Source organism: Setaria italica, chromosome V (genome assembly GCF_000263155.2).
Source record: "Setaria italica strain Yugu1 chromosome V, Setaria_italica_v2.0, whole genome shotgun sequence".
NCBI lineage: Eukaryota > Viridiplantae > Streptophyta > Magnoliopsida > Poales > Poaceae > Setaria > Setaria italica.
Window position 1 is genome coordinate 35,339,044 of NC_028454.1, and position 69,975 is coordinate 35,409,018.

At 47.3% G+C, this 69,975-nt stretch overlaps 6 protein-coding genes across 7 annotated transcripts; 4 read left to right on the forward strand and 2 right to left on the reverse strand.

Annotated features, from left to right (window-relative positions):
• Window positions 1–20,299: 20,299 nt before the first annotated feature.
• LOC101752735 (potassium channel KAT6) lies at window positions 20,300–23,136 on the forward strand. The gene is made up of 7 exons (XM_022826719.1): window positions 20,300–20,457; window positions 20,536–20,904; window positions 21,197–21,254; window positions 21,349–22,005; window positions 22,117–22,152; window positions 22,234–22,494; window positions 22,588–23,136. Exons 1-7 carry the CDS (start codon window positions 20,300–20,302, stop codon window positions 22,951–22,953), a joined length of 1,905 nt encoding a protein of 634 aa, XP_022682454.1. The 3' UTR covers window positions 22,954–23,136.
• Window positions 23,137–23,325: 189 nt separating this feature from the next.
• On the reverse strand, window positions 23,326–26,780 carry LOC101766391 (trihelix transcription factor ASIL1). Its single transcript, XM_004969708.2, has 2 exons — window positions 25,564–26,780; window positions 23,326–23,628 (listed from the first exon to the last, which is right to left on the reverse strand). The coding sequence occupies exon 1, from the start codon at window positions 26,657–26,659 to the stop codon at window positions 25,598–25,600; it is 1,062 nt and encodes a 353-aa protein (XP_004969765.1). The 5' UTR covers window positions 26,660–26,780; the 3' UTR covers window positions 23,326–23,628; window positions 25,564–25,597.
• An 11,665-nt stretch (window positions 26,781–38,445) lies between these two features.
• Window positions 38,446–40,539, forward strand: LOC101766806. Its single transcript, XM_004969709.3, has 3 exons — window positions 38,446–38,638; window positions 39,381–40,031; window positions 40,145–40,539. Exons 2-3 carry the CDS (start codon window positions 39,412–39,414, stop codon window positions 40,245–40,247), a joined length of 723 nt encoding a protein of 240 aa, XP_004969766.1. The 5' UTR covers window positions 38,446–38,638; window positions 39,381–39,411; the 3' UTR covers window positions 40,248–40,539.
• Window positions 40,540–41,814: 1,275 nt separating this feature from the next.
• On the reverse strand, window positions 41,815–47,159 carry LOC101767222 (probable E3 ubiquitin-protein ligase RZFP34). Of its 2 annotated transcripts, none has more exons than XM_004969711.3 (12): window positions 45,842–47,159; window positions 45,111–45,679; window positions 44,913–45,000; window positions 44,357–44,416; window positions 44,230–44,262; window positions 44,053–44,130; window positions 43,920–43,963; window positions 43,784–43,824; window positions 43,259–43,341; window positions 43,048–43,139; window positions 42,860–42,965; window positions 41,815–42,469 (listed from the first exon to the last, which is right to left on the reverse strand). In XM_004969711.3, the coding sequence occupies exons 2-12, from the start codon at window positions 45,287–45,289 to the stop codon at window positions 42,365–42,367; spliced, it is 909 nt and encodes a 302-aa protein (XP_004969768.1). In that variant the 5' UTR covers window positions 45,290–45,679; window positions 45,842–47,159; the 3' UTR covers window positions 41,815–42,364. The 2 variants fall into 2 exon arrangements, with proteins under 2 accessions (XP_004969768.1, XP_004969769.1); XM_004969712.3 differs by having other exon boundaries at window positions 45,111–45,344; window positions 46,991–47,158.
• Window positions 47,160–55,299: 8,140 nt separating this feature from the next.
• Window positions 55,300–59,627, forward strand: LOC101768153 (probable sulfate transporter 3.5). The gene is made up of 11 exons (XM_004969713.2): window positions 55,300–55,914; window positions 56,062–56,269; window positions 56,388–56,559; window positions 57,438–57,503; window positions 57,628–57,741; window positions 57,862–57,978; window positions 58,075–58,488; window positions 58,570–58,760; window positions 58,848–58,930; window positions 59,021–59,097; window positions 59,186–59,627. The coding sequence occupies exons 1-11, from the start codon at window positions 55,566–55,568 to the stop codon at window positions 59,351–59,353; spliced, it is 1,959 nt and encodes a 652-aa protein (XP_004969770.1). The 5' UTR covers window positions 55,300–55,565; the 3' UTR covers window positions 59,354–59,627.
• Window positions 59,628–68,721: 9,094 nt separating this feature from the next.
• LOC101768561 lies at window positions 68,722–69,611 on the forward strand. Its single transcript, XM_004969714.1, has 2 exons — window positions 68,722–69,038; window positions 69,235–69,611. Exons 1-2 carry the CDS (start codon window positions 68,792–68,794, stop codon window positions 69,357–69,359), a joined length of 372 nt encoding a protein of 123 aa, XP_004969771.1. The 5' UTR covers window positions 68,722–68,791; the 3' UTR covers window positions 69,360–69,611.
• Window positions 69,612–69,975: the final 364 nt, after the last annotated feature.

A 69,975-nucleotide genomic window follows, 5' to 3' on the forward strand; every position in this document is an offset into this window, starting at 1 on the left:
TAAACTTTAAATGAAACAACTCCTACAATGCAAATTTCTTAGGCAGACACTATATTTAATTCATGCGTGATGTGGAAGCTTTTAATTGGACACATGATAAAATGAAATGAAAGTCTATCTCTCATTGGAAGGTGGGGAAGAGTTTCATATGTTGGAAACAGTGTAAACCAAAATTTATCCCCATGAAACTCATTTCCTCTCTCGCTCTTCATAATTTTCATGTCACATCGCCATATTTGCCTACATGGCATATTGGCATCTCATTTAAACTCCCATTGAGAGTGGCCTACAACTCTATCGCTGCTGTTATAAAAGGAGAAATATTTGGTGGAATCGTGAAAACCACTTAGAAATTTTCAGAAAATTTGAAACGATGCATATTCGTTGTGTATCTATAGATTTACTTTGTTGCAAAAGCTGAGATACAAACTCAATGCAGAAAAATTCATACAAAAATGACAAATTTTGAGTGCAAGTGCACCATGAGACAAAAATTCTGGGTGTGTATTCCAATGCATATGCATCATTTTCATATGAATTTTTATATAACGAGTTTGCATCTCAACTTTTGCAACAAAGTACATCTATAGACAAATTATAACGTGCATCATTTCAAATTTTTTAGAGACTTCTAAGTATGTTGTTTAGAGGGATTTTTATGATTCCACCGAAGATATAGTTTCCACGGAATATTTCCCCACTATAAAAGGTGGGTTATGGCTCGTTAGGTGTAAAAACCAATGGAAGGATCTCACGACGATTTGATGATCGATAAGAGTGCTGATCCTGGCACGATCGATAAGAGTGCTGATCCAGTGGCTTAGAGGAAGATTGGTGATTGCAACGAAGGCCGGTATTGGCAGGTCGGGGGAGCACAAGATAGATGACGGTTTATGAACTGTTAATAACAGATAATTTTTGACCCAATCTTCTACTAGCGCACCTAAGAATTCAATGATAACTGCATATCACTATATTTTGGAACAAATTTTGTACTTGTAAACTAGAAGAGTAGAAAAATACCATTGCATATAGTAGTATTACTAGTATACCGTATACAAAAAATCTACAGACCGTACTCCGTACGGTGTCAGACAGACGGAACCATTACGGCCATAAAGTCTGGCTCTCACGGTTCCCTCCCCTGTGCACACACAGAGACTACACGGGCGCCGTACGTACGCGCGTGCGCGAGTAAATACGACGGCCGGTCCGGGCTTCGATCGGGCCGGTGGGTGGGGCTTCCCCTCCCTCCTCCTCCCCGCTCGCTGCCGCACGTGAGCCCGAGCCGGATAGAGAGAACGGGACGGGAGGGCAATAATGAGGCGGGCGCGTACTACGCATGGAACCGTGGGGCTTCCGCCCCCCGTTGCACTTTGAATGCCATGATGGCGAGACCCGGGGCGCGACGCGATCAACCGACCGACCGGCCGGCCGCTCGTGTGTGACCACACCCCGACCCCGGGCGGGACTCGAGTTGGGGTTTGGATTGGATTGGTTGGATGGATGTGCCCTCCCTGCGGCACCACCTGCCTGCCCCCCCGTTACGGTTCCGCTTTTTTGGGCAGCGAATCGCATCGCCGTTTCCGCCCGCGATTGATTACTATCCTCTCCTGATGAGCTCGCTGATCTTATCGTTAAATGGCGTGCTGTTGCTCCTGTGGGTTGGGTGGGGGACCAGAGAGAATGGTTTTACGTGGGCTGGGGAACGACGGGCTCTGTTTGGTCATTACGTTGCACGTGGGCTGCTACTACTTATATTGCTATTTGAGGGCTGGGAGTTGGGCTTTGTTCGGCATGGGCTCAGTCAGCTGGACGATGCCCATGATGAACCGAGCGGACGCACGCAGATTTTGTTGTGCTAAATGATTTTGATTTTTCAGTCTGGGGACGTAATTTGACTGTTCGGTGCTCCTACTGCTACTGTACAACTCGGAAAAGGGAAATCAAGGAGAATCACAACACTGACAATGGGAAGGACACGTTTTGCCGGTAGCGGACTGACCAAATTAACTACTAAGGATTCACCGAATCAGGAACCTGAACAAACTACTCGTGCCCAACGTTGTGTGCTTGCGGTACGCAGCCCGTTGGAAGTTTGTATGCCATTATTTTGGACGGCACCAACCGGTGGCAGAGCCATGGCACGTATGGCACAGCTCAAGACGGCATGCATTATTTGAAAACCTCCCCGTGCCCGAACGTGGATCGATTCAAACTCGGCTGGTGCCGACCCTGACGGACGCACTCAAAACTCTCGCCCGCCCTCCTCACATCGCGGCCGTCCGTGTGCCCGCCTGGCAAAAAATCCTACGGCCGAAACGGGTTCCGGCGGCAGAAGAAACCACTGGATCGGACGGAAAGTCAGAAGCGGCTGGCGAGCCGAAGTCAGACCCGGCGGAGGACTGATTTCCGGGGCAAACCCAGTCGTTGCCCAAAGTTTGGAGGTGCAACACTGTAGCATATTGTAGCGTTTCGTTTGTATTTATAAATTATTATCCAAATATTGACTAATTAGGCTTAAAAGATTCGTCTCGCAAAGTACAACAAATCTGTACAATTAGTTTTTGATTTCATCTACATTTAGTACTTCATGCATGTACCGCAAGTTTGATGTGATGGAGAATCTTCTTTTTGTATTGTGTCAAAGTCAACTTGCGGTACATGCATGGAGTACTAAATGTAGACGAAACCAAAAACTAATTGCACAGTTTTGTTGTACTTTGCGAGACGAATTTTTTGAGCCTAATTAGTCAATATTTAGACTATAATTTACAAATACAAACGAAACGCTACAGTATGCTACAGTACTACAAAAGTAAGTTGGGCAACTAAACAAGACCTAAACATGGCCCCAGACTCCAGACTGACTGGCGCGACTGACTGGCGCTAGCACCTCTCTCTCTGTATATAAACCTGGCGCGCGCCGACCGCCGCATCGATCGATCAACCACGTCCAAGAACTTCCGGCACGGCACCACGTTGCTGCGCAGAGCTGCTGCTGTCAGCAGCGTACGGCCGGAGAGCTCCACCCAAGCCGCCGGAGAGACGATTTCGCGAGCGACACCGCCATGATGAGACCGCAAGCTCTCGTGCTCGTCTTCTTCCTGGCTGCGGCGCTGCTGTGCCTGTTCCTGGGCGCCGCGGTCGCCTCGCCCGTGTCTGTCGCCGGCAGATTCGCCATGGACGGTTAGTGGGCGTGCTGCTTTGCCGCACGGTCGAGAGGAGCTAAAATGCCTCTTCGTTTTAATCCGTGTGCCGTGCATGTACGTCACGTACAGGTACAGTACGTGTTGAGTACTTGAAGTAATTAACTGGGGTGCACGGTTTTGCAGGATTGGCCGTGGACCAAGGGATAGACCACTTCCTCGTGCTCGCGGCGGTCTTCGTCATATACCTCTTCCGCTGATCGTTCGGCCGCCCGACAGCAGTTCAGTTTTTCCCTGATTATTATTTTTTTTTTCTCGTCAATCATGTATTCTTTGTAGATAGTTGACCGGTGTGCAGGATGTTAATAAGGAACTCTGTTGTTACAAGGGGTTGCAAGGCCGCCCGTGTCTTTGCTCGGTCCAGCAATTTGATCTTTACATTTTTTTTCTTTTCATCCCTGTTTTTCTCGCTACACTGAGCTTGAGCTGCCTTCGTGCAAGCTCAGCAACAGAGCAGTGTCAGAATTCAGCCGCTGCCCGTTGCGCTTGCTCCAGTTTCGGTGAACGACTCAAACTGTGAGATGCAGAAAGACCCTGCACCTTTCAGGTGCCAAGAGACATTAGGGATTTAGGATACCGTGAAATATGCAACGTTGATGGTAATCACAACTTCACAATTTACAAGAAAGATTGATAAACTATCCCTCCGTTGCTTAATTCAAATTCAAACATTGTTTGGGTTGCAATTAAAATGTAAATGGTTGATGGTAAAGATGAACGAACTGTACGTTGTCTATTGCTGCATTCGACTCATCAGTAACGATCTTGCAATGACATAGAAGGATGGCATTCCTGATCTAGAAACCTTTCGTGGGCGGACGTGCATTGCTCTTGTCAGCAACTTGAGACTGATGAAATGTCTCTGAAAATGCAGGGTAAACCAGGCAACTGCAGTTATCTGATGCCGAAGGCCATGGCGACCCTATTCTTCAGTGAATTGAACCACTTGTTACTCCCTCAGATGGACACGATCTAATAAATTTCTATCCATCCGTTTTAAGTTTAGTTCATTTTTGTCCTTCTCTAACTGATATGCACTGCCAAAGATATAGTGGGCGTGCGAGGCGCCTAGCCAGTAGTGGATGGTGCAAAAGAAGCATGGATTCTCCTGAAGCCCCGGCTGTTGAACTGGCGCAGATGGATGGTGGGATGAGGAGAGATGCCTATAGCGAACGCTCGAAAAAAGAGAGGAGTGCCCCCGCGTCATCTCCTCTGGGGGAAGACTTGGGCGGGACCCCACCCTCCGCCACCGCCACCCCTTTCCCGGCTTCCTCTCCACCTCGGAGTAGGGCACCAGATGCCCGTGTGCCTGCTAGGAAGGCAGTGGCGGGACTTCTCTCGCCGGCCGGGATGCTCCCACCCTGGTCAACGACGCGCCGGCGGCGACCCGAGCCGGCAGATCCGGTGTCTCGAGGATCGGATCTGGTGCCCCCGGAGCCGGATCTACGCAGAGCGGCTGTCGGCGGGGCCACCCTTTGGACACGTGCATAGGTTCTGTGAGGCCATGCTGCAGGGCTTCCAGCGGCCTCACGCAGGACGGCGACGGCTGCCCCCACGAGAGAGCGGCGCAGGGGATGCGGTGGCTGCGCGGCGATGCAGATCCAGGGATCGCGGGCACCGACGCAGCAAGGCTAACCGGGGAGGCGGCCTGCCGGGCCCGCACGGCCTCGCGGCGAGGCGCCAGGACGCACCGTAGGCGGCGTGCTAGCCCGACGGCGCAGAGGAGGTGCGACAGTCACGTCGCCCGTGGAGGCATTGCGCGGAGGTGACGCCAGCGCAGAGGACAGCGGTGCGGAAGTGGCACTGCGTGCAGGCTGCGCGCAGGGTGGTGCAGGGTGTGACGCGAGGAGGATAAATGCCAGCGAGCGAGCGGAGGTGGAGGTACAACGGCGTGGTGCGAGAAGGCGCGGCGGCGACGCCGCCCTGGATGGGCTGCTGTGACTGTGGCTGGGAGTGCCGAGCCGTGAGCGTGCAAGTGTTAGGATGCTCCAGGTGAAAGCCCTCGCCGGCGTTCTTACTGGTGAAGATGACGGCGGCGCCCTAGGGCATTGTTCTCCTCGTTGGGGGCGTCATGTCAGAGCTACAACCCTGCTTTACGGGGTCGTCTAGGTGAAAACCCTGTTCAGATTCTGGACGACCGACGGCGGCGCCATTGGCGTCGTGCCCTCCTTGGAGGTATCGTCTCTAGAGACCCATCTCGGTTTGTGGCATTGCCGGTCCATTAGTTATGGGCGGCCGTAGCTGGTGGCGACAATTCCGCCGCGTGGCAAGATGAATGGGTATTGCTGAGGCCATGTGGAGGCGATTGCAGTTATGGTGGCGGTCATGGGTTGTCGCATGATTGTCGGTCTTGGCTGCTTGTAGCGGACCGCAACGGCTGACGTTGCTTGGCAATGGTCAGTGCGGCGTGGGACTGCATCAGAGGACGGTGCTTGTAGCAATGACATCGTGGGACAACTAGGCTTGTAGCAGACTGTGGCGGGTTGCTCAGCTTGGCTGGGCTACCCGGTGCGGTTCATCATCAGAAGACGGCGTAAGCGAATTCTCTGGCTTGCTGACACGGTGACGGATGCTTTTGCACGGATGAAGCAACGATACGAAGTCAACCTGCGGCGGCGGCTTGGCTGATCGATGGAGATCTTGTTGAGCAGGGCAACATTGCTCACCATTCTGACAACGATAAAAGAAACGGATTTGTGACGTGGAGTACTGTGGCAGACGTGGCGAGGCCCCGCGCGTGGTGTTTCTTAGAGGCGACGAGAGCGAGGTGGAGTCCAACGGCAGATGTGGCGAGGCCTCACGCGTTGTGTTATACTGTTATCGTGGTGGCGACTACGAGGCAGCCTGCGAGAGGTCCGGATTTGGTGGTATCATTCTGTCAGGTAGAGTGTGGTGTTACAGCTGCACTACAGCGGATGGTCCCGCATGGCGGTGGCTTTCTCGGTGCGGTGCAGTCTGGTTCAATCGGTTCCCTATCGACGCAAAGCTACGCCTAGAGGTTTTGGCGAAGACATGAGCGTGAATGTTGGTGGGTGTCGTCATGGCGAGTGGAGTGGTGAGGCCGTGTTGACGCCCCAATCCAACTGATCGGGTGTGGCAGTTTTGAGTTGAGTCGCTACCCGCGTTGATGTTCCAATCCAACCGGGTGAGTCTGTTTTATTTTATTTTCCTTTTCCTACTATGGTTTCCAGAGCTATAATCTTGTATTTTTTTTTGCTATATCAATGAAACATGCATTATCTTATGCATTTCTTGAAAAAAAGGAGAGATGCCTATATCCTTGCTGGCGCCGCCTCATCATCACGGACCTTTTGATGATTCACAGGGCTGCTGAGCCGAGAGAAAAAAGGACGTCACGGGAGAAGCACTACGGAGGCACGCGCTATAAGGAGGAGAAGGCGGGCTGGCCAGCTGGTGTAGCATGATGCGGAGAAGACGAAGGCTCTAGAACCTACGAAAGGAAAGACTTGTCCAATTGCCTGATGTAAAGGATCTGATGGCCGAGAATTGCAGTCGACGTGGCCCATCAAGGAGCCTGAGCTTTGAGGCACGATTCGTCTTATATAGATACAGATTTGAACCAACAAATGAATACACCAGTTTACCACTACGTTATTTTTATAGATGGTCCGAAATTTGAGGTAACAAGAAGAAGGAAATAGCAATCGGCCCACATACAACACTGGAACAAGGAAAATAAGAAAGAATGAAAGTACATGCACCAATTGCAAAGCACGCCCCGGTAACATAAACTATATAGTGATGACTCATGGCAACTTCCCAACAAATACACTAGCGGCCGGTTGATGATTAGTAACCAGTATTCACTACTAGAAAAATGATGTCTCATCCCTAACCTTAGTACCGGTTGTTTTTGGACCCAGTACTAATGCTAGCATTAGTACCGGTTTCAAAATTGAGATCTCACGGATCCCCTCTAATACCGAATGGGGGTTCCAACCGATACTAGAGGCTTCCCCGCCAACACTTCATTTTTTCACGCGCCATCGATCCACGCATTACCTTATTTTTTCACTGGGTGACCTTATCTCCAGCGCCCCACCTTCCTATACTTATCCTCCTGAGAGCTCCCTCATCCACCGGCCCTCTCTTCCACCAGATCCCTCCTCCTTCCTTGAATCCTCCCTCCCTCCTCCTCTCCCCTCTCTTCCACCACCGGCTCCCTCCCTCCCTCTCCCTCTCGTGTGCCCTCCCACCCCGGCCTCCCCACTCCTCCATCCTCCGATCACCCCTCACCTCGTGCCTGGGGCGACGAGTGCCGGCAGGGCGAGGTGCGGCGGCGGCGGCTTGGTGGTGCGGCGGCGTTGCTTTTGTCTGAGATTAATTTGTTGAGTTTGTGTGTAGTGGCGGCGGCCGAGCTGGAGGGGCGGCGGAGGGGGAAGTGGAGGTGGAGGCGGGAGGCCAGTGGCCGGCGACGGGGGAGGGGGCCGGCGGAGGGAGAAGGAGGGGGCGGAGGTGGAGCCGGTGGCCGGCGGTGGGCGGAGGCTGGCGGGTGCCAGCGCGGGGGATTCATTTTTTTATTTTTTTAATACCATCTAGTAGTACCGGATTGCCAGTACCGGTTGGGCAACCGGTATTAGAAGGGAGTTATGCACCGGTACTAGAGGGTATTTCTGTAGTCGTGATTCGATGCACGAGGTAAATTTGGCTGAGATGATAGTTGTTGCAGAATCGTCCAAATTAAACCAGCTTAAATGCGCTAATTATCATCTTAATGGTTAATCCAATTAATATGCATTTAAAATAGTGTAACTTGACAGTCTATCGGGTCAAGCCCAATTTAACCACTGATTCCACTGATCGAAACAACATGCAACAAGTCTCACACGAAGGTGAGTGCAGACAATACAACATGACGTTCATTTTACAAAATAGAGTAGCAACTTAATTTACAAACTGAGTTCGAAATACATAAATAGATTACAAGCCAGAATTCTTAAATAAAACATAATGAAAGTCTAAACGATAAAGAGCGAACAAAGATACATGATGATATGAGTATCCTGACGACATGTCATCCAAACATGAGATCATCTCATGGCAAGGCTGGACGCCACTCGACCGACCAACCCTCAATAAAAGGATGGACATCCCAAGGTTGACCAGCAACCAACTCAACAATTTGTTCATCACTAGGCATTGAAAGTAAACAACAAAACAAGACAGAGTATACTAATACTCAACAAGACTTACCCGACTATGGTATATATACTTAGCCGACTCCTAGTATGCAAGGCTTTTGGCTGAGGGGTTTGTTTTGCCAAAAAGCAACTAGAAGTGGATCCTTACTTTTAAGTTTTAGCATTCAAATTAAGGTTGAAATAACCATTCTACGTGAGCAAAATATTCAAAACTTTTCAACGTTGAAAAACATTTGATTAGATAACAACATAAATATCATTCTCATTTCCTTTCATTCCACTTCTTACTACGATGTGACACAGTGATCGAGGTTCTCTTAACCGAGAGTGGCGGTGAATTGATTTGATTCATTAAACTTGCAGGGTGGACCTAGACATACATCATATGCATGCCCCGTCGAGCAGCATATGGCAAACGGTTCCCTTAGAGAGCGATAGCATTTGAGAACCCCTGCGACCCTCGAGTACTAATCCCCACCGGTACCTCCCCAAGCTAGACGTGAGTTACTAACTAGCGCACAAATAGGAAACATGACCAACTCAATCTACAATCGCGCAATATGGTACTAGTTTTACTAGTTTCAACTACCTCTTACTTCCGTCATGTGGATTGTACAATTCAAACTCAATCAACAGGGCCACACGAACGGGCCTTAATCAACACGGGCTGAGCGCAACCAACAACAATAACCAACACCATTTCTATCTCTGCCCGGTCTCCAATTTTTATCATGTTCACCATGCATTTCTTTCAACCACAACTAGAACAGGGCTATATCTCGCGAGTGACAGACAATCACTCGACTTCTATTGTCTTAACTAAGCATGGCAGTTCTATCGACCTACATATACTAGTATTTGGACATGGGAGTCCTAGTGATCATGTGTAACGACCGACCCCAAACCTTTCAAGTTAATCTTAATCGGAGCCCTGATCCTCTGTCTTGTTTTGCCGCGCCTGAGTGCTCAGCCTTCCGCCCGGTCCCGACCCCTGAGACCCGACCCCTCCCCGCTTCGCTTCGATCCCGACCCCGGCAACCCCGTTCACCGTCGGATCCTTCTAAGTCTTCCTCAAACGTCCGTTCTATCCGCCCGGTGGACCCGTGAGATCTTTTCCCCCAGATCTTCCGCGACAGGCGCACTCGAGTTGCATGCCCGCTTTAGAGTCTCCCCGCCGCGTGGCTCATCTTCTCCGACGCCCGCCGCTCAGTCCTGTCTCTGGCTCGCGACCGAATGGATCCTCGCGCCCCCTTCCCCAATGGCGGCGGAAGCCCCTCTGCCACCTTTCTGCAGAACCTCGCCTCCCGCGCCCATCATCACACCGCCAGATCCCGGCCGCAGAGCCCGATGTCGCCCGTCTTTTCCGTCACTTCGATCTCAGTCGCGCCGCCCGGTCTCCGCTACACGACGATTCCTCCATCGCCAACCCCGACCACGGCAGCAACAGCTCCTTTCCCCGCCCTGTCAGAAGCCGCCCCACAATCTGTTGCTCCGCGCTCACCCGCGCGCCCGCGGCTGCATGTCTTTTCACCTGTGCGCCCTCGATTCTAGCGCCGTTTAACCAGTCGCTTCTATCAACTCTTCCGCACGACGACGCCCGCCTCCGCCAAATCCGCTCCTGCGCCGCCCTGACGGCAGAACCCAATGGCCGCTGGCGTCATCCCCGAGTCCTGCACCACCGCCCTCTTCGCTCAATCGCCGCCCCGGCAGAGCACTCCATTGCTTCTCCCCGGCCTTCGCGCCGCTCCCCTTCTCTCTCTCCTGCACCGCTTCCCTTGCCATTTCCGCAGCTATAAAAGGGGATGCACAAGCTTGCTGGAGTTTCCCTCCGCCATTGTTGCCTTCAGCTATTCTCTTGCTCCCTGCTCAAGTTCCTAGCGCCACACGCCAGGTTCTTGGGGAAACTCTTCCCTCAGCTCCCCTCAGTTTCCCCAAGTCACCCAGCCGCTTGCTCCTCCGTGCTGCGCAAAAGCTCTCTTGTGATCTGCAAGAAGCATCGCCGCCGCCGGAGCACTGCCGGTCTTAGCCGTTGTTCAAAGCCTTAGTCCCTTCGCCCAAATGTGCTTCTTCCCGACCCCAAGCTTTCCTTTTAGGAAGAAGGTAAGCTGCCAGCCCCAGTCCGCCTCGCCCGACCCCTCTTATCCGCCCGACCCCGGTTCCGTCTCGCCCGACCCTATCTGTTCCGCCAACCCTTATCCGCCGCCCGAGGGCTCGGCTGTGATCTTTTTTTTTTAATTCGAGGGTGTATGTGTAAAACTCAGGAACCCTTCAGCGCTTGCGTCTGAGGATCCCTAGTATACCACATCCTCTAGTTCAAGGATCAGATCATAAGTTTCCTTTCCGACCCTTGCCTCTTGATCTTCACCAGCTCTCTTGAACCTCCCCACCCTCCTACTCCTTGTCGCGAGTTTCTGGGCTCAGGCGAGCCAGTGTTGCTGTTGAAATAACTGTCTAAGTGCTAACTCTTGCATTGCATTCGTGTAGAGCTGCGCCTCGCCGACGGCTTCTACGAGCTGCACCCGGCGCCAGAAGAAGACGGTGTAGCCGAGCTCCTGCCCTCCGAAGCCGAAGCCGCCCCAGAAGTCGAGCAGTTCTCTTCCTCCTTGCTCGACGGCAAGCCCCGGTTGCATGAAAACCTTGCGTTGTTTTCCAAACTTGCGCATGCCTTCTGTAACATGTTTGTGCATTTACGTATAGGAGTTGTTTGAAACCCTAGATGCATGACTTAGTTATCCCCATGATCTGAGCACTAGCTGTTGGACCGAGTAGTTGCATTGCTTAACTAGGAAACGGTAAAAGCCGAGTGATTCCCTGTCACTCGCGAGTTGTAGGAGTTGGATGTCTACCTTCCTGTTATAATTATAAGGACGATGGACGGGGCAGGGTTTTGGTAACTCTTTGGTGGACGGATGGTTGCCCCGTCTGTCTATGAAAACTTGCTAAGGACCGACAGTGGTGGTGTCCGTGATCAAGTGTTTGAAAGTACTAGCGTCATACTTAGTATGGGATGAGGAAGCCTAGTACCGGATTGAACCTAGACGTGAGCGGTCGCCCCATTGTTCTTGGAACGGAGTTTCCCCTGCTGGATGTCGCACGTGGTGGCATGTGTGGCCACAGAACAGCAGAGGCCGGTTCTGTGGAACCTTGCACCAAAGGAAATGGGCCCGACACGGGTTAGGGGATTGATGGGGAAAGGCCGACACAGGAAGCGACCTCCGGGTGCGCGGATGTCGTGAGGCTAGGTTCACCATGCATGGTTAAAGAACTCGAATCGATTCGTCTACCTCTCACAGTTTGAGATTGCTTGATCGCTATGTCACCCTGAGTAAATAAGGAATCTGATGATGACATGGTTTTGTGATGATATATATACCTTGGTTGGTTCTATGATTGCTTAGAATAGGTTGCAAAACCTAGACTGGTAAATGAACCTAGAACCGGAGCTAAAATTTGAAAATAGGGTGTTTACTTAGTGCTTTTGGCAAACAAACCCCTCAGCCAAAAGCCCTGCATGTCTAGAAGGAGGAGTAGTTTTACTCCTATCGATTAAGTCTTGTTGAGCTTAGTAGCTCAGCCTTGTTGTGGCTCCTGTTTTTCAGGTGAAGCTGCTGCTCCCGACCCCTCTCTTGCTGGCGCTTGGCCGCCCCAGCTCCCGCCGGGCTGGACGGTCGAGTGGGATCCCTCCTCGGACGGTGAGGAGAGGGATCAGTGATGTCCCGGCCGACCTCACCAGGACATCCGACCCCGACGCGTTGCTTCCGCTAGTGTTTACCTTTTGTTGTTTTCAGGAAACTTGTAAAACTCTGATGTTCTTTTCGCAATTAAATCCAGTGGTTAATTTGTTAACATGGGTGGACTTGTTGTACTCTCTGGAACCGCTCACCTTCGTGTGAGTTTGCTAAACTCGATCCTGTTCAAGGTGGTTAATCGGATGAAATCCGACGGCACTTCGTGTTGACTTGGCTTAGGCATGGGTGTCGCATGATAGGCGACCTAACCCTGTTTAATCAAGCTAATCCGAAGTGGATCCGCCACAGCTGGTATCAGAGCCGTGTTTAGCAGTACGGAGAACACAACAAGCCCTAACACTTCTTTGAAACGATAAAAGTTGCAAGAAACTTTTGAAAAATCTCGTACGATCGTTAAGGATGGTTTTAGTGCGAGAGGCCCTAGGGGATTTTGGGGTTGTTTTAGGTGACTAGTATTCTACTTGGTTATCTTGCTAACCCTTCCAGCACTTCGCCACGTCTATCATACGTGTGCTGAGTTCCGCATCACGAGCATGCGAAGGTTGGTAGGGAGTTCTATTCAAGGGACCCTATCATCGTGGTTGTTTTCGCCCACGTCTATCACACGTGCGCAGGTTCCGTATGTACTCCATACGAAGGTTGGTACGGTTCGATTCCAACGAACCTATCAGCACGGTTGATTCGCCACGTCTATCATACGTGTGCTGATTCCGCATCACGAGTATGCGAAGGGTTGTATGGTTCCATTCAAAGGGAACCTATTTCCACGGTTGAGTGCTGTCCATGCAGCCTTAAACGCATGGGTGTCGTTCCTATAGTGAACGGTAATGTTTGGGAACGCTTTCGTGGGTGCTGGCACGAAAGGTTCGTGTGTTGGTGTTTTCTGCAGGTACACTAACCGCGTTCGTTTAGGAGACGTTGTGAAACCCCACTAGCTATTATAGGAAGAGACGTAATTGTTGCCTTGTCACCGGCACTAACCACGTAAGACCCAAGTTCGGGCAGTTGTTTTTGGTTAAGAGTACGGTAGGCCGTGCATGCGTCATAACCAGAAAGTTGTAAGGTTTCCTTCTCAACAGCAACCTTGTTCGGAGGAGTTCTTTTTGGATCTAAGGATTTCTAGTTCTTTCAGTTGCTCTCGGTTAAACCCGAATGCTTCTCTGTCCGACCCCTGACCCTTGGAGTCTATCTCACGTGGTTTCGGTTTCTTGGTTCCAGATGGCTGTTCCCGGGCATGTTCTATTTGGAGCGGACGGTACTTTCCAGTCGACATGTCTGCATTTCGAGGGTTTTCCCGCGATTCTGTGGGACACGTTGAAGTGGTTTGGGTACCAGTCCCCACCCTTGTACGCCGGACGGCTATATCTGGAGCAGGGTATTCAGACGTGCCAAGTGCAGGCGGTGGTACCTCCTCCCCCTGTGCGGCCCGACTGGCCCTCTTTCGGCATAATAGCCTATGGCCTTGCTCCTGAGGACACTTGGGAGTCTGCCGCCCTCCAGCTTCTCACCCAGTTCTGCCAGCTGCATCCCCTGGAGATCACGCTCGACCCGATCGGCCTATTCCCTGTCAGGAACCGGCTGGACCCAGCATGGCTCGACCGCGTCGGGAATGTTGAGGTGCTAGCCACCACGTACGCCATGGTTACCATCTCCACCAATGTCAGGTGTATGGCAGCCCTTTACCGGCTGATCGAGCTTCAAGGGAGAGCTATGACCCTCTTCGCCCGGACCGCAGCGGATGCTCACGGGGGCCTGGAGTTTAATGCCGGGCGATGATGGTTGGGTGCTAACCCACGGCAAGGATGGCGAGTCGGTTCGATTGACGCCGCGGCAGTCGATAGCTCGGGCACGGCGGCGCTAGCCATCCGCGGGACGGCCGCGGCACGCGCGGTAGGGCCACTCATGGCGCTGGCACGGCGAGGCAGAGGGAGCTGGCCCGTGGAGGGTTGAGGGCCCCGCGGCGCGGACACCGGCGCGTGGCGGCGAGCCTGACACGGCGGCAGCGGCACAGAGGAAAGGAGAGGGAGAAAGAGAGTGACGAGTGGGCCCGAGACAAAATTGAAAAAGATCTTCCCCCACGGAAGGAGCAAGCTACAAATGACAAAAACTGCCCAAAAATACTCATTGGAAAGATAAAATCATAAAGGACAAAAATAAACTGGAACCAACAGCGGAGCTCAACTAGTTTGCACAGAATTTGAAAAGAAAAATAGTTGAATTTCACTGAATTTTTGGCCCTAGCAAACATCATCAAAAATTAAGAAAAATTATGTAAATTCATCATTTAACATATAGTATTTAAATAAAATAACAGGAGTCACAGTTACACATCAAAATTTTAAGTTACTTTATAATGTTGTATTTGGAAAATTAAACAACAATTGAAAGGTGTTTAAGAAATGCAATGCCATGATGCTTCTTATGCTCTAATGAGGTTCACTAATCCTAAGGTTAACACCCGAGTTGTTACAATACTTATGGGTTGTCAGATTCGATATTTTTCCCTTTTTCTTATAGTAAAACAAAGTGGCTCAGCTTTTATTTTACCGTTAGCGCACGGCCTGATTGGTCAACAAGGCCCGGGTCGACTTGCATCAACCACGGTGTTGAATCTAAAGCAAATTTAAGAGGATGCAACTATCTTATGGGTGCATAGACTTGAGCTGTAGGGGTGCATATATGGTGAAAATTATATTCTAATTGTTAGTTTTGCATTTTGATGCAGGTGCATATGCACCCTCTAAATACTGTGTACTTGATTGATCGGCCAGCCGTTCGCACGTGTGAGCACAAAGGCGTGTACGTCCTGTCTGCTTTCCCTCTCGTTCTTGCTGCCATGTGGGACACACCAGCAGTCATCTTCAACCTCTAACTAGTATGGCAACGATAAAAGGCAGCGCCTATCTTTACATGGACACCTGAGCACGCCCGCAATCATTCCCATCCTGTCAGGCTGTGAAGTTGAAATCCACTATGAGGCTAGAGCAAATCGGAGCTGATGCGCGTGTATGGACTTTGAGATGTGCATGCTGCATATATAGTGAAAAATTTGTTGTAATAGCTATTTTTTTTCATTTTCAGTGTGGGTGCATATGCACCCAATAGCTTTACCGTTGTTGGACAGGATTGAGTTCTTCCCTGATTGACCTCAGCAATCTTGTATTCTTTGTAGATAGTTGATAGCGCACAAGATGTTAATAAGGAAGTTGTCACACCCGATTTTAAGGACAAAATCGAGTGCATTAAATACATGTGCGCCACGATCAAGTTACACACATGTACGACAATAGTGAACATCAAAGACAGTGCTAAATCGAATAAAGAGAGTATTAACCATTATTACATGACCAAATGTCTCAAATAAACCACAAAATCTAATTATTACGCAGCGGAACTCCAAAGACGACGACGACTCCATAGGCAGCTGACTGAAGAAACGTACGCCTAGAACTCCTCAAAGTCGTGTAGGTACTCCTCTTCCCAATTAGCTTGGTCTGAACAGCGGTTTTGCAAAGGTGAGTACACTTATGGTTGGTACTCAACAAGTCGTGGGGAATAGTGTAGTGTAAGGCTAATTCAAGGTATGGCTAAGGCATAAATAGCATTCGCTTTTAATTAAGTTGGTCAAGTTTTATTAGCAATTAACTAAGTATAAGTTCATACCACCCGAAATTAAACATGATCATAAATAAAGTAAACAACAAATGCATGAAATGATAACAAGTTAAGTCCATCTTCCGATAATATTATCATGTGAGGGTCCAGGCCGCTCTTAACCGTGAGCACGGCTGATCGATCAGTTTAACACTCTGCAGAGGTGGCACATCTTTACCCACAAGTCGCGTAAAAGTTCAAAAGAACTTTGGACCCAACCATGCGGTGTTTGCAAGGCACCATACCACACTTCCGAGGTGTGATTGCATAGGGACGCTACGAGGCCTTTACAAAGATTCATTAATCAGTGGTAACCCGCTAAGGTTTCGGTGTCTGGCGTGCACCACCCATCCCAGGTAAAATGCAACGACTCAGTCCCCCCTCTTGCCTCATCACGAGTAAGGTCACCCCAGACTAAGGTTTCTAATTAATCAGCCAAGACCAGAGCCGTTTAGTCTTGTGGTAGCACTGTTTTCCTGGGTGGTTCTCCATGTTCCGATTAACAAATAATGATCTTGTCTTAATGAAAGGTATAACATAAGTAAAGCAAGATTAAGCATTGTATGAAGTTAAACCACCATGTACCAAGTGAGCACTAAGCATGAGCTACCCAACATAAAGTAAACCGGTTGGTCAAGGCAAAGGTAAATCAATCTAGGCGAACCTTAATTGGGACCCATCAATTCAATCTTAACATGTGCATAGCATAAATGTTGAGTACGAGAAAGTAAAGGTGTATAGGACAAAAAGGTAGTGATCAAGGACACGACTTGCCTTCTTGGCCTTGCTCCTGCTGTTCGTACTCCTCGAAGGCTTGATCTGCAACTCCCTCGAACTGCGGGGCGTCTACACGCGTCACACGAGCACATACAAGCAAACATGGGCAAAAAGTAAGAAAACAGTACACCAAACATAGTTAAACAGAGAAAACAAGCTTGAAAAGATGATCTACGCTTTAAAACGAACACGTGGATATAAAGAACGCGAAAAACGGAGTTAAGATGCGAAAGATATGATTAAAACAAGATCCAGGGACTTTTCTGTGAGAAAAACAAAACTTTTAGGGCCTATCCGCGAAAACCGAGGGCTTATACGTAATTATACGTATAAACCGAAGGTCTGACGCGTAAAAACTCAATTCCAGACGGCGGGTTGATTTCTGGAAAGCTCAAGGGTTAAACCGAAAAGTGCGAGGGCAGATCTGTAAATATTTTTCAACGCGATCTGGACCGCGGGTTGATTTGCGAAAAAGGCGGGGGCTTAAGAGCAAAAGCGGCGCGGCGCGGCATAGTTGACCGGTACGCGGCCGGATTGACTCGCGATCGACCGTCGGATCGAGATCGGACGGCCACGGTCGACGATAACTCGCGGCGGCGGCGGAAAAGAAACGGCCGGCGGCGGCGAGTGGCGGCGCGCGACGGCGAGCGGCGGCGGGTCGCCGGAGTTGGCCGAAATAACGCCACGGGCATCCGTTTCGCGCGCAGAAGGCACCAGAAGAAAGAGGAGGGCGCGACGAACTCGTTTTGGGGGTTCTTGTCGACCGGAGCTCACCGGAGGCGGCGCTAGACGGCGGGGAAGCGGCGGCGGTGCTTGGAGCTTCGGGCGCTAGGGTTTTGGGGAGCTGCGGCGCTGGTGGAGGAGACCGGGAGGGGCGGCGGCTTTTATAGGCGCTAGGAGATAGGGCGCCCCGGGTTTAAACCCCCCCGAAGGAGTCGGAGCGGAGGCGGACGGCTGCGGAATCGGCGGCGGCCGTTGCGGAGTCGGACTCTCGGCCGGATACGGCCGGAGGAGGAAGAAGACGGGTGGCGGGCCGGCGCGCGTTCGCGGGCTGCGCGACGTCGGGTGAGTGGCAGGCCGGGGCGGAGCGGTGGGCCGGCGCGCTTCGCGGGCCGCGGAGGAAGTGGCGAGCGGGTGAGCGGGCGAGCGGGCGAGCTGGGCCGGCAAGGCTGTGGCGCAGCTGGGCCGCAAGGAGAAGAAAAGGAGGGGGCCGGCGGGCGGTGGAGCAGGCCGGTGGAGATGCTGCGGTTGGACCGAAAGAAGAAAGGGGAAGGGAAGGAGAAGAAGGTTTCGGCCCAGGTGGAGGAGAAGAAAAAGAAAGAGAAAGAGAAAAAGGAAATGGTTTTGGAAACTTGAATTTAAATTTGGAAATTTAAAATTTGATTCAAACTCAAGCAATCAAAATAATTGCACCAGCATGAAGGCACAAATAATTCCTATGATGAATTAATTAAATTAAAGAAAATAAATTTAAATGCCTAGAATTTAAATGACTCCCTAATTTGAGTAAATTTTAATGAATTTAAATTATTCAAAATTTTGGGTGTTACAGAAGTGTGTTGTTACAAGGGGATTGATTGTGAAATACGTGATCTTTCTTAAGATGCAATTGCGGAAAGAATTGTTATAAAGTTATTGCCCATGTCATTTGGTCGATCTAGCAATCTGATTACTACTTTTTCATTTTTAAATCCATGTTTTCTCGCAACATTGAGGTGCCTCTTTATGCAAGCAAAACCAACACAACCGGCTCAAGCCCTCTTATTGTATACTATGAGTCTTTTCAAGCTTCCATAGCTGCAAGCCTGCAATAGAGGATGCCATGGTATCAAATTACAGCAAAGAAATGCCAAGCTCGCAGATGAAGGGCGCCGTGTGTGAAGCATAAGCTAAGTATTGTTCATTGGCACGTCTATGGTGATCGGTGATGGAAAGTTGACATTCTCAATATATGGCAACTAAATAACAAATTAACGTAGTAGGATCATATCGTACCAAGGATGCAAAATACTCAAATGTTGAATTATTCGGTGATCTATGTGAAGTTGTGAATTGAACATAGGTGGATAGCAAAATAGCAAAATATGTGACCAGCCCATAAGATTCAACAACGGACGAGTTGTAATAAAACTACAACCCATATCTTTGCTCGATCCAGCAATTTGAAGGGTTTTTCCTCCCCATCCCAACATTTTTTAAAGGAACTGGGACTGTCATTGAACCGAGTTATCAGGTGTTTCACCTGTTACAATCCCAGCAATGCGTGCTGGTATATCAGGAACCCAAACTTGTCCAGGTTATGGGCAGCCGAATAACATTACAGACTCGAGTAACATAACGGATGGAACAGCTGTGGAAGGATGTAGCAATCATGAGCTTGGCTTCTTATATGAGCACAGCATCCATTTAGGCCGGGTCCTTCCTGTGGTGGGCATGCACCAGGTTCTGGGCATCAGACTCAATGAGCAGGTGGCTTATCCCCCTCTAAGGCCAATGCTAGACTCAATGAGCAGGTTTGAACTCTTGTGTAGCATTGGGCCCGGAATACGCGTTCGCAGTTGGGTTGGGCTCGCATGGCACGGGGTTATAGTAGTAGGCCAAATTCAGCACGGTTTCATCAACCATCGTAAACACACAGCCCAGCCCGAGCCAAGAACAGAGAGTTTGGAAATCTGGGCCGTGCGATCGATCGACCCGCGTAATTGCAAGGCAAAGATGAAAGAGATCCCGTATCAAATCCGGAAGAGAGTACTAGTAGGAAACCCGGGAGTGATCGACTCCGATCCGATGCTTAATTTTATCCGATCCTGCGAGGCTGCGACGTAGACGGAAAGAAATGTTACTAGGTGTTCGTGTCGGGGAAGGCGCAGAGCGCCGGAGATCGACCCGAAGCTTCCCTACAAGTCTTGCCTTGTTGAAATCCTGCGACCAGGGCCTACAATGCACCGGCTGCTGCCAAATTAACGAACCAAGTTTCCCTATTGTTGCCCTGCAGGAGATCTCTTCAATTATCTGGCTGCACGCACTTCTCTATCTTCGTCGTCTTCCTCATCATCCAGCTTCCATGGGCAGCGTCATCCTGTAGCAGCTAGCATCGCCTTGCATTTGCAGGTGTGTTCTCTTCTCTATAAACTCGATTAAATTTAAGATAGTTTGCACTCTTTTTGAAACGGATGGATTACTGCCCACTGGTGTAACCATTAGAAACTAATCTGGGCTAGGTAGTTGATGCCCTTGAACTTTTGGGGGTTACTTCTGGTTCTTGCGAGGAGCGACAGACGATGCTTCCATGGGGATCATCTCTAATAGCTTTGTAAAGTAGAGTAACTATGCATTCATTTAGGTCTAAAAGAAAGGAGTGTCCATCAAGCCATGCATTAGAACTCGCTAGTCAAGGCTACGACGAGAGTAGCCCATCTGGATAAACCTCTATGGCTTGCCTTTTAACTCGTCTGCACCCAATCATTGTTGAAAACAAATATTATCCCATGTGTTTAGTCAGACCACGATCTCTGCCGGCTGCCGCCGTTGCTAAAATACCCGATTTGTTTCGAGGTCAGACGGAAATGCAGCACCTTTCCATTGCTTTTGTGCATACAAAATCTCAATATAATAGCTTGCTCCTACACTCCTAGCCTCCTACAAACACACTGCTGGCTGATTCTCGCCGCCCCGTGCTGTTCTGTCTCAGAGGCCACACCACCAGGGGAGTTTCTGCTGATAAAAAGAAGCTACCAGCGGGGGTAGCATGGCAAGACCAGCGGCGGACGAGGGAGAAAGCTGGACACTGCCGGCGGCGAACAACGGCAGCCGCGGCATTTCCGGCGAGCTCCTCCCTGCGTTCGGTGAACCCTTCCCTTGTTCCGTCGGAAACACCATAATCAACCCTTACGACGGCCGGTACAGGTACTCCCGTGTGACGCATTGCGTTCGCACGTGTACGTTTCGATCAGTGCACGGGCTGACGTCTGCACGTGTGGGCAGGTGGTGGCAGGCGTTCCTGATCGTGCTGGTGCTGTACTCGGCGTGGGCGTCGCCGTTCGAGCTGGCCCTCGAGAAGGCCGCCACCGCGCCGCTCCTCGTCGTGGACCTGGTCGTCGACGTCTTCTTCGCCGCCGACATCGCCGTCTCCTTCTTCGTCACCTACTTCGACAGGTCCGCCAACCTCTTCGTCGACGACCGAAGGAAGATCGCCACGAGGTACCTGACGCGGCCGTGGTTCGCCATGGACGTGGCCTCGACGGTCCCGTTCCAGATCATCTACCGGCTGGTCAGCGGCAGCAGCACCGGGTTCAGGTACCTCAATCTTCTCCGGCTGTGGAGGCTACGGCGCGTCAGTAAGCTCTTTGCAAGGTACAGCATGTCTCTGTGCATGCATTATACAATCTCTTTAAAGACACTTTTAAGCATGGCTGTTAAAATCGTGATTCTCTCTGCCGATTTTACGTCTTTACGATCTTGATTGATTCAAGGGCCTTATTTTGATTCTACGATTCTACTAGATAGAATCTACACCTCTACAATTATATGCAAGACCTTATTATTCCAATGAAAACTAATAATTTGATGTAGAATCTACGATTTTGACAATCTTGCCTTTAAGACACTATATTGGTATGTTTACATGACCAATGTATTATTGTAGATGGGAGAAGGACATCAGATTCAACTACTTCTACACCAGGCTCGTAAAGCTCATCGGCGTGAGTACACTTAACAGTGATTATTCATGGATTCATGTCATAGTTTCGAACACTCAGAATTTCTTGACGCTCCAACTCGTTCGCGTACGTGCAGGTGACGCTGTTCGCGCTGCACTCGTCGGCGTGCATCTTCCTGTGGATGGCGTTCCACCACCGGGACAAGGAGCACACGTGGCTGGGAAGCCAGGTGCGCGACTTCACGGACCGCAGCGTCTGGGTCGGCTACACCTACGCCGTGTACTGGTCCATCACCACGCTCGCCACCGTCGGCTACGGCGACCTGCACGCCGTGAACCCCGGCGAGATGGCGTTCGCCACCGGCTACATGCTCTTCAACCTCGGCCTGACCTCCTACATCATCGGCAACATGACCAACCTCGTCGTCCACGCCGCCACCAACACCTTCAGGATGAGGGACATGGTGCGGCGGGTCTCGACGTTCGGGGCCGCGAACCAGCTGCCGCGGGAGCTGAGGGAGCAGATGATGGCGAGCGCGCAGCTCAGGTTCAACGCCGGGGAGGTGGTCCAGCAGCAGCTGCTGTCCGACCTGCCCAGGGCGCTCCGGTCCGGGGTCGCGCAGCACCTGTTCGGGGACACGGTGCAGCGCTGCTACCTGTTCCAGGGCGTCTCCAGCGGCCTCGTCGTGCAGCTGGTTTCAGAGATGGTGGCGGGGTATTTCCCCCCGAAGGCGGACATTGTCCTGCAGAATGAGACCTCGACGGACTGCTACATCGTCGTGTCCGGTGCAGTGGTAAGCACGTCTTCACACCTGCCAGCAACCCTCTACGATGATCTTCACTTTCGATTCATCTCCTTGCTCTAACGCTGTTCGTCCTGTTCATTCTCCTTGCTTATGTATCAGGACGTGTTGGCAACTGCTGACGATGGAACAGAGAAGGTAAACCACTCAAGCCCCAAAGATAAATTGAACATCATAAATTGCAATTTCTTTCTGATCAATTGTGTTGCCCTCTTTCAGCTTGTGATGAAGGTAGGGCCGCACGGCATGGCAGGGGAAATGGGGGTGATCTTTGGCACCCCACAGCCGTTCACCGTCCGGAGCAGGAGGCTCACGCAGGTTGTGCGCATCAGCCGGAGCCATCTTCTGCAGATACTACGGCCCAACACTGCAGACGCGGACACTGTACACGCCAATTTTGTTCAGTACCTCAGATCTCTGAGGGAACACGTTGCGGTGGATGCGCCATTTTTCAGGGAGATCCTTTCCGACACAGGCCTGGTAAGTACAAAAGGAAAAAAAAATGGTTCTGAAATGAAGGAACTTGCAGCATCAACTCTGAAACTTGGTGTGTAACATGTCCCGTTTGCACAGGATCGGCTTCAGAACTATGCCATATTTCAAAAGCAGTTGCACGAAGGCGCCAGGATCGTTCGGGACCAAGATGCCAGGCTTGGCTCCCAGCAACACGAAGAGACAGCTCCCTGCAACATGTTGCTGCGTCGACAACACAAGCCACGAGTGGTCATCCATGATCACTTCCCCGGCGATGGCACTGAGAAGACTCGGAACCGTGCAGGGGGGAAGCTCGTCTGCCTTCCGGATTCGCTGCAAGAGCTGATGAAAGTTGCCGAGGCGAAGTTTGGGAAGGCGGTGAGGACGGTGCTCACCGTCGACGGCGCCGAGGTGGAAGACGTCGCCGTGCTAAGAGACGGGGATCACCTGGTGCTGTGTTGGTAGATTAGACCCAGCTGCAAGTAGCAAAAGCACGCGCAAAGCGTTTCACACCATCCTGTTCCCGAAATTTTATGCAGGGGAAGGGTGAAAAGAAAGTTGAATTGTGCAATTTCGCTACAAAATCTGTCCCCGGAAACCGTGGTAGCAAATAATTTCATAAAAAGAACATCCAATCATGGTGAGAGTAAAACACTGCTCTTCACGAAAAGAAAATGCAAAACCGTTGGGGGGAAGCGCCCTCCATTAGGACACAAAGAATGTGCAATTTTTGTCAACACAGGTGGAAGGCACAATGTAAACACATCTGCAAAAAGGCCACTGAGAATCTCAGTTCCATAAAAGATATGTAAAATGCAGCAGTTATAACCCAGTACATGAAGCACTACGAGCTATCAAATGATATTATCTGGAAATCACACATCAGTAAGCCAATAGCCATATACAATAACCAAAAGAGCAGTAATATTTTGCTTAGCATTGCTGAGGAAAGAAATGCAAAAGAGAATTATACAACAATCTGCACTGGTTGTTGGCGGATATATTCCCTGTTAATTCATTAGCTACATATCACTTGGGATCTGAGTACTCACAATCCTAATATCAGCAGTTACAGAGTTAATCATAATAACCTGCCTACCATGTGGATTCATCTATTGACATGAAACCCCAATTTTGTTCCTGAAATAACAAAGTTCAACAAGTCATAATCTGTTCCAGCTTCCAGCATAAAATTTACGACAAAATTAAAATGGGTACATGCGAGGGAACCACTAGTGGGTACAATAAAACCAAATGTTAAAAGATATATACAGGTCTTAACAAAAATAATATGGGCCTGGACTTTGCTGACAATATTTCCTAACATATAACAATACAGAAGGCCCAAAAAAATTGTTGGGTTGCAATTTCAACTTCCACTGCCACAGGCAATCCATGGACCATTTGGTGGAAATCTAGAAGTTATATATCCCACTGGCCACCGTAGATACAAACAGTAATCGAACTCAGAAAAGGCCAAAGGGCAGCGGCCAAAGTCAACTAGTTGAATGTCAACAATACTTCAGAATGGATATTCTTATCATTCTTTTTCAAATCATGGAAAACTAAGATGCAACTACCATATGAAGTCACTGAGTGTTTGTGAACTTGAACTCAAAGCTTGACACAGAACAGATATAGTAGTCAGAACATAACAAGGGGGAAAGAAACTGAGAGGTTAGGAGACGCCCATGAAGATGCATTCAAGAGGATGTCTTGACCAACCTAGAAACTTAAAGTTCTAAACAATACTGGAAATTTATATCCTAGTTTCCAACTGGACCAAACAGGCCAAGAGTAATAATGATTCATGAACACCTCCATTTCTTGACATCAGGCAAAATATTTTATAACAAGTTTATAACTGAAGTAGCAACACCTATCAACAGAAAGCTGAATTCTTTAAAAAATGTTTCTATCAGCACAATTAACAGCTCAGTCACTGCACAAAATGGAACCCTGAAATCACAAATATGCATAGTACAGCTCAAGAAACATGTCTGATTATCTACATAAGTTTAAGCAGATACCTTTAATCTTTTCCATTACAGTACAAGTAGCTTATAACTAGCTTGCAACAAGCACTTATCCCTCTTTCCACAACAAATACTTACAATGGATATCAATACCCTTAATATGCCATGCCAATTAAACACAGACATGACAGCTCGGGCACTAATGCTTTCACATGCCAGACATGATAACATTTCAACAAGTAATCTTTGGAGAAGGTGAATAAATTATATGAGTGATGAATTTGATTTGTCCAAAGAAAGCAATATTCCAGTAGACTTGACAACCTTCAGGTTGAAGTTTTACAAACTCATAAATACAGGGCCCACTGATGTTCCAGCACATAACTGACTAAGATACCAAGGTATGGTAAACACATATACTGTTGAACATATCATGATCAAAAGCAACAATAAAAGTTCAAGTATGACCAATAAATTCCAATATTCCCAACAATATCTATGAGGCAATTTGAATACTCCAGCAATAGCATATTGATCTAAACTAGCATATACTGCCATCAACTGACACCAGATTTCATTCTCATGAAAAAACAAATCACAGGTTTAAGAGAGTAATTGGCACTCTTTTGCCTCTCATTCTCAAATATTTGAAGATTTCTGGTTTGCCCTCTACTAGTTTCCCTAAGTCTAACATCAACCTGATTTGTTCTGCTACAATCTTCCTTATGACAGAATTTAAACACAAAATACTATGTGAAACAATGCTGAGTCCCAATATACTACTCTACAAAAGTTATCAATGGTGCTGAATGATGACATCTTATGCAAACATGGGAAGTAAGTTGGTACAGGGCACCTTTCGCATTGGCAACCACACACTTAGTTTCTTGAATAATATGGTTCACCACAAGAAACGGAATACTGAGATCTTTCAAGAATTGTCATTCCAGACCCAAAAAGGATGATTCAGTCTTTAGTTTACCAAGTCATGCAGAATTTAATGAAATCCATACATATATGCTACAATAACACATAACCTGGCACTTTGCTTCAGCAAAAAATTGCACACAACATAAGCTGCTGAGATGAGTAAACCAACCTCATTTTGTGAACTTCCACTTCCAGGCTATATGCTACGGAGAAGCATCCATGGCACCATTGTTTTGCACTTCACCACCACCATCCTCCAATCTCTTATCATCACCACCATCCTCATCCTCTTCCACATCACTCCCATCCCCATCCTCATCACTGAGACATGCAATCTCCGCTTTCGCCTTCTCCAAAATCTCCCTCCACTTTGCATCGAGGTCCCTTTGCAAATCCCTCCTCATTTGCTCCACCTCTGCCATGTGCCGCCTCTTGCTACTCTCCATCCTCGCAAAAACCTCCCCAAACTTCTGAATCGACTCTGTGAGAGCCATGAACCCGTTCCGATCCCCTTCAACAGCACAGACTTTCTGCGGTTCAGGTTCACCCAATTCCGCTCCCGGCCTTGAAAGCCCTGGCCTTGGCTCCCCACCGCCGCCCAGCAGGCACTCCGGAGCCTTCATCCCCCATCCCAAGCGCGGCGATGGCTGCGTGTCACGGCGGCGCTTCACGACCGGAGGCTGGAACGGGGGCAGGGGCGGGTGCGGTGGAGGAGCCGGGGGCGACGGGCGCAGGATTGACACCATCTTGTCATAGTAGACCCATTTCACGGGGCCAAAGGGGGAGGGGAGGTCGCGGCGCGCGGCGAGGCGCGCCTTGTCCATCTCCTTCTTGAATTGCTTCCTGAGCGTGTCGACGCGGTTGCGGCAGTGCGTCTCGGAGTAGTACCCCGCGGGCTGACCCGCGGCGGCGGACGTGAGGCGGGCGACCTCGAGCCACTCATCGGCGCGAATGCCGCTGCGCCCCGCCCCCGGTCGGACGAAGCGGTCGCCCCAGGCGTCGAGGAGCGCGAAGGTGGAGCGCTCCGTCCACTTGGGCGCGGCGCGCGGGGCCAGGACCTCGACCTCGTACGGCGCCAGTCGCGGGGCGAACTCGAAGCCGAGCGCGTACTGGTCGGTGCGGCGGCGCTTGGCGCGCGGGGAGGAGGGCGACGGGGAGCCGCCTGATGAGGAAGCGGGGGAGGGGGAGGGGGACGCGGCGGCGGCCGCGTCGTCGACCATGGCCGCGGCTAGGGCCTCGAGCTCGTGGGCCGCGTCGTCGCCCATGGCCGCGGCTAGGGTTTCGAGTTCGTGGTTGGTGGAGTGGATCGGCGAGGTGGGTTGGCCGGGACCGGTAAGAATCCGGCGAGTTTTGGGCAGGTCGTCCGGTCTCCGTGAGGTTCAGCGCGACACTGGCACACTGTATCCACGTCCTGCTAGAGCTACTGTAAGTGTACGCTAGTGAAAATTAGAAAGATGCCAATTAAAAGTTTGTCCTTTTTGAAAATTACTGTTGGTCCTTTTAAAAAAAATGCAAGCAAGGTTTAGTAAAGTGTTGAGTTGAAAGGTAGGATCAATTTTTAACGAAAAAGTCTAAATTACTCCCTCAAGTATAATCAAAGTCTCAATAACCTAGTAAAGTATTTCTTGGTTTCGTCTACCCCTTAAAATATACCATTTGGATCAATTTACCTTTTAATACAGTTTGTGTTTTTTCTTATGTACAAGTTGAGTCTTAAGATAAAATTTTGTAAGAAGATTGTAGACATCATGTTAGAAAAATGTATCATGATTGGTAGGATATTTAATGATAAATATATCCTTGTGATACAAAACTATATAAAAAATAATGATGAAATAATTATAATATATTTTCTTTACATAGGTTCTGATGCGCACTACCACCCTGCAAAAATCTTAAATTAAAATTCAACTTAGGTATGGTGAATAAAAAAGATAAATTGCATTATGGATTAAATTGAACCCAATAGCATAGTTTATGAGGTAAATTGGACCAAAATATACTTTAGGGGGTTATTTCTTTTCTTTTTTTAAAGCTATTTTTGTGTGATTTTTCTATCTTGCATTTGGATGAGGTGTTTTTCTACGGCCAAATCAGTGCTAGAACACGTGCAAGAACATTTACAATGATCCATTGACAAATTTATGCATGACAAGCCAAGTTTTCTTTAAAAAATCACCTCATGGTCTTTTTGACAAATATGCAAACTCTAGGGCGAAGTATTGATCTTCTTAAAGAGATCCTTTGGGCAAAGTTACACCACAGGTTACAAATCCATGAAATCGGTGATTAAGTATTGATCTGGATTTTTTTTTCAAAGCAACCTCCGAAAAGATTAGAGAGTTCCTGCTATTCACTATAGATAGAACAGACTTGATCCAGTTTTTTAGGCTTTTTAAGGGATGTTCGGAAAAACTCGATGATGTGATCCAGGCTATGGTCCAATTTTCGTAAGATTTGGAGTTCGTTTAAAAGATTTTTGATCTGTTGACCTACTAGACAGTGACAGCTCGCTGAGGTCTCGCAGAGACAGTTCATAGGCTTCTTAAGGCAGGTTATCCACGGCTAATTTTGTGGTGAACGGTTCACGCACTAATCTTGAAACCAAGCATAATAATAAGTTTGAGCACATGCATAGCTTATTTATGTACCACACTCTCCATGTATCTTGCAGCCTTTTGCGCTATTAGCTACTTGGAACTGAATGTAATTGCTAACTAGGAACATTAAGGTTATGCACAAGCACAAACACCCCTCCCTAATGATTGATCTCCATTCTCCAGCCACCAGCAGTTTCATGTTTACTAGAAACACAAGCGACCGCCAGCTTCCCGTTTAACTTTGTACTTGCTGGAATTGAAGAACGGATAGCAGCCCAATGATTTCCTGCAAGTTTGTTTACTGTCTTAAAAGATGAAAAAAAGAGGTATAACAAAAGCAATTTGTTGGTTCCATGAAGGTGACTGCAGCCTAACCCTGGCATTCTTGAAAATTCTGGGTATCTGCAGATAGAGATACCTGGTGGTAGCGCCTTGATGGCTCTTGCTTGGCATGCTATGGCTGCGTGTACAGCTAGAGTCATTTCCCGTTCCAACAGGAGCTGCATTCTCCCTGGAACTATCGTTGACTGACGCACTATTTTCCCGCAGGGCTGATACGGTTGAACTTGAGAAGCTCTTGCTCTTCTTCCTCCCACCACCACCAGCTCTTGATGGCGAAGGCAGGAACAGCTTGATGATGAAGCCTGCTCCCTCCATAGAGGGGGTCTTCTTCCGCCAGGGCTTGGTGCTGGAAGAACTCCTTGCGGTGGTCAATCTCACCGAGCTGTTCAGTGCTAATCCGTCTGTGGTTGTGGCCCTACTAGACAGTGACAGCTCGCTGAGGTCTCGCAGTGACAGTTCATAGGCTTCTTGAGGCAGGTTGTCCATTGCTTGTAGCATCATCTCCCGGTGGTGCCTGCTGATCGCCTGTGCCTCTGCTTCTTCCGGCCAAAGATTGGAATAGTTGTTGGCGATCTTGGATTGCTGGACCCAAGATTCGTAGTCGAAGTCCTGCGCGTCCTCATGGGTTTGTGACCAGACTGGACTTGTGAAGGTGAAGGGCTGCTGCTCCGAGAGAGAAGCAGATGTAGAAATAGAAGTCGGAGCCATGAAATGAAATGAGCCGAATTGCAAGGAGACTGTTTGTTTGATTGTCCGGATCGGAGTTGGGAGGAGATTAGCTTGTTTGATTGTCCGGATCGGAGTTGGGAGGAGATTAGCTTGATGCGAGAGATCTTTTATAGATGAAGATGACTAGGGTGGCTGAGGAGAGCTGGCTTTTGACGGAAATGGAGGTGAGATGATCCAGTCCTCCATTTGGTAGCCCATGCCCACGCCAAGTGAAACTCCATGTAGCAGTCTCGCCTGCTTGCTTTGAACTCAACTGAACTGAATTGAATGGAATAGAATAGGTGACAGACAGGGAGAACGTGTTCGATCAATTTCCTGCATCTTTTACTGGCCTCGATCTATTCTGGCGGCTGCAAAATCTACATTCCTGAGCTATCCATGGTTGCCTTGCCTCTCCGTGACGCACGGCAATGATAAATTATTGCTGCCATTCCTGAGTGCGGTCTTAACAGTACGTACATCACACGTACACACTACACGTACTTAATTGGTTGCCTCTTTTCTTTGCGCACCATCTGCAGTTTAAAACATACTCACTCTGTCCTGTTGGTTACTTTGTACTGTATTTGCTTGCTAGAGAGCAACTTGTCAAACGCTTAAGATCCCAACCAGTACCATGATTCTTCCAATTTCAAAGTTCATGTGCATATTCGATCCCAGCATCAAAATACTGTTTTTTCTTTCAAGGGAGTTTTATCGGTACCTGAAAAGATGCAAATTGTTCGTGCTTACAACAGAGGAAAAACAACGAGGAGTTAGGCTTCCGTTTTCCGTAAAATCATTTTTTTTTAAAAAAAAAGCATCAATGCGTTCTCCCCACGGTATTCCTAAATCGCGCGCCTTTTCTGCAAAGCCTTTATGGGCCGAGGCCTTAGGCCACTTTTGGATGGGCTTATGTTGAAAAAAACTTTTAGATGGGCCGAACTAGATTGTGTTAGAAGAACTCAGCCTTGCTCGCTCGCTGCGACTACATGTCGCATACGTGACAAACTCACCTTTTACGGCTCCGCGCGGTGGGTTTTTTGAACGGCTCAGGTAGCATGGCAGTGCATGTATGCAATAGATTATACGCGTCGCCCAGTTTTCATTTTCAAAAATAAGATAACCCATCCATGCATGCAATAGAAGATGAAATTGATCACATCACCCCACATGCAAAGAAAGTTTCAATCTGAAAAAATCTACAGATAAATCGTGCATCTAAATTAAATTCCGAATCCATCATTGGGTTTCTTACATCAAGCCACTTGACTACGTTTCAATGAAATATTTTAAAAATACTTTAATAATACTCAATATTAATTTTGATTGCAGCAAACAAATACTTGAATACCAAGAATAAATAATTGTCTGATGCGAAAAAAATAGCATGGTGAACAAATAATTATAAGTAGTGAATAAAATATGAACAAGAGTGACTAATACAAATAAGAAGGTTGTATGATGCAAATAAAAGAGACGTACAAATAATAGTATAATGCAAACAAAAGTGACATAAAAAATTATATTTATTTTGTTTTTAATTTTTCACCCTTATATTTTCATTTTGTATTTCATTTTTATTTTTATTCTTGTATCAAAATAATTTATTTGTAACGTGGATGTATCTGTTCACCATATAAAATTATTTATTCACGTGTTTATACATTTTGTTCACATTTATAGAATTATTTGTTCTTAATGTTATAATATTTGTTCGCTTTATATACTGAATTGTTCGACATAAAAGTAATTTGTTAGTGATATTATAATATTTGTTCGTGATGTTATAATATTTGGTCGTCGTATAACTCAATTATTCGTCTGTAATAATAACTAGTTTACATGTGATTCTAGTTATTTAGACTAATTTATTCTAAATTATTTGTTTGGTTTTGTAGATTAAGTTGTTCAATGATGTGGATTTATTTATTCATGATGATTCAGTTTTTTTCCTACACGATCAAATGTTCGTGATGTTTAATTTTTTGTTCGTAGGAAATAGTAATTTGTTCGTGATGTTGAAGTATTTGTTCGCATTAGTTAGAACTAATTAATCTGTATGTTAAAAAATAATTTTTTAAAATATTATCCAAACATAGTCAAGTTTGGTATTATTTTGAAGATCTCATCGTAATAAATATGATGGTGTAACTAAAATTTAATTTGGATGTTCCGTTTAGGAGTTATGACTTTTTATAGTTTTTAGATTTGCATTCATGTGTATCTCATCATCACTTTTGTCTTTTTTGCATGCAACCTCTCTCCACTAAGGCCCCGTTTGGATACACAATGCTAAACTTTAGCACAGTGCTAAACTTTAGCACCCTCAAATGGAATGCTAAAGTTTAGCACTTGGGGTTGTTTGGATACAGTGCTAAAGTTTAGCACATTGGGTGAGAAATGACTACATTGCCCTCATTTATGACTGGCTTGGGGAAAAGTGGAGAGGAGAGAGAGGGGGGCAGCAGGGGAAAAAATAAGTTTGGGACCACTTTTAGCACCCATTAGCACCTTTTAGCACCCCTTGGGTGTGCTAAAGAAAATGGGGGTGCTAAACTTTAGCACACCCCTTGTAGCACCCTTGTTTGGGAGTCCAAGTGCTAAAAGGTGCTAAAAAGTGGGTGCTAATTAGCACCCCCTCTCCAAACAGGGCTAACTCTGCCATGCACCGTGCATTTTCTTTCCATGAATGCATCCTGAAAACGGGGAGGCTCTTCACCATCACATGATTAATTAAGTGGGCACATACTCCTTTACGCGCTAATTATTGGACTGAAAGTGGTGGGCCATGCATGCGTCCAGCCATACACCACTGGATAGAAGGCGACAACTACAGGTTTGGTTGTTGCCTTCGGTGACATATAATCGCCTCCTCGCTCGCTCACTTGAACGGAAAAATGTCCTCACCAGGTCCGTTGCGCAAATCTTTCTGACAAACGAGTCCCGGTCTCCGGATTTGTTCAAGGGCAAAACGTGCAGCAACTTGCAAGTTGCAACATGTCTCAGTTCCGAAGACGACAAGCACAGCCACAGACAGCAAAGATTACCAGGAATCCAGGATTGGTAAGAAATCTTTTCAGGAACCTTTTCTTCTAGTTCTTCGAGGCTCGGAGCACACCAGGGGAAGGGGCCAGCTTCTTCTTGGAGCCCAAGGAAGAACAGTGGAGAGGGCAACAGGCCTCAGTGAGTGCCAGCCTGATCTGTTCGGATATTCGGATCGATCGTCTTGGACGAAAAGAAATGATTGTATGTTGTCTCCGACGACGAAACACTGCATGCTGCGGCTAGCTGCTACGATAGCTTCAACATGCCGAATCTGGTCGCAACGACTACATGTGGCATATGGCACAAATGACTATCCCATATGCGTGGATCCCATCCGTCAGCGACAGGTAGGTGGGACCCACCTGTCAGTTCCTTCCTCCTCCTCCGTCCGTGCGCCACCCCTCCCCTACTGCTTCCTCCTCTCCCTGGAGAGGAGTTCCCCGGCGCCCCGGCGAAGTCGGGTTAGGGCAGCGGAGGGTGGCGGCGGCGGATGCGATGGCGGGAGCCGCCAGAACCGGAGGAGGAAGACGGAGCGGGGGCAAGTAGAGGAGAGGCTAGGGGCTTGCTGCCGGTAGGGTTAGGGTTCAAGGTTGGGGCCTTCGGGTTCGGGTTGCCGGTGGTGGGGACTCTAGTGACCTCCGGCTATAGAAGGAGAGGCTTGGGCGGGGTGACGAGGCGGCGGGTGCCACCAGCCGTGGGTGGCGGAGGATAGCCGGTGGGCGGTGGAGGAGGTGGGGAAGTGACGGCGAGCATCCCAGCAGAGTCGGGTTAGGGCGGCGACGGTTGGCGACGGCGAATCCAGCGGCGGGAGCTGCCAAAGACAATGGAGGAGGACGGCATGGGGACGACTCCAGGAGGAAGACAACCTCCTCATGAGCCGCGTGGTGGGCTGGAGGCGGTGGTGGTCCGCTTGCTTGCTAAAGGCGAGGCGCGTTGGCAACACCCAATCGTGGGCTATGGCTCTGCCACCGTGCTGTACGCATGTTGCCGGCACGTTGCAGGTTCACGTAAGCAATGCAAACACAGCCAGCAAGGTAAAGTATAAGCCGGGGACGCCTCGCGCCGCAAGCTACTGGAGCTTTGCTTGCACACTTGCACGGAATAATCGCGTGCAGATCACCCTATTATATCATATTATATGTATCTATAGATGTGGCATGTTTAACCTCTTTGCCTGTCGTGCTCTGCTGCTACTTTCTCCATCCCGCAAACGGTGTCCTTTTAGACTCTAAAATTTGTCCCATAAAGAGTGTCATTTTACCTCTTAGTAAACATCATCTAATTAAAGAAACAGTCACGCCAATAAAGAAAACATACAGAGAAGTGCGTAGAGCCAATCAATTGATGTTATTTCTTTGGTTCCAATGCACCTGCATTTATTTAGAGCTCAGAAAATTAAACAGACAGTATGATTTTCAATCACAATTAGTATTAGTTATTAGGGACAATATAGATATTTCTCATAAGTACTAATGTGTTCGAAATTTTCTAAACGGACACTGACGGTGGTCAAGCACCGAGAGCAATCTCCTTTTAGATATCCAACCTAGGGGTTAGTTCATGCGTAGGGATCAAGGTACGAAATAGCAAGCTATAGCGGTGCTATAGCGGTTGATGCTAGCTCCCACTACAACAGCGTTATACTAATTAGTGGGCTATAGCGGAGCTATAATGCTTGAGCACAGCTCTACGCTAAATCCCATAGCCCGCTAGTTTGTATATTGGTAGGGATTCAAGAAGCGTTTAAGGGAGTTAGTATATGATTTTGCTAAGAAAGTTTTTAGATAGGTTCAGGCCGCACGAAAGTGTAACACCTTACGTCCTGTGTGTTGTGTTGCTAGAGTTGTCTATTTTGTTTGTATAAGAGCCGACCTTTTATAGGCGAGGCCCATGGGAGACTAATTGGGGCGAGCCTTGCACCCTTATCGATCCCTTTACACTAAGTGTGTGAACGCGGCGGCCCAATGACCGCCCTCCTTGCTATAGTTCCTCTGACGCGTCGTCCGCTTGCCCTGATGCTTCCTTGCCTTGGTACGCACGGCGTCGGAGCACCCGATCCAAGTCCTCTATATGCCAATCTCATATTTTACCATATTACTTTGGTAATCCTTGCTTTTGTCGTCCCGGGCCTGCTGTCCTGAGATGGGGAGCACTGAACTTGGCTTCCGGGGACCTTCCCGGGAACTCTTCGACGTTTCCCGATCTCTAGTGTAGGGTCCACCCTTCTGACAGAGTCCCCAGGAGGCCTTTTGCTACCTCCTGGGCTCTTAATGTGGGCCCGCCTTCTTGGTAGAGGGCGGCCGAGAGCGTGGGAGGGTGCTCTTGACACGAAGGCGGCGCCAGCATCCCATCAACCGTGATGATGATGTTTTTACGGGGATGGGGCACCTGGTGATGGCTTGCCTTGGCTGTCGCGCCCTTCCCACGTCAGGATACAGTACCGCTTGCTTCACCTCAAAGGAAGCCCTCCTAGCCTTCCCACGTTAGGATACGCCACCGCTTGCTTCATCTCGAAGGAAGCCTTCCCAGGGGTCCTCCTTAGTCCGCTTGTGGTTCTCGTCGGGCAGGCGCGATATTTTCCTGATCCTTCCTATGCCTCAGGTTCCCCGGCCTATCTCTTTATTTGGGCTTCTAAAAGAGGGAAGCCCCTTTTAAGCAAGTGGGTCCCGCTTGTAAGTGCCTTCTCGGGGGACCCCGTTCCCTTAGCGCTGATAGATACCTTTGTAGGATGGAAAGAGCACTTATTTAATTACCTGTGTGTCTAGAAAATCTCGGTAGCCTCGTGGGCTACGAAACAAAAGGAAAAAAGTGCTATGGGAGTCTTGGAGACGCTTCAAGACTGGTGAAGGCAGAGAAACAAGGGAGACTGGGGCCTTGTTTACTTCACCCCCAACTCCTAACTTTAGCACTATGTAAAAAGAAGATTCCACATCACATCAAACTTGCGGTACATGCATGGAGTACTAAATGTAGATGAAATTAAAAACTAATTGCACAGTTTTATTGTATTTTGCGAGACGAATCTTTTGAGCCTAATTAGTCAATGTTTGGACAATAATTCACAAATATAAACGAAACGCTACACTGTGCTACAGTGCCAGAACAGTAATTTTGGCACTCCCAATTTTGACAACTAAACAAGGGCCGGGAGAGGAGAGGCCGCGCCGGTCAAACCGCATACTTCTTTCTAACCTCGTGAGGATGGAAGGGATGGAGGACTGGAGAGTAGTAGATACTGCACAGTGCGTAGGTACAGTAGACTTGTATGCAGCGTAGGAGTTTACTGTATATACTACTGGCTTGAACACGCGTTCCTGTGCAAAATGCAAAGCGCAATCAAAACAAGTCTCCGGTTTTCACCATATCCTCTGAGCTGTGCTGCTGCACCCGACGAGAAAAGCCGAACCAACCTGGGCCATGTTTAGGCCATGTTTAGTTACTCCCAACTCCCAACTTTGACACTATGCAAAAAGAAGATTCCCTATCACATCAAACTTGCGGTACATGCATGGAGTACTAAATGTAGATGAAATTAAAAACTAATTGCACAGTTTTGTTGTACTTTGCGAGACGAATCTTTTAAGCCTAATTAGTCAATATTTGGACAATAATTCACAAATACAAACGAAACGCTACAGTGTGCTACAGTGCTGTAACAGTAATTTGGCACCTCCCAAATTCCCCAACTAAACACGGCCTTAGTTACTCCCAACTCCCAACTTTGACACTATGCAAAAAGAAGATTCCCCATCACATCAAACTTGCGGTACATGCATGGAGTACTAAATGTAGATGAAATTAAAAACTAATTGCACAGTTTTGTTGTACTTTGCGAGACGAATCTTTTGAGCCTAATTAGTCAATATTTGGACAATAATTCACAAATACAAACGAAACGCTACAGTGTGCTACAGTGCTGTAACAGTAATTTGGCACCTCCCAAATTCCCCAGCCCTGCTCGTGGCAGCATCTGAAATCTCGCAGCGCAAGGGCTTGGCTGCATCACAATTCACAAACAACGCGCTGATGATGGGCCACAGCACGCGTCAGAGGAATACAATAAACTCACGCCACAGCACGCATCACAAACAATGCAGTAGCAGCGGACAGAGGCGCTAATTTTACTGCTGGTAGCGATGAGTCACCACGGGCTGCCCCCCGCGGACGCCGCACCCGCTGGGTGCCCTGGCAAAAGAGGCGCAAACACCCATCGAAGCAAAGCGCTCTCTCCTCTCTGTAGAAAGGTCAAAATAATGTGCTGCAAAAGGGGAAAGGGTGAGAGAGAGCCGCCCGAGCGAGGAATTTCTCGTTTTCCGCGACGGGGGAGAGGGGTTTAATTAGCGTCAATCATCGTACCGCACGAGGGGGTCGGAGGGGGGTTTTACTTGGCGCGGCGCGGAGCAGGAGGTGGCTGCTCCTGCTGCTGATGACCTCGGTTAGCGATGGGATAACGACGGCTCGGGGGGCGACACCTGCCCCCACGACCTGTGACAAAAGCTCGCTGGGGTGCTAATCACCGTGCTAACTTGGCAGCTAGTGACAGTCTGAGTGAGCCTGGTTAGCTGTAGGGTGATGGGTGGGAACACTGCACCTGGCCGGAGCGGACGTACTGTAGATAAAAATAAGGTCATGCAATCTAGCACCTCTTTCGGCATGTAAACACGTTTGCTGACAGGATTTGCTTCTATCCCAAGTACGACTCGCTAGTGAACGTGGACTAGAAAATCAAGTTTACCAGGCGCCGACTTGTGGGCCCGTCTATGTGGGCTCTACAGTGGTGGGCTGGTGGCCCGAACGGATAGATCCGTGGTTAATTACCATGTGCCTTCGCTTTTCAAAGGGCGGAGGTGGGAAAAAAGAAAAAGCTAAAAGCTAGCAGGTCCCGTACGATGGATGCTCCAGTCCGATACCAGCACGGCCATACACGCGTCGTACCACGGAAGTCGCTGGGCGCAGAAAACGACAAGGACCACCACTCGCGTCCGTTTCAACGTTTTTACAGCGGCGGTCAAACGTGGTAGCCTGGGTCTGGGGGAGTGGTAAATGATCGATCACTCGTAGTAGGAGCTCGTAGGCATGCTGCAGCAGGAGTACGAAAATATCTGGACGCTTGTCACATCAAACTTGCGGTACATGAAGTACTAAATGTAGATGAAATTAAAAACTAATTGCACAGTTTTGTTGTACTTTACGAAACGAATCTTTTGAGCCTAATTAGTCAATATTTGGACAATAATTCACAAATACAAACGAAACGCTACAGTGTACTACAGTGCTGGCACAGTAATTTTGGCACTCCAAATTTTGGCAACTAAACAAGACCTGGCTTGCTCCCCAGTCCCCCTCCACAATTCCCGTGGGAGGAGGCGGCCTTGTTTAGTTGCCCAACTTTGAAGATGCAAAATTATTGTGCTAACATTGTAGCACACTGTAACGTTTCGTTTGTATTTGTGAATTATTGTCCAAATATTGACTAATTAGGTTTAAAAGATTCGTCTCGCAAAGTACAACAAAACTGTACAATTAATTTTTAATTTCGTCTACATTTAGTACTCCATGCATGTACCGCAAATTTGATGTGATGGAGAATCTTCTTTTTGCATAGTGTCAAAGTTGGGAGTTGGGGGTAACAGGGCCTGCTTCGAAGCTTTTTAAGCACTACATTTCCTCGGTTAGAAGGTGAACCAGTTTGGCGAGCCAGGTAAAAATGCTGCAAGATCGGCTAGTGACGTGTTCAGCGATGATGATGATAGCCAAACAAGCAGCGCATGCATGCATAAGATGACACGATTCGTGAAGCAAACAATGCATTGCGACCGCGAAAGCTCAACAAATTATTGGATTACCATGGCGGAGGTGTCACTCGTTCCTCTGGCCTGGACCACCCCTTTGGAATTATTGGATTACCATGGCGGAGGTGTCACTCGTGTAGCGCGTGACGGTAATTGTGGTGAGCTAAACCACCAGCGAGGCGTCAATCAACACAAAAAAATCAATCGGAACTTCCGTCAAGTCATTTCATTTTTACCAGCTCCTGCCCTCGGGGCCTTTCGTCTTTTGAGATAAAGAGGAAAAAAAATTAAAACACTGCCGTGAGAAAAAGAGGAGATTGTGCTCCAAGGAAACGAAGCCGGGAGAATAGAATAAAGGGCAAAATTGGAGAGACAGAGAGATGAAAAGACTAAAAAAAATAAGGAGAGGGGTCCCAGCGTTGGAGAGGTGGGGAGCCGGGAATGCGCCACCGCACACGCCCGTTGCCCCTGCATGCAACGCCTCCGCGGACACTTGTCCCCTCTCCCAGCGCGCAGCACGTTGACACCACCACGCCCCGCGCCCCCGCACACGAAACCCCACCAGGCTGCCAGATTTGGGACCCGACCCAGCAAAATCTTGAGCGAGAAGCAGAGTGCCGCGGAAGCCTCTCCTTCCCTCCCCTTCTCCCCTCTCATAAAGCGGTAGCCCTCCGTCGAGCCGAGCAGTCAGCAGCCGCCGCGTCCCCCGCATCCCCCATTCCCCGAGCCGAGCCACGCCGGACCGGTCGCCGAGGTACGCCGCCTTCTCGTCCTCGTTTCCCCTGGTTGCTTCTGCTCTTCCCAGATTCGCGCTTGCTCGTTCGCGGCGGCTTGCTCTGCGGCCAGCTGCGTTGCTGGTCTGGTCCGTTGTTCGGGCCTCGGATTGGATTGCTTCCGTGTGGATTACTGGGAATACTCTGTTGTCTGTTGGTTGGTGATTTATTTGTCGTGCCTGGATTCCTTGGTTTGTCTAGCGGACGCAATGGCGGAGCTATGAGCTTGATTTCCGCATTTCAAGTTTTTCCTCCTGAGGCGACTGGTTTGTTCTGAAATGTTGGTGGCGAGTTCGTGGATGGGGGATTTTAGATGATTTGAGGGGAGAATCGAGTCGATGCCTTGGTGATTTGCTGGTGTTATTGCATTTATTATGCTCCCTGGCCATGTTTAGTTCAAGTGAGTCCTGCTTTTTCGTTGGCAGTCATGAGATGCTTCTGATTAAGCAATGATCTTCTCTTGCTCTCTACACCTACACCTGGGGCAAAACCACGTTTTCCTCTTTGAATCACTTGCTTTTCCGGTTTTGTTTGTTTGTGTACTTTCGTTGATGCGCATAGACAATCATTACCCCTTTCTCTTTTTACCTGCAACTTTGACTTGATTGAGAAGAAAAGCAAAAGCTGAATTCCAGCCCACCTTTTCTTCGCTTCCCATCACCCATTGACCCAAAATCTTACATCATGCAACTGAACCACCGACAATGCAACCATTTTGATCAGGGACACCAGCTGCTGCTCCACACGCCAAGCCATGGTGGAATCCAATGCCCCGCGGAGCACCGCGCCTGCCGCCGCCGGGCTCTTCAGGGTGCCGGGCCTCTTCGTGAGGCTGAGCACCAAGGGAGCGGCGGACCCGGACACGGTGTGGAGCCCGACCTCCCCGCTGGACTTCAAGAGCCTCCGGTCCAGCCCGCCGCGGGTCGGCCTCGGCCTCGTCGACGCCCTCACCGTCGCCGACGGGAGCTGCTGCTCCGTGCACCACCTGGGTTGCAGGAGCTCGTTCCTCGACTCCATCAGGCCGTTCCTCGAGCTCGTGCTGCCTAAGGCGGCGTGCGGGAAGGCCGCCTCGTCGCCGGGCGTCGCCGCCACCCCGGACGAGGTGAGCGCGTACGCAGCGGACTGCGAGGAGTACACCTGCGTCATCTCGCGCGGGGCGAACCCGCGGACGACGCACATCCTCGCCGGCGAGACGCTGGAGGTGCGCGGCAGGGGCGAAGCGGGCGGTGGTGGTTGCAGGAAGGCGATTTTCAGCATCGAGCCTTTGAGCGACCAGCAGCCGTCAACGTCATCGCCGGCTAGTGCGGCCGCGCCCGGCCGCTGCCGCTGCTGCATCAAGAAGCTGCCGGAGAAGATGGACATCTTCATGTACCTGTGAGTTCTCATCAAGTTCTACGTCTCCTGCATTGCTTTTTTTTATACGTACGAATAATGTTTGTAGTCGTTCCAGTTCTCGAGTTTTGACGGAATTTCTTGTGGGCGTGCAGGGGCAAGGCGTTCTGCAGCAACGAGTGCAGGAAAGGGTACATGGAGGAGGAGATCGAGGAGGCGGAGGAGCTCATGATTCTGGACTCTGCGCTGAATCTCTGATTGAAGATTTGTGAAGCTGCCGAGGCAAAGTAGTAGTAGTATAATATTGCCCGCAAGCTTTCTGCCATCGCTTTTGCCACCTTTACTACTAGGATTAACCAAGAGGGAAGGGAGTAGGAAAGGAGGGAGATGCCTCTCGTTCGATTTTTTCTGAAGTGGAGAGGTTTTCGGCTCGGCCTGTTTGTGCATTGGCCGAGCCAATTTTCATGATTTGTTGCTGCTGAGCTCCCCATTTTGGCTGCTGTCAAACTGTTCTGCGCCATCAATATATCATTACTCCGATTTCTTACAATTGCACAGTCTGCTTTTTTTATTCTACATTGGTCCTTTTTATGCTGGTGCTTTCTATTATGATACTCGTATCTTCATCATAGCAATCCTGCACTCTGCCAGCAGCAACAGCGAATCCCTGTCCGTAAGCAAATGCTCGCCAGAAAACTCTGCTCTGGCCTCTTGCCAGAGCCACTAACTCCCGTTGCAGCGCAATTATCAACCACCAAAGCGGCTAATAATCCCGTTCAGGTTCGCAGGCTGGCTGAGCTCCAGAATCCAGTCCAGCGGAGCGTCAACCCGGTGAGGCAGTGACGTACGCAAGGACACCGGCGTACTCAGGCCGCCCCACTCCGGGTAGTGGCATCCGATGCAGCGTTGGCTCGTCGCGTCTCCGCAGCTGCCACCTCAGGCCACACTGCCACAGCACGGGCAACCAGGGGCGATGGGCGAGCCCGCGTGAAACGAGACCTGCCGTCGCCATTGAGGCCACGTCCCATCCTTCCTCGGAAGACGCTGATAGCTCCCCGGCCGCCGGCGACATCCATTCCAAGAAGGATTCATATCCCTCTGCCTGGTGCCTGCCTTCATTTCAAGCCGGAAAATGCGGTCGATCTCTGATGATCCATCCATTTCGAGTTTTCGACTCCGCTTTTGTTCGGTTCGGTGAATGGAAAGGTAGGAGCTTGAGAAGTCAAAAGGTAAGGTCACACGAAATCGTACGCCATCCGATCCAGAGCGCTGCAGCACTGCAGGTCTGCAGGCGCCTGCAGCCATCAGAGCCGCAGATCAGAGATGTGTACTCACTGTCGTACTGCATGTGTTTTAACTTTGCATTCCAAAACAAGCTACCTACGTACAGCCTACGGGGCGTTTGGTTGCTCGACGGGGCGTTTGGTTTGCTCTAACTTTTCGACGGGGCGTTTGGTTTGCTCTAACTTTTCGTGTCACGTCAAATATTCGGAGGATTAAATATGAGTTAATTATAAAACTAATTAGACTAAACAGCAAAATGAATCTATTAAACTAAACAGCAAAATGAATCTATTAAACCTAATTAATCCATCATTAGTAAATAGTTACTGTAGATCAAATCATAGACTAATTAGGCTTAATAGATTCAAAATGAATCTATTAAACCTAATTAATCCATCATTAGTAAATGGTTACTGTAGGTCAAATCATAGACTAATTAGGCTTAATAGATTCATCTCAACGTTTAGCTCCGTATGTATAATGAGTTTCTAAACATTCGATGTGACCGGTGTGCTAAAAATAAGTCAGTCAAGAATGCAAATGGAAAGGTGGAAATGGACCTATCGACGATTTTCGACCGATGAAGCTGCAAGCTGAAAGAACAGGCAGCAAAGTAGTTCCAAGAAATTACAGACCAACTCGAAAACACCAAGAACAGCACTATAATAACATGGAAAATCTAGAAAATTGGTGCTAAACCACATAACTCTGATCCTTGCCCAACACAGACACATGCATGAATCGACTTCCAACTACAAGCTTGAGCAATTATCTTATCTAGGACCTGAACCTCAAGTGACACAATCTTGAAGTGAGAGGAAATATAACATGACCCACTGGAACCACGGAGCTACAGAAGCAACGAGGCTGAAGCACCCAACAGCATTACAGCAACATGCTGAAGAGGCATAATCAATGACGGCGGCTAACAGCACAGATAATCTCGAGTAATTTGCCTCTGCAGAAGCACCCAATGGAGGAGTCCCGCTAGCTGTCCGTGAGCTCAGCGGCGAACGGGCGCGCACGGGGGATGGGCCATCGCGCTTCTTCAAGAATGCAGAAACCGCATAAGAATCAAAGAATCACTTTCTTCAGATCTGGCGGGTGTTGTATGATTTGCAATTCTGGCACTTGTGCGCAATCAGATGGAACTGCACCTCTGAGATTGCCCCGCAGTCGTTGCATAATATGCGGACCTACAAGGAGATAAAATCTAATTAGAAGTGTTCAGAACAGGTTGTGCCTCTAGTTCAATCTATCTAGTACATCAGCACAGTCAAGAAGGATCCAGAATTACGGGCATAGGTCTCGAAGGACCACAAGTTTCACCATTCCACGTCAATAAGCTTAGAATAATCTAATTCTCATGGCTACCGTTCGAGATGTTTGACAAAAGTCAATGGTATTATTGGCGAAGAAACATGGTATGGTTTCTAAAGCCAAACCAAACAAAAACACTGCTAAGCCTGCACCCATTTCTACTAGAGTTGCCTTACCAACTTTCTTTTCACCTGAAAAGCAGGGCTTCTAGCCTTAAATCGCTGCATTCATAAGAGTTTCAGCAAAAGAAAAAAAAAGAATAATACCATTTTGTCGTCACAAGAATCAGAGAGAGTTGCCAGCTCCATGTCAAGTCTCTCCCACGCCTTGGACATGTCACAAACTGACTTGGAGCAAAGTGGGCATGCAAACCTGTAGGTTCATTTTTAGCTGTCAAAACCCAGTCGGGATGGTAAACCAAGGTATACAAAAGGGGCGTGCAGAACCAACTTACTGGCAGTGCTCCTCCATTTCTTTCAAGCACTTTACATGAATGGTATGACCACAAGGCAGGACAGAAACATCATTTGTCGACTCGAACAAGTACTGAGATTCATGAAACAGGATCAGTCACATGATAATACAAGGACAAGAACAGAGCGTACACAATTCACTGAAAACATGATCCTCAACATGAACATTAAAAAGGAGAGCAGAGCACCTACCTCAAAGCAGATTGGACAGTCATGATGCATTGCTCCTTCAACACATGCATGACTATTCTTCAGCACAATTGAATAACAACATCCTACACGAAATAGAAAAACAGTGATGAGCCATACCGGTTGACTAGAAGTTCCTATAAACTAGAACAATGCAGAATTATTTCAGCAAGCGAATAATAATATAAGGATTATGAAAAATAATTATGGCGACTGGCAAGAGAGACAAACAGTATTAAATGCAACTCTGCTTGACGGTTAGCCAAGAGACTTTAGGAAGTCATCTTCCATTTTCCAAATTAGTCTACAACATTGTTCAGCTAGTAATCTACAAATTACAAAAGAACGCAAACTGTGAAAAACTAAACTCGTATAGTCCCATTGCATGCCGCATGGAATAATGGAAATTACATCCAGAGGAACATATAGTCCAAACAAATTCAGAGAATGCTCAAACCTACTGAAGCACAAAATGATATTATATTTAAAATAAAATATTACACACAACAGGGAGACATGAGGCATTACCACATTTTGAGCAGTGGAAGAAATTCTCCCTCCCTCCAATTCTGCAAACATAATAATAATGGAAGTATTATTATGCATACTTTAGACTTTAAACGCATCCATACCATGTCCACTTGGAAAATTATCACATACATACCTACATATTCCACATCCATTGCAGTGATACTGCTGTTTAGAAACCTATAAGCACAAACAGAAGATTTAGTGAGGCATACTAACATCTACATAAAGCAAACGTAATAGACAATGGCACGCTTCCTCTTACTAACATCATCGTCAAAGAGCTTGCACGATCCACAGAAGTACTTCCCCATGCACACACCACAATTGATGCATACTTGCCGAACCTGGCAGCAGACAAAGCAGCATGATGATATAGCCATATAGATGACATATGTGATATGTTTAGCATGCCCCAAAGTAGTAGCAAAGGTTAAGTCACACACCTCTTGTTCTGTGCCACATAATGAGCATATAACCTGATGACAGCCAGAAAAGTGAAAACATAAGACTCAGTTGAATGCTAAAGTAACAAGCAGACGAAACGGCAAATGGACTAGAGGGTAAATATACCTGCTGCACTTCATGGCGTGGAAGTTCATGCCTCTTCATTGTATCGACTTTAATGGAATTCTGTCAATAGAAGTACATGATACATTAGTTTTCCAATATTTAAGATGACATGTTTCAGAAACAATGATGGGCACATATACGCATATTACGATAGAACGTGAAAATATTCCGCTGAAGACCAATTATGCATTATGAGCAAGAGCAAGAAATAAGAGCAGAAAATAACTCACTAAAGATTTTGGATAGAATTACATGTTTCAACAGCCATTTATGAAATTGTAGCAGACACCAAGCTACTAGTCCACAAAAGTACAATAGTATCTAGAGCATGAATAAATTTCTTAACTACTCTCAGAATAAAGACACACCATATCGTGTGTTTTCAGACTTATCACTACTAGCAAGATCATACATCAATACAAACAACAATTGTCAAAACACATGAAGCAAATTGATTATTGGCTCCAAAACTATTACCAAGAAAACACGATGCAACATTACATAACTGCACAATCTGAAAAATGCTCTCCCACACTAACAACTCTAAAAACGATACCTTAACTTCGTTGTGGCAGTGCCGGCAATCAAAAATCTCATTGCAGCAAGGAGCTCGTATGCGGCATCTCCTTCTGTAATGTGGACACCTGCCATTCAAATGCTTGTTACTTGATATCATTGAGTTTATTAAAGAAAGTCAGTGTTCTAAGCACATGCCAAATAGACAAGACAACCAAAGGTCCAGTGAAAAACATACCCATAGTGCATTATTCCTTTCTCAAATTTTTCATAATCATCAGCATCTGAACCATCGATCTTCTCTTCTTTGTAATTTCCACCAGACAGCAAAGAGCCCTTGGCACATTCTTCCACATTTAGCTTGGCTTGTCCATGTTGAGCAGCAGCAGACTCAAGATGCAGGTCCAATGCGACCATTTTGACTGTTTTTTAACCTCTGAAAGCTATCACGTTGCAAACACAACACAAACACCTGCAAGTATCATGTATTTAGCAGGACTGTCCTCAATACAGAATGCAGTCGGAGGTCCTAAATTCAAGGAAACCACTGCGCACAGTTCTGGAATGCCATATAATGCCGAAGATCAGGCATCACAAAAGGTGAAAGCAACGCCGAACAGCTCCAGCAGCAAAATCTCGATAAACTGATCACCCAACAATCACAGATAGCACTAACTATCTGGACAGTGAGTCGAGAGGGGAATAATACTACTCGATAGGTATCCATCCAGTCTCCAGAGAACTCCCAAGCAATTCGAACACAGCATCCATCTGCACCAAATTTACCGCGTTGTCCACCCCCATTCTCTGGCAAGAGGAACACGTCATAGCATCAAATGCCAGGAAATGGGGAAGAAAAAAAAAAGAAACATGATTCTTTCATGACATGGTTTCGACGTGTTAGCATGTACCACTCGTGCACGTTGTTATACTGGGTTCATTAAGACGTTAGATTTCAAGGAAGCCTACCTCCAGAAGACATCAGCTTCATCTTCAAAATCTCTAGTTAACAAGCACTTATATCCATACGAGATTTTCAATCCATTGATTCTTTGAGCAGAAGTATCTTGGAGAAAACCAGCATGCCTCTTTCACGCATCATCCTAAGGTTCTACTTGAGATTTCACTGGTTCAGACCTGAAATTTAACCTATATCTACTTCCCAACTGAATAGAGATCGTCTCAGATCACTGGTAACCCAGTGTTTACGTGACCTGCATAAGAGAAATTCCCTCCCTAATTCTCTCACAAGGAATGCAGAAATGAATAGCCTGCCAGTACTCCACAAACTCCTCCTTCCATTCGCATGTGTGTAAGTGGGGCACATAAAGGAACCATCCAGAAGATGCTAGGTACCCCATTACGTTGCCAGAACTGCAACTTCGACTTCGGCTCAACAGTATTTGCAAAGGACGGTCAAACGAGGATGCAAAACGGCATAGTATTGTGCCACAAGGAGAGACGATAGAGCAAGAAAAATGCGGTATGCATGAAGTCACAAAATGCGTTTGCTTATGGCAGTACATAAGCCCTGAACTTCTACATGCACAAAGTGCACGGGGACTTCTTTCACACAGGCAATGTTAAACTATAGCACATCTTCTTGCTTACATAATCAACCGCTTACAGGCATCGTGGAACCATTATCACCAGATATCAGAGAACTACTGGCCACCATCAACCATGCAACGAACATGACCACGAACCTAGAGGAGCAAGCAGAACCCTTAGAATCTTCAGTCTCATCTCAAATAGGCACCCAAAGCTATCGGTACAAACCAAACGAATCAGGCACATGCAGTGGTTGCAAAGAAATTAAGGGGATGGACATCTTATACAGCTCGCACAATCAATCAAGCGCCAAATGTACTGATATTCCACCGTATATACCAAAATAAATCAAACAATCAGTCATCACAATCCGCAATCAAGTCGAGCAATTAGTCACCATATCCAAAATCAGAACAATTAGACATTATCAGTTCATCATCATCTACGCGCACCCACGAGCAATCAAAACAACCTCACGTACCTAAGCAGATCGATCAATCGGAACGAAAATTTAAGCGCACACAAATCAGAACAGGAACTAGAAAAACCGCGAGGCGTATGACGAACTTCCTATCGCACACGCGACCCAATCGAGCGGGCGGGACGACGAGGCGGCCGCCGACCGAGAGGAGCCTGATCCTGCAGCGCCTGCGGGCTGTGGATTTGGGGAATCCGGAGACGAGACGAAGGGGGATGTGAAGGTTTCGTACTTGCGAGTGGTGACTGCGATTCGGCTGGGAAGCTTGGGAGGAGGTATTTAAACCTGTTTACGAAAGGACACGGTTTCCAGAGTATTCGGCTGACGTGGACCGGGCCTGGTGGACCGCGACTGCGATTCTGGCCTTATCCTGCGTGTGAGGACGGTGAGAGAAACGGACTTGTGAACGCGGTGTATGGGCGTGGATTAACAGAAAACCAGAAAAACTTGTTTTTCTTTTTGTGTGACTGTGTGAGGGAAACTTCACTTGTTATCTTTTTTGGCGTGGATTAACAGAAGCTTAAAGTCTGAGAAAAAAACGATGGGAAAATTAAAAAGATTTGGTTGTGACTCAAATCCAAGCAGCCGTGGCATAAAATCCGTCAATTTCATAGATGTTAAAATAGCATATAAGTTGAGGATAAAAAATATTTTATCCTTATGGTAGAATATATCCGCTAAGTTCAAAGTCCTCAACACAGGTGTTTGAATTACTTCAATGCTAAGAGACATGTCCCTCGACAATGAGGTGTGTACTCAGGCTTTTTAAGATAGTGTGTGTATATTTATGGTCATTTTTGCAAGCAACTATGTTTCTATTGTCAATTTATATATAAAAAACTACTGGCGCTATCTGCACGGATCAATCTGTTAGTTTATTCCAAAAGGTTGAAAACAAATAATGCGGGTCTTTACTTTGAAAACTATACACACATGTATACGATTACACCTAGAGCAATTACGGTGCATAGGAACATGTTTACACTACCTCGGAACATACTTGCAAAAGGAATCAACAATAAAATTATCGAACTATCCAATTACTCCATCCATTCCAAATTGTAGATCATTTCAACTTTATTAAGAGTTAAATTATTTTATGTTTGACCAAAGTTATATAGAGGATTACAAAATTTATAGCACCGAATAAATATACTATGAAAATATATTTAATAAAAAATCTAACAATACTTATTTGGTATCAAAAATGTTGGTATTTTATTGTATATAAATTTGTAAACTTAAGGTGTTTTGACTCTTAAAAAATTAGAAGTTTCCACCGGATATATCCTTTCACGTCCTTGAAGAAAAACGAAGGATGCTAGCGGCTCATACGCTCGGTTTATCCCTGGCAGCAAGCCAGGAACCGCCGCACAGCGCCGGAGATCCCGCCACGTACGCTCATGCTTCCACCGCCCCACGGGCCTCCGCCAGGGATCTGCCGGGACCTTGCCGTGACGTGAGAAGCTACGTGGTGCCGTGAAGCGATTACGTTGCGCGCGACACCAATCGTAAAAAAATAACCGTCGCGACGGTGACGGTGTGATTTCGGCACGGGCGCACGGCAGCGCGTGAATCATGCGCCCGACGGCCTGATCACGACCATATCCGCTCGCCCTTCGCCGCCGACCGGAGCTGGAACCCTACCTGAGCTGTTGCTCGTGTGCCCCCATCTGGGCACGACGTGTCCTGCTGGGCCGAGACGTGCACGTGAGCTAGTGGCTCTACCGTGCTTGTACAGCATCGCGGGCTCTTGAATTATTCGACGATTTTGCTCCTGGCCAATTTTTTGACTCGGCAGACCTTCCGGCGTGCACCTGCCGTTCCAACCTGCCACGAAACCGAAGCTGCTTCAAACCATCACGCGGATAAATCCCATCATCGGGCGATCCGTTTCGTGTACGCCAGCTACTGCTCTGCCCTCTGCTGCTACTAACAAGATCACGTCTGGCTGCCAATGCAAAAAAAAAAAAAAAAAAAAAAAAAAATCGGCTCCCGAATTTCAGAAGAAGTTGACTGACAGCCCGATAGGGACCAGGATCATTCGTGGGACGAAACGCGGCACGCGGGCACAGGTCGCGCTGCAATTATTGGTCCAAGGATCATTACGGCGGCTTGAATGCTTGATTTGCCGTGCACTGGCCAATCAAGTAGACCAGCAATGATGCTTTGCTCTTGCGTGGAGGGCATACGAATTGTGGCGAGGGCACGACGGAATTGTGGCGCGGTTTGTTCGGACGACGGGACGGACCACGGGGCGGCAGGCAAGAAGCTGACGGCCGGTGATTAGGACAAGTGACGGTGCCGCCTCCATCGTTAGCAGCTTATGGCGTTCGTTCGGTATCTTCTCTTCTCCGGTAGAAGAGAGAAAGCAGGATCCGCGATCAGGGAGGATCACGCTGTTCCTGTGGGTCCGTCGGTCACTGTCCAGCTTTTTTAAGCCTCTGTTGATCGAGAGGAAGAAACGAAAAAGTGTGATCAGATCAGACTATCAGAGAGAGATTTGATTTGATTTGATTTGATTGCTCACGTTGTTCTCGGGCCCGATCGATCGCCGTCCAACCTTTCCTTTGGTCCGTTTCTTTTTAGGGGATGAAACGATTTGTGGAGTACCAGATTTGTCAAAGCCCATTAGGCCCACAAAGGGCCATCTTATCTGCTGGCCCAGTAGCGCCCCATGTCCCCTCCGTGGGATTTCGGCCTTTGTGAGAATTGTGATCTTTCTGTGCTCGAGCTTTGCAAAAACCGCATCTGAAATTACTACTGACATCCGATCATACATACTTGAAGACTTTTACTATTCGTTTCTTGACCGCTGATGTTTAAAAAGTATCTACTTAAATGGAACACTAAAAGTATAATTATATTTTGTGCCAAGTATACTTTAATAAGTACTGCAGGTTTGAAAGCGCTTAACAATGAACATGTGAGAAAGTTGAAGGTCAGATCTTGAACAGTAAAGTTAAAGTTGTCAATATTCGAGTACGGGAGACTGAGCTTGCGTTTTTCCAGATGAAGATTGAACTTGTGTTGATCATAACTGTTCACCTCTACACTCGCAAGGTAGTGCTTCAAACAGCAAAGCTTTACTCTGCAGTCTGCATGTCACGCATGTTGACTTCACTGTGCGCGCATGCCATCTTCTCTAGCAGCAGGTCAATCTATTTGTGTGTCATCTACAACAGTTGCAGTCGTCCACTACCTCGTAGGCGCATCAACAACAGCAGGCGCATCCGCGTTCTGCCTTTCATTTGTACCCTTTTGGCTGGGCAGTTGCATCTGCACACTCTCGATCATGCACTATTGTATTCGCATGCTTGCTGGATAATTTTTTTCTCAAAAGATTTCAACGTTGGGGGTCACTCAATATGCGTACGATAAGACGGGCTGTGTGCTTTTTTTTTTCTGCCTGATGATCCGTTTTCTACGTTCTTTTGACAGTGTGACCTCTGCTTTCCTGATATACATACCACGATTAGTCAAGGCTCTAAAGCGGATGCTACTACTTGAACACTCCACGGACAATTAAATATCTAAACTAGTCATGGGTTAGGTGTGACAGTATACTTAGTTGTGTGTTCTAGATTTCTGGTGTGATTTCAGTACAGTTTAGGTGAGTTGATCAGAATCAGTATAAACAAATGTAATTCTAGAAACTGGCTGACTGATTGTCATTCGCAACTTTTAAGATCATAGTCCACTCGCTCTCTTTTATTTCCTGGTCACTCCAGTTCAGTTCATCTCGTCACAAAAGTTTAATCTAGTTCAGCAGATTCATTCATGACTCGCTAGCTTCAGAACTCAGAAGGCTGAGTCGGATGAAGGTACTCAAAGGATAAACCGGACAGTCTATTTCTACTCTGAGATTCTACAGTTAAGATGCGAGATAAAGCAGCAAATCATCTATTTCGACATGTGATTACCGAGAAGGTGGCGGATTCTACTTGCTTTCTGCCGAATCATGTGCCATCGTCACGCATGACAGTTCAGAGCAGCAGCCTGGGGGCAGAGAGCAGCTGGAGTCTCCCAAGGTTTTGCTTCACCTGAGGGAGGCATCATTCGGCGGTGGTTAATGAGTGCATCCCACCAGTTATGGATGGATGGCAGAATTCAACTCTCTTTTGTGCGATGGTTTGGAAGGGTGAGTCAGGTCCGAGGAAAAAAGTGATGTATCCCTTTTGGCATTATTGGCACAACTGCCCTGTTAATCGTTGAAGATGCCCTATTCTTCGTTGAACATGCATAGGCAAGATGGATCCATGATCATGTTTCAGGCATCCATTCCTATCCACCAGGGGGTGGTTATAAAGCTAGGAGCAGGAAGGAAGTTGTGAGCCACGAGGGTAGTGACGTCGAATAATTGTCAAGCAAACTTTCAGACCACTAAAAGGAGATTCCGAATTCCATTCTGTTTCCAGGGAAACATTAAGATATGCTATCTACCAACTGATTAAGCTGGAAAATAGTTTCAGAATCTGGATCATGGACTCACTGAGAATACATGAGTTCAGGGGATATTGGTAATTTTCTAGCGCGAACAATATTGATGACCTACTGGTCTCTTTGCAGCCTGTGTCAATATTTTTACACGCCTTGTCTACTTTTTCTCAATTAAAAGGAAGACGCATACAACGTGAACATGTACATACATTATGATTTATGAGTACATTCTTATGTTTATAGATGGAACGATTGCAAAATCTCACTTCAAATCAGAGGTTCCAATATCAACCTGCATCTCATTTCCTCATAGTTTAACAATTTCAAGTTTTATGTGTTTTCAAATATCACATTCCACTTGACCTATCAATGTAGATGTTGTTTGGCTTCCAGTGTTGCGCGACCTGCCTTAGAGATGTTATATGTACAATGAAATATACCAAAACTAGTCCGAGTGGTAGGATCAAGTAGGACAACAATGACACACAAACTCAAGGAAATGAGGTTGGTCTAGATGGCGATCGCACCAAACTCTAAGAAAACTCATTAGCAATGCAAGCTTATTAGTGATAAGGCAATTCACTCACAAAGGCTATGCGTGGTTTTGTCACGGGGGTATTTAAAAACACATAAAACTTACAGTGTTGGGAGTGAGATGCATGTATGGGCATATTTTTTAAAAAGCATGTGACTTGCATGTGAGTTTTTGCAATTTTCCATTACAAATAGCAAATAGGTGGACATCAAAATTTGAACTTCAGCTGAGATAGAGTCCATGGCTCTCAACCACCCCACTGGCTAGGAGATGGTTCCTCATGCCTTTTTCCCCCCTTATTGATGGGGCTATTCTGATTCTTGACCAATTATAATATTCAAAAGAATATTGACCTGTGATCCAAATTGCATTGTTGTTTGCAAGGATACGATGCTTGGTTAATTATTTTTTCAGGTGGACAAAAAGAAAAATGCTTCTCATCATAAACATTTCGCTATCAATCTAGTGTGGTGTAATGTTGCCGTGGCACCAAGAAGCGCATCTTTTCCTGCAGGTAATCTCGCGTGACTACTGCATGAGTGGCTGAATCTTGAATGGGGAACGAAAAGGACGACCATTTAGCAATAATCATATATGGCTCAGTTTGGAACGAGAGGACGGGGCAGACGAAGCTGGGAATCCCTTTGTTTCGGAGGAGAGCCAGGTTCCTTCCATCCAACCGGGAGAAACTGCAGGCCGCTGAACCCTAAACAATGGCTTTCTGTGATACCAGAAGCCAGTTTCATTCAGGTTGAGGTGACGAAGAGTTGTCATAGTTGAGCGTTGTGGATTTGTGGTACACAGTTTCCCTTGCCCACTTTATTTTTCGATAGTGCAAGATCGATGCACTGTGACGCAAATTGCATGTAGTTGACACTACATGACACTATAATCATTGGTGACACTAGCAATGGTTTCTTACTCCAGGAATTTATTCAGGCCGAGGGTGAGAAAGATGTGGCACGATTGAATGTGTTGGACAAATGCGAACATTGCAGCGCAGTTTACCATTTGTATTATGTCATTGCTCAATACTAGAAGTCGGTAGAAGCTGCAGCCTAATAAGCTTCAGTTAATGACACTACTTCTACTTCGGTGTAGTAGCCAGCTATTCGGGTAGGTACAGAGGCGAGATGGACTGAATATCTAGCGCACGTAGTGATGCACTGATGGCTGATGCTCACACGTATGTAGTGCTGAAGCACATCGTTGGCGCCTGCAGCTGAGATCACCGGGAACTGCATACAGATACAGTTGCTCTGACCTCTGAATCGCAGCAGCCCTCTTTTGGATGTGTGTGCAGCGTACACTGACGCACTGTATCTGTATAGACCGAAGCTGTTGCAGCTGAATAGCTGATGTCCATGGCTGCGGTCGTTAGTCGTTTGCAGTCCAAAGATGCCTGGAAATAAGAACACACGGTACCTAACTCCACAGTTACCTTTGCTGCTGCAGGTAAAAAAAAAAACTTTCCCTGATGAAAGCGTAACTCCTCGAGACGACAAGTCCACAACCGCCACCACAAGATGCATGGTTGGGATTCACCTTTGCACTCGTCTCTCCCGCACGGTGAAAAAGCGACGAACGACGGGGGCGCGCCGTGCTGCCGTTTACGTGTCGCGGCGTTTGGTTCCGCGCGGGCTCGATCTGCCTGCCTCCGAAAACCACTTCCCCAGAAGCGGACGCGCGCGGGCGCGGTGGCATGCAGTGCAGTGCGCGGGTGCGGCGGCGGACCGGCGGTGGTGGCCGTGGGCGTGGGGGCCGCGGGGTCCTCCGAATCCAGCGCGACCGGCCGCCGCGTTTGGCAGAACTTCTGGAATTGATTCTCTGCTGAATTTAGCAGGAGCTCTGTTAAACAGTTTCTTAGAGAGAAGTGATTCTGTGAAGTGAACTAAGAGGTTGTTCTAATTTTTGTGAAGTGATTCTTCATCCTAATTTTAAGATTTTATGCTAAAGAAGCAAAGAGAATCACTCTCAGCCACAAAATCACTTCTCTCATAAAATCAACTCCCGTAGAAAATCAGAATCAGACGAAACTCTGTCATACAGACCCTTCGTCGTCGCCCGGCTGCTCCCCGCAGCTATACGTGCTGAGTGCTGACCGACCGCGCGCGCCGCGTCGTCGCTCGCGTGTCACTTCCGGTCTTCCTCGGACTTGATATCTGATCACACCGGATACGCGCGCGTCTTTCGTGCGTGCTCTCCAGAGATCTGCTGCGACGCCCACGGCTCCAAGCATATCCTACGCTACCGCCACCCCACCGCCAGCGGCGAGCCGATGACCTGAACCATGCGTCAGTTGATTGGCTAGCCGCGCGTGCATTGCTGAACCATCTAAATTTTCGGGGTTGGCACGCTCTCTAGTTCTGGGAGTGTATATCCAATGGGTATGGTGGTTTATCTGTTCGAGAGGGATATATGGATCCAGTGGATTTTCCTATCGTAATGAGAGTTTTCGCTGCACGCAAGCCGAGCGCAGCCCGGAATCTGGAACCGGAAGAGCTTTTTACGGTCAGGAATCAAATCTTATAGGCGATGGTGCGACAAAAGGAGGAGTCCAAGATGATGTTTTGCTGTTGGTTACCGCCGCGCGGTTTTTGGCTGCGGGATTGACGTACGTGCATGTGGTGAGAAGGCTCCTCTCTTTAGGGAGCAAAAGTTCAGATTTGTTTCGGGACGCGGTAAAATTCGCGTTTTGTGGCTTTTGCTTTTGCCCAAAGCTGTAACCTGATGTGTTATCCTTGTATCACAAAAAAAGTCTTATGTTATTGGAATTTCTACAAGAATCAGGAAACTGGAACTAGATAGAGATCTTGGATGTTGAACTTTGGAGTCACTTTGGTTTGGTTTGTTTTCCAACCTTTACTGTCCACTCCACATCATGCGTTAATTGCAGCCTTATAGTTATAAGTTATAACTTTGCGACAAATGAGTGGTCGAATGCTGCCGTAAAGGTTGAATCCACCATTAATTATCTGAAAAGACGATTGGAATTTGAATTAGGACAAACCAAAATGCCTTGTATTTCAGAACGGAGGAATATATTTTGGATGTGTCGGAGAACGGAGGAATATATTTTGGATGTGTCGGAGGTGGTGGTAGCTCCTACCATCAGTACCCAGCTGTATGTCCTATTAATGAGGTCGTTTATGTTAGTGATAATTAAGATAACTGTCACCGGCGAGACATCTATAATGACTCTGTTAATTTTAAGATTAACCCGGTAAATACGTCATCATTACCGCCATCGTCAGCTACATGCACAATTCCACCTCAGCCCGACTCGATCGAAGCCAATCCGCGCGGAAACGTAAACTGCCAGCCCTGCCGCCGCGCGCTCCCCCCACGTCTTGCGCTCCCCAACCGGCTGGCGCTCTATATAAACCGCGCCGTGCGCTCCTCGCCGCTCCACGCACGCGGCGCAAACACACGGGCGCCCTTGAGCAAGGTGTCGTCGTGTTGAGATAACAATCCAATTCCTTCGCCACGGCCACGCCACACCACACCACAGTGTTGTGCTCGCCTGGCCGGCCGCCAGCGACCTGCTTAATTTAGCCCCGAGACTGTGCGAGAGGAGATACTGACCGCACAACGATCGCGTCGTCGATCCGTTCCTCCCGTTCTCGTCCCCGTTTCCGCGGGCGCGCGCGACGATTGATCATCCGGTCCGGCCGATCGTCGCCGACGGCATGGGGACGGCGGCGGCCGGCGATGGCGTCCGCCCCCTCGGCGCGCCGCCGGCGGCGGAGCACAAGGTGAACCTGTCGGCGCGGCGGCCGTTCGTGGAGGCGCTGCGGACGGGCCTGGCGGAGACGTTATTCCCCGACGACCCGTTCCGGGGGTTCGGTTCGCGCCCGCCCGCCGCGCGCGCATGGGGAGGGCTCAAGTACTTCGTGCCGGCCCTCGAGTGGGCGCCGCGCTACTCCCTCGACAAGTTCAAGTACGACCTCCTCGCCGGCGTCACCATCGCCAGCCTCGCCATCCCGCAGGGCATCAGTTACGCCAAGCTCGCCAACCTCCCGCCCATCATCGGACTCTGTACGCACTGCCCTGCCGTGGCATCTCGCTTCTCTTCTCTCTCGATTCTCTGCACGCGGCCGCATGCACATTAATTGTATCCCGCTCACATTTAATATTCTTTATTGCTTTAACTAAAATTTCTTTTGGCTGTGTCTTGTGCTGTAGATTCGAGCTTCGTGCCGCCGCTGCTGTACGCGGTGTTCGGGAGCTCCAACAACCTGGCGGTGGGGACGGTGGCGGCGGCGTCGCTGCTGCTGGCGTCCATCATCGAGGCGGAGGTCCCGCCGGAGGAGAACCCGCAGCTGTACCTGCAGCTCTTCTACACCGCCGCATTCTTCACCGGCGTCATCCAGACCGCGCTAGGCGTCTTTAGGTACGTACGTCTCTTCCGATGATTTTTGCGTTTGGCTAACAGATTTTTAGTAGCTACTGCAGTAATTAATAATAAGCACACGAGTTGAGTTCATTTCATGGCTGTCTGGTGATCGAAGGTTAGGGCTTATAGTGGATTTCCTGTCGCGGTCGACGATCACCGGGTTCATGGGCGGCACGGCGGCCATCATCATCTTGCAGCAGCTCAAGGGGATGCTGGGGATGAAGCACTTCACGCCCAAGACCGACCTCATCTCCGTCGTACGCGCCATCTTCCATTACAGGCACGAGGTGAGTGACATCATCGTGTCTCTCCTCTGCACCTTCCCCATTTTCCATCGCAGGATCCAATCGACTAGAAGTTGGCTCCTCCTTTGCTTCCTCCCATGATTTCCCCGGTTCTTTTGGGCAGTTCTTTTTTCTTTCTTTTTTCGCTTTGGGTTCAAAATTCAAATACGGGTGTTAATTACTTTTATGCGAAGTAATCTAATCGGCTAAAATTGGCATGCGACCGCACGCTGAAAGGAAGGCCTAACCGTCTGGCAAGACGTGTCGTCCATGGAAGTTTGCTCAGTAACTGCTTCTCCTAGGTGTAAGAGCCGAGGAAAACAAAATCAACTTCCATTGTTCGTAAAAAAATTATATTTTACTCGTGCAAAATGATTACTGCTCATCAAAACTCTATTGTGCTTAGTAAAACAGCATTTTTTTCCCTTTCACAAACTAGGGGTTTTCTCAAACTGAAATAATAGACTGTCTGTCTCAGGAATCAGGACAACACTGTTTCAGAACAAGACAAGCATACCTCTATGATGGACGAGCATACAGTATATTTACTTGTGACTGGATCTTGTCCTCATAACAAAAGACCCAAATCATTGGTGGCTGGATCCCACAAGGCCACAACTTATGATACGGAGTACATTAGTATAGCTGCGTGCACTGGGTAGATGTCGACATATGATGCTTGTTTTTCTACACCCTCTTGTATCGTTTTCTACCTTGCACACTTCGGTGACATTGGCCAACGCCAGATAAAGTGTGATGATCCGTGTCCATCGTGCGCATCAGAATCACGAGATGTTTACAGCTTACGTGTAGAACATTCCCATTTCTTTTCTGAGAAACAAATGAAATGTTTATCTGTACGTCTCTTTTCCTGTGTGCAGTGGAAGTGGCAGAGTGCAGTTCTCGGCATATGCTTCCTCCTCTTCTTGCTGTCAAGCAAGCACCTGGTAAGTGTGGTTCTAGAGGATCTAATCCTGATCAGCACACACGCTATCTTACGTTATCACTTGATATGCTGCACTACTGTTTTTTTTAACTTTTGGGTGCGTGAGCTAATTCGGCAAATTTCAGAGAAAGAAAAAGCCAAACTTGTTCTGGGTGTCAGCCATTGCGCCATTCATGGTGGTCATCATCGGCGGCATCTTCGCTTTCTTGGTCAAAGGAAACGAGCATGGGATCCCAATAGTAAGACGTCCATGGCCAGAAGCTCTTGATGTTCAGGCTTCAGAGCCACATATGTCTCAGTGTATGATGAATGCATTACTGTTCAGTGGCTAAATTGCTTGCTTCTTGTTGGTGACGCAGGTTGGTGACCTGAAGAAAGGGATCAACCCTCTGTCCATTTCGCAGTTAACGTTCACGGACAAGCACGTCAACACAGCTGTGAAAGCAGGTTTCCTGTCTGGGATCCTAGCACTGGCAGTACGAACATGTTTGCCTCATCTCTTAGTCTTGGGATTTGACCTATTTTTGGTCACTGCAAAGTGTTTCTCACCAGCCTGTCTCGATGGCTCTCAGGAAGGGATCGCTGTCGGGAGGAGCCTGGCTCTGATCAAGAACGAGCAGATCGACGGGAACAAGGAGATGATCGCGTTCGGCATCATGAACATCGCTGGTTCTTGCACCTCCTGCTACCTCACGACAGGTCCTTTCTCCAAGTCGGCGGTGAACTTCCACGCCGGGTGCCGGACGCCCATGTCGAACGTGGTGATGTCGGTGTGCATCATGCTGGTGCTGCTGTTCCTGGCCCCGCTCTTCAAGTACACCCCACTGGTGGCGCTCTCCGCCATCATCGTGGTCGCCATGATCGGGCTCATCAAGGTCAAGGAGTTCAGCCACCTCTACCGGGTGGACAAGTTCGACTTCTGCATCTGCATGGTCGCCTTCATCGGCGTCGTCTTCTTCACCATGGTCATCGGCCTCGGCGCATCAGTAAGTATCCCCTTGCTGCCATTGCTCTGCTTGATAACTGGTGCGATGCTGATGCGCTTCGCTTGAATTGTGCACGTGCAGGTAGGCTTGTCAGTGATCAGGGCACTGCTGCATGTGGCGAGGCCGAACACCTGCAAGCTCGGAAGCATAGCGGGAGGCGACATCTTCCGTGACGTCAGGCACTACCCGCACGCAAGAAACATCCCCAACGTCCTCGTGTTGCAACTGGGATCTCCCATCTATTTTGTCAACGCAGGTTACTTGCGAGAAAGGTGAGCACAGTCCGTGATCAGATCATGTCTTTTTTTCTTATTCTTTCTTTCATGTGAAGAGGTGCTAATCTGCCGCGCATGTTGCAGGATTTTGAGATGGGTAGAAGATGAGGAGAACGCTTGCAAGGTAGACGGGCAAGATTTACAATGCGTGGTCCTTGATCTTGGTGGTATGGCCATAATCTCCAGTTCGCCCATTTCATCTCTTTTCAAGTTCAGGCCACAGGTGTTCAGCTTGACCACATGTCTGAACATTGCAGGTGTGAGTTCCATCGACAACACGGGCATCGGGATGCTGCTAGAAGTCCACCAGAACCTTGACCGGAGAGGGATCAGGGTAATGTCCAACCCCATACCGGTAACTGGCCCACGGCTTGAGTTTCAGCATCAGAATCTGATCAGTTCCACATTTCTGAACATTGCAGGTAGCTCTGACGAACCCCAAACTGCAGGTGACAGAGAAGCTGGTGCTGTCCGGGTACATCAAGGACAAGATAGGGGAGGAGTGGGTGTTCCTCACCGTCAAGGACGCCGTCACGGCGTGCCGGTACGCGCTCCAGAGATCCAGAAGCAAGGATGACGGTGAAGTATAGCTAGTGTCCATGGACAGAGTGCGTTTTAGGAAGGAAGATGTAGCTGTAGATATTGGGTGGCTCAGCATGGAGTGTGTGTGTGTGGATGTGGTTGGGGGTAGGTCTTTGGTAGGAGAGTTTGTGTATAAACCAATTTAGCTTTGGAGGGCGCAATGAACCTCATAGATTTGCCTGTACTAGTTTGCAGAATGCAGAAGAATAGGAAAATAACTTGTGCTCAGCTAGAAGTGATGGGGAACAGCGTACTATTAGATGAGTTTTTTTTTTTTGACAACATCTCTGTCCTTACAAGTGGCATAGACAAGATTACTTCAAAAAGAGGCACAAGCTGCAGAACACATGCCAATTAATCGCGCTGAGCAGGAAAACCATTAGTACCGAACTATCAACAAGCCTGAAAAAACACTCCAACTATCATTTTCTAGTTTTGCTGGAAGATTCTTCAGAAAAGGACCATGGTCTGCTCTCAGCAGGGAAGCACTACCAAGTAGAAAATGGATTCAGAGGAGTATGCATGCTCTTGAGTTCTGTCCATGTAATTTCAGAAACTTTTTTTAAAATAGTAATTTCAGAACTGAGAGGCATAAACACAAATGACACCATCATAGATAACCGAACGATAACCACACACATGTTACTCCATATATTACCAGAACCACAAACCATCCACACTGGCGAACAGACTTTCTTCACAAGATTGTTTTTATTCTTACTACTAATATTATTGTCTTGATATGTACTCTGGTTTAATAATGCCTAGCGCTTTTGGAAGGAAGATATGTACTCTACAGAGCTAGTTTCTGACCAGACAAGGTAACACCAACCGGGCTACTAAAATTGCAGGAGCTAGCGTTCCTGATCTGTTCTTCAGTTACACGCAGCTTTCGTGACCCAGCTGATGGAAATCGTAGTACTTCGTCGCAAAGCATCTCACCTATGTGCCATCTATTGGAGATTAGACGAGCACCGATGCATCGTTCAGAAGAACAGGGCGAGCCTCATACATTTGCTTTGTAGGCCATGCCTGTTGTCGCACAGGTTTTAAAACAAACCGAGTGTATGTATACTAGTATCTAGTTTGATACATATAGTGATATCATTAGTGAATAACAACGACAATATTATATAAATATAAATTATGCCTTACGAGTCTATCAGAGATATACAGCTTAATCCTGAAAACGGAGGCTCCAAACTTCACACGCAATCGACTGGGGGCTGCGTACGTCTAGAACTCAGCATCATCTTCAGAAAACTTCACACACCTTCCTCTTATGAGCAGCAGTAAGCAAGGGTGAGCACACTTATGGTTGGTAATCAGTAAGGCCACAAGAAATAACCAGAATAGCGATTTGAGTCCATCTTCAAGTTCAATTAATCATGTAAGGGTTCAGGCTGCTCTTAACCGTGAGCACGGCTGATATATCAATTTTACACTCTGCAGAGGTTATACACTTTCACCACAAGTTACGTAAAAGTTCCAAAGAACTTTAGATCCAACCATGTTGTGCTGATCAGACACTCATCAAATTACCGAGGTGTGACTGCATAGGGACGCTACGAGGCCTTTACAAAAATTCCCTAATAAGAAGTAGCCCGCTAAGGTTTCCGGATTAGTAGCAGAGCATAAACCTCTCTCAAGACTGCGAAGCTACTATAGAGCGGATCAGTCTGAGGGCCATGTTATACCCTATCTACCGCCGTTGCTCTTTCCCTTTCGGTAAGAACGCTTCAAACTAGATTCACTAATTAATTAGCCAAGATTAGAGTCATGTAGTTCTTGTGGTTGCACTGTTTTTCTGGGTAGTCACTCCATGTTCCAATTAACATTAGTACGGTATTATAAATAAGCATAGATAGAAGGGTGGTTAGGGACACTTGCCTTTCTCCAATGAAAAGTTACTCTTACTACTCTCCAGCTCTTACTTTCTTAAAACTCTTAATATTCAAATCTTTCGAACAACGATCCTTCTGCTCGAAGTAATCACCGGCACAAACATACAAGCAAACAAACAAGTACAACTAAGAACGATACATCAAAATAAAAGAAAAACTTTAAAAGAGCGTACTAAATGATGGGGCTTGATTCTAGGATCGCGAAGGCACGTGAAACATTAAGAACGATGGTACCGTTGAAAACATACATCTATCAGAGAGACTTTGGTTGTAAAGGAAAACGATAAAAGCTATATGCTGTATTTATTTTTATTTAGAAAACACATGTGAAGGATACTTTTAGAAAATACCCTAAGTTAGAGTTATTTCAAATTATATTTGTATATGAAAAAATAATGTAAAACCTAGTCAACTTTTATTTATAAATATTGATGTACAAATTATGCCATTTAAGCATTTAACTTTGGAAAATAAATTATATGTAATAATCTCTAATCGATAACTTTATATGTCATATGTCATGTTGAACTAAAACAAGTTATAATTAGAAACTCGATGTTAATCATATTAACACTTGCTTAAAGAAAATCGTTGTATAAACCTAATTAGCTTTTAATTAGAAAATATGAGTACATAAGTATTAATCAAAATTAATATCATATTTATTATAAAAAATATGAAACATGGCGAAACAACGTTGCTAAAGTATAGCTTACAATTAGGAGATTAACACAACAAGAACTGACTAAAACGAAACTTTAGTTGAGAAGGTACACTATCAAAGATTTAGGTTTATAAAAGAAAAGAACTACGTGCTTCATACATTTTAAATGTAGAAATTAATGTGGATGATATTTCAGAGAAATATCCTATGTTAGAATTAACTCACATTATATTTATATTTTGAAAACACGAAGTAAAGCTGAGTCAAATTTTAGTTACAAATGTTCATATATAGTTTATACCACTTTAAACATTTAATTTGGAAAAGATATCATATGTGGGAACATCTAAACGCATAACTTTATGATTCACGTTTAACTAACCAAATTATAATTCAAAAACACATTTGTAGTTATATTTTGCCAAATTAACATTTAATTATGAAAACTCGAGATATAACCTATGTAGATTTTATTGTTAAATCAAATTGAATACAAATTAATCAAATTTAGTTTAATTTATAAAAAGCCAAGGTACATCTCTCGTTAGCCTTTAATTGAAAAAATATTTAAGAGTAAGCATTGATCAAATTAACACTTATTATGAAAAGCGGTGTATAACACTAAATAGCTTTTAATTAAAGACAACATGTTTAATAGGTACTCCCTCCGTCCATTTATCGGACTCGTTTTAGGGTCGTGCACAGTGACCAAGGGGGGCTGGTGGATCCCCGATTGCCATTAAATCGTGGATTTCCTTTAACTCCGCCGGCAACTGTTGAATTATCGAGTAAATACTCTGCTAATCCCGTTCCAAACGTCGTTACCGCGCGTGCCAGGCTCCTTTCCTTTTCTTCTTTGCCCAGCAACGCAATTACCACGTGATTCCCTTTCCTTTTCACCATGCCTGGCATCGCGCGCGCAATTCTCTTCCTTTCCTTTTCTTCTTTCCCGCGCGATGCCTTCAGTTTTAGTCGCTGCAACCAAAATTGAAAAGCAAATTTCTTTTGCCGCCAAGTGCCCATCGACTGACATCCCACCTAGCGTTGCACGGTCTATATATGACGCCTAGTAGGAGTAACTATCAGTATTCAGATCATTGAACCCTTCCATCTCTCTCTATCTCTCATTCATGTTGTAGCACACCAACAATGCCCGGGCTAGAGATTGACTCAAACCAAAATCCACCAGGATCAGCCTTAGATAATCCCATAGATTGGGATGGCATAGGGGAGTGGGATGGCCCTGCCAATGAACTCGATTATGACATGGTCTGGAATGATGAATATCAAGGTGATTAGTTAACCATGATCCACGATGTGCTGTGTCTTCCTTCTGTGCATGATCTGATTTTTTTTGTTGCCTGTGTTCCATGTCATAGGTGATCAAAATAGAGATGGACGAACTGAAAGAGTGCAAGTACTTGCTGCCGATGGCCAAGATGGAGATCAAGATGATGCTTCAGCAGATGGTGTGCAAGCAAAGGGTCTTTCAAATGGTGATTTTTAGTTTCCTGTCTTAATCCTTTTAGATCAACTACCTGTGTTTTTTTGGCATTTAGTTAAAAAATTTCAGTGATTTGTTGGTTGGATCAGGTTCAGGTTCAGTTTCAGCTATCTCTACTAATCATAGTACATGCTTGTATTTTACAGGTTCCAATAATAACCAACGGACGTTCTACTCGGATGCCTTAAAGATCGCCACATACCTAGAGCTATTGGCAAAAACTGATCCTCCTATTTTGCGCCGCGGGGTTTCAAAGGGAGTTCCACGAAAATTTTATATGCCTCTAAGAGTTGTGCAGTCCATTTGGAAAAATGGACAAACTGGTGGAATAAATGGTGTTGTGAATAGATGGTCTAAGAATTGTGGTCGGAAAAGAATAGAAATAGACTTGGAATCCATAAAAGACGTTCCTCTTAGTCAGCGCACCACTTTTTAGGATCTTGCTAATGCATTGGGTGTCAAGAAGAGCACACTTCATAACCGTTTCAAGGAAGGCTATTTTTGTCGGCACACTAATGACCTCAAGTTTAGCTTGACCGATGAAAACAAGAAGGCCTGTGTCAAGTATTGTTTATCCTTGTTGAATGATCGGTCTTTGTCTTTTAAACCAACGTACAATGTCATGTACATCGATGAAAAGTGATTCTACAGGACTCGTAGGAACAAAAATATTACCTTGCAAATGATGAAGAAAGACCACAACGAGCAGTTAAAAGCAAAAAAATTATTGAGAAGGTGATGTTCCTAGCCATGGTTACGAGGGCTAGATTTGATGACAATGGTCGATCCATTTTTGATGGTAAACTAGGCATTTTTCCCTTTGTGAAAGTAGAGCCAGCAAAGAGATGGAGCCAAACAGGGACGCATGTACTAAAAATTGCATTTTTTTTTGCATATCCTGCATGAATCATGAGTCTTATTAAGAATGCTTACATCTGTAGGTACCCTTGTAACAAAAGCCATGACGTTGGTAACAAAAGAAGTTAGCCGAGATTTCCTTGTGAACAAGGTTCTACCCGCAATCAAAGCAAAGTGGCCTGCAAAAGAGAAAGGATTGCCCATATACATACAACAATACAATGCTAAGACTCACGTTGATGTGAATGACCCTGCATTTGTTCAGGCCGCCCAAGCAAATGGTTGGGACATTAGGCTCACATGCCAACCTCCCAATTATCTTGACCTTAATGTATTGGATCTCAGTTTTTTTGCAGCAATTCAAGCATTGTTTGAAAAGGGAACACCAAACAACATTAACGACATTGTGGCAAAGGTTGATAAGGCGTATCGAGCTATCCTATGCAAAGGGCCAACCGTATTTTTTTTCTAACCCAGCAGGGTTGCATGATGGAGATCATGAAGCACAATGGAGGCCAGCACTACAACATCCCTCACATGAAGAAGAAAACTCTAGAGCTGCAAGGACGTCTTCCAACTACTCTGAGTTGCCCTTTGCAACTTCACAATTAAGCCATGCAGTTCGTCGCTAGTTAGAATTAGAAGTCATGTATGATGCTTTTTTTGTCGCTTCGGTTCGAGTAATGGAAACCGCAAGCAATATTATCCCTTGTTTTCCAAATGCAATTCATCTTGAACATGAAAATTTTCATCCATTAGCTAACAGAACTTACAGTACTGCTAAACTCAACACTAAAATTGCTCCAACTAATACTAGGACTAGTACAAGGAAGGGAAAATAATCTTGAACATGGACATCTTAGTTTCTTCAAGCTTCTCAATGTCCAGACCTCTATCTGGAATCTTTGGCAATCCATTAGAAACATTACAGTACCCACGACCAATCCAAAGCAGGGTTGTTGTAGCATCATTGATGTCCTCCTCATGGTGTCCATACAAGAGAGGCAATAACATAGGGAATATCAAACTAGAGGCTTCATGTTTCACCTTGTGGATTGAAATTTGTTAACATCAATTGAAGCTAGCTTCACTAGGGCATACACGGCGTCAGGTTCATCGACTTCGGTGTCAGGTTCGTTGACTTCGGCGATGTCCATCTGGGAGTCCGGCACCTCAATCTCACCTGCAAAAGTATCCATCACGAACTGCACCTCGCTGTCGGCCATGGGGTCTTCATCTTCGTCGGTAGAATCTAGTGCCCAGTTGACACCACGCACGTAATGGATCTCATCATCGTTGTCTTGGTGATCCATCACATGCAGCAGCATGGCAGCGTGGCGGCGTGGGGCCACTCGGTGTCGCGGCGGCGTGGATCAACTCGGCGGCGCGGAGGCGTGGTGTGCTAGACACTTTCACGAAGGCTAACAGGAGGGAACGGAGGCGGTATTTGAAGCAACGGGAGGACGGCGCCACATCAATTGCCATGTTTCGTACGAGAAGCCGCGAGCGCCTAGGGACAAGGTCTGTAGCTTAAACGATACCGACTCTTGGAAAACTTTTTTTTGCTCAGATGACTCCGATAAATGGACGGAGGGAGTATTAACCAAATTAATATTAAACTTATTTTCAAAAACATGCAATGATGGAAAACATCACCATTAGCATGTAGTTTATGTTGTTATGAATCTAACGCAACTTGAACGGATAGAAACGGAGCTAAAACGTGAAATCTATGGATTAAACAAGGTTTTAAGGATCTATTCGTGATTAACCGTAGATAACAGGGGCTAACAAGGAAGATTCATACGACACGAGAAACAGTCCTCGTGAAAAGATCTATGCTCAGGGTCAGATATGCAAAAACACAGGGGCTGTACTAGATCTAGGGAATCTAAAACTTCTTGGGAGTTATGTGTAAATTCGCCCAGACACAGAAGATCCTGGGAGGAATTACAGAGGTCTTCAGGGGTCTTGATGCAAAACTTGAGGGGTTAAAACACAAAAGCTCAGGGAGCTTTCACCCATGGCGGGTGGCGCTCTGGCCGGCCAAAATCCCCGACGCGCCGGTGGCCGAGGGTTCCAGGCGGGTAGCGCGGCAGGAAGAGGAGATCAAGGGGGTCGTGCGGGACTACTCACCGGAGGCGCAGGGGCACGACAGCGATCGGAATTTGAAGGCGACGGTGGAGCTGGCGGCCGTTTCGGGCTCCACACGGCGGCGCACGGTGCGGCGGTGGCAGGGCGTGGCTTGGGCTCGTACGGCGGCGCGCAGGCGAGCGGGCACGGAGCAACCGCGATGGTGGCGCGACGCGAATGAGCAGAGCACGGCGCGAGGCAGGCGGCGCGGCTCGGGCGGCAGCGCGCAGGCGAGCGGTGCGGTGGCGCGGCCGGCGACGCTGGGCAAGGACAGGCGTGAGGTGGCGGCGGATGAGGACGGCAGGGCATGCGGGGGTCAGGTGCCTGCCTGCCCTGGGCGCGCACACCGAGGTTCGGCGGCGGCGGCGGCCTGCGCAGAGCGAGCTCCGCCCAGGGAGCGGCGACGACGGGACCCGAAAGGCTTTGCAGGCCGGAGCGGATCGGGCTCACGGGCTCGGCCCGATAGGATAGAGAAGTTTTCTTTCTCTTTTTTTCAGAAACATTTCCCATGTAAACATAAATCTAGAAAAATCTAGATAATTAAGTCACGAAAAATACTCTAAAATTTTTAAAAATTCTATGAAAATTGCTAGAGATATATTAGGACACAATTAATCCAAATAAAATACTTGGAGCTTGTGAAAAGGATTCTAGAGGCTTCCAAAAGTTAGATTTAGCTCTTAGAAAATGAGAATAAATTCCAGGAGATGCTGGAAAATTCTCGGAAGGACCTAATCATATGAATGTATTTTTAAAACTTTTGCACTCATGAAACCTAAGAATGCATCGGCATGAACGCACAGACACATAACAACATTATTGAATTCCAAAAAATAAATAATTATTTTCTATACTAAATTTCTTGTAAAGAAAATAAATGTTAATTTTTTTAAAAAATTATGAGAAAATCATTGTTTAATTATTCTTTTTAAGCACATCCTGAAATCCAAAAATTTCAGGGTGTGACAACAGTACTAGTTTGCAGAATGCAGAAGAACAGGAAAATAACTTTTGTTTAACTTTTGTTCAGCTAGGAGTGATGTGGAACAGCGTAGTATTAGATGAGTTTTTTTTCACAACATCTAAGTCCTTACAAGTGACATGGACAAGATCACTTCGAAAAGAGGCACAAGCTGCAGAACACATGCCAATTAACCGCGTTGAGTAGGAAAAGGCGAAAAAGCACTCTTACTATCATTTTGCTAGTTTTGCTGGTAGATAAATTCAATATGATGACATGAGTAAAAGACCCTGGTGTGCACTCAGCAGGAAAACACTGCCGAGTAGCAAATGGATTTAGACCCCGTTTGATACCCTTAGCTAAAGTTTACCACATATCACATGGGATGTTTGGATGCTAATTAGAAGTATTAAACATAGGTTAATTACAAAACTAATTGCACAGATGGAGTCTAATTCGTGAGACGAATTTATTAAGTCTAATTAATCCATGATTTGACAATGTGGTGCTACAGTAACCATTTGCTAATGATGGATTAATTAGGCTTAATAGATTCGTCTCGCGAATTAGCAAGGGGTTCTGCAATTAGTTTTATAATTAGTTTATGTTTAATCCTCCTAATTAACATCCGAACATCCAATGTGACACTGCTAAAGTTTAGCACGTAGTATCCAAACACCTTCCTAGAGCATTTCATCTCTTGACTTCTGTCCATGTAATTTTAGAACCTGGGAGTGACAGCCATCATGGATAGCCGAACGGTAAGCACGCACTCCTTATATCATCAGAACCACAAATCATCCACACTGGAGAACAGACTTTCCTCGCAAGATTTATTGATTTCTCTGCTGCTGCTACGGTACTGCTGCTGCTGTCCTGAGCATGCCTGTCCGTACTCCAAGTCTCCATTCTTCTCTCCAGCTAGCCTCCTACAGCTACCGCTCCTGCTCTCATGCAGCCGCTAGAACCCATGTGTCACTGACAGCATTTCCCTGACCGTCAGCGCAGACGGCCACACCCATGCCTGAAAAACGTTGAGCAGCAGGACACAAGGAACCTCCTATTTTGCGATGAGTTTTGACTTGGCACGGTACAACGCCCCCTGCTCCTAGTTTCTGACCTGACACGGTAGAGCTTATCGAACACCAACCCGGCTACTGTTCTTCCGTTACACGCACCTTTCGTGACCCCAGCTGATGGAAATCGTAGTACTTCGTCTCGAAGCGTCTCACCTATGTGCCGTTGATAGGAGATCGGACGAGCACCGATGCATAGTTGAGAAGAACAGGGCGAGCCTCGCCGGCCTATAAATTGGGACGCGCGCCCAGAGCAGCTGCACACACTCAAGCGGCCAGCCAAACCCCTCTCGATCACCCATCCGAGCCAAACAACCACTCGATCGGTGAGCCTGCGCTGTGCACGATGGCGACCGGCAACGCGACGGCGCTGAGGGCCCTGGTGGTGACGACGCTGGTCTCCTTCCTCCTCATCCAGGGAGTGGCCGGCGAGTTCGTGTGCTGCTTCTGCGACTGCTACAACGCCTGCAAGAACGACCCTAGCCGTCCCAAGGACAAGGTGGCCTGCCACTGGGAGTGCTTCAACAAATCCAGTTGCAGGTTCAGCTGCAAGAACCCCGGTAACTGCGGGCGGCACTCCTCCAATGGTGACGGTGAGTCCTTCTCCTCCTCTTTCTATCTCATCATCTACGACGCCTGCTGGTTCGTGTGTTTCTTGCAAACCTCGTTTGCCTGATATACCATGTTCTCCTTGTATGCATACGCCTACCTACATGTGTTTTTCTTCTCTGCGGTGATTGTTTGCCTGACTTGCCTTGTTTCCTGTGTTCCATTGCTGAATTCTTTCAGACGTGGGTGTGGCCATCGCTTCCGGCGGAGGCAGTCTGGGCATGGTGAATGGCACTGGAGCTGGAGGGGCCGGCGGTGGCAGTTTGGGCATGGTGAATGGCACTGGAGAGGGAGTCACTCCTTGAGATCTGGAGGAGGCTGCATGGAGAATGGAGGCTTTAGGAGGAAAGACATGATCTGGTGGCCGTAGAGGCTGAGAGCAATAGTAATAGTAATCCGAATAAAAATGCATGCTTGCGATGACTGATGAGATCTGTTCTCCATTCTGGAAGTTTCATGATGTTTGTGATTATATATGGACTTGATCACCTACATTTGTGTGTCCCTGTCGTTTTATTATGCTTGACAATTAATGTTTAAGAGAGAAGCCTGGAGTGTCCTCTGCATGTGTAACTTTGCTTGCTCGTAGTGCTTTACTGCTGACCACGAGTGACTAGAATTGGTCAATCACTAGAATATGATAAATACATATTTAAATATGCTATGTATTTGAGTGATTCAATCTAAAGCACAAATCTTGGTCGACGTGATAGACTGTCACTAGCTAGAAATAATCAACATAGGTAACAGGTTACGCCTTATCTTTGCTCAATCCGGATAATAAATGCTGTTGCCTATCAGTAGCGATTACTAGGAAGAACATACGTACATGTTCTGGCAGACAAAGTTTTTCACTGGTCTCCCATTGTCTCACCAGTAATAAATCCTCCTTTTCCCGGACAAGAACTCGACAAGGCAGAG

Excerpts from the sequence above, each read along its gene's own strand:
- LOC101752735 (XM_022826719.1), top strand. The coding sequence starts at position 20,300 with ATGGCAAGACCAGCGGCGGACGAGGGAGAAAGCTGGACACTGCCGGCG. Across the intron at positions 22,006-22,116 it reads TCGTCGTGTCCGGTGCAGTG|GACGTGTTGGCAACTGCTGA; the intron begins GTAAGCACGTCT and ends CTTATGTATCAG. Across the intron at positions 22,495-22,587 it reads TCCTTTCCGACACAGGCCTG|GATCGGCTTCAGAACTATGC; the intron begins GTAAGTACAAAA and ends CCGTTTGCACAG.
- LOC101766391 (XM_004969708.2), bottom strand. The coding sequence starts at position 26,659 with ATGGGCGACGACGCGGCCCACGAGCTCGAGGCCCTAGCCGCGGCCATG.
- LOC101766806 (XM_004969709.3), top strand. The coding sequence starts at position 39,412 with ATGGTGGAATCCAATGCCCCGCGGAGCACCGCGCCTGCCGCCGCCGGG. Across the intron at positions 40,032-40,144 it reads ATGGACATCTTCATGTACCT|GGGCAAGGCGTTCTGCAGCA; the intron begins GTGAGTTCTCAT and ends GTGGGCGTGCAG.
- LOC101767222 (XM_004969711.3), bottom strand. The coding sequence starts at position 45,289 with ATGGTCGCATTGGACCTGCATCTTGAGTCTGCTGCTGCTCAACATGGA. Across the intron at positions 44,417-44,912 it reads ACTGCCACAACGAAGTTAAG|AATTCCATTAAAGTCGATAC; the intron begins GTATCGTTTTTA and ends TTCTATTGACAG. Across the intron at positions 44,263-44,356 it reads CACGCCATGAAGTGCAGCAG|GTTATATGCTCATTATGTGG; the intron begins GTATATTTACCC and ends GGCTGTCATCAG.
- LOC101768153 (XM_004969713.2), top strand. The coding sequence starts at position 55,566 with ATGGGGACGGCGGCGGCCGGCGATGGCGTCCGCCCCCTCGGCGCGCCG. Across the intron at positions 55,915-56,061 it reads CCCGCCCATCATCGGACTCT|ATTCGAGCTTCGTGCCGCCG; the intron begins GTACGCACTGCC and ends CTTGTGCTGTAG. Across the intron at positions 58,489-58,569 it reads TCATCGGCCTCGGCGCATCA|GTAGGCTTGTCAGTGATCAG; the intron begins GTAAGTATCCCC and ends GTGCACGTGCAG.
- LOC101768561 (XM_004969714.1), top strand. The coding sequence starts at position 68,792 with ATGGCGACCGGCAACGCGACGGCGCTGAGGGCCCTGGTGGTGACGACG. Across the intron at positions 69,039-69,234 it reads GCACTCCTCCAATGGTGACG|ACGTGGGTGTGGCCATCGCT; the intron begins GTGAGTCCTTCT and ends GAATTCTTTCAG.